The 71,795-nt window shown below is 42.7% G+C and overlaps 2 protein-coding genes and 1 pseudogene across 4 annotated transcripts; 2 read left to right on the plus strand and 1 right to left on the minus strand.

Annotated features, from left to right (window-relative positions):
• Positions 1-309: 309 nt before the first annotated feature.
• NSDHL (NAD(P) dependent steroid dehydrogenase-like) lies at positions 310-26,380 on the minus strand. 2 transcript variants are annotated; one of them, XM_027533902.1, is made up of 8 exons: positions 26,215-26,380; positions 19,116-19,215; positions 15,347-15,505; positions 9,962-10,108; positions 5,560-5,688; positions 3,703-3,845; positions 2,395-2,497; positions 310-1,628 (listed from the first exon to the last, which is right to left on the minus strand). In XM_027533902.1, the coding sequence occupies exons 2-8, from the start codon at positions 19,170-19,172 to the stop codon at positions 1,296-1,298; spliced, it is 1,071 nt and encodes a 356-aa protein (XP_027389703.1). In that variant the 5' UTR covers positions 19,173-19,215; positions 26,215-26,380; the 3' UTR covers positions 310-1,295. The 2 variants fall into 2 exon arrangements, with proteins under 2 accessions (XP_027389703.1, XP_027389704.1); XM_027533903.1 differs by having other exon boundaries at positions 19,116-19,195; positions 26,215-26,350.
• On the plus strand, positions 6,125-8,876 carry LOC113887491 (annotated as a pseudogene).
• Positions 26,381-26,510: 130 nt separating the features above from the next.
• On the plus strand, positions 26,511-30,725 carry CETN2 (centrin 2). Of its 2 annotated transcripts, none has more exons than XM_027534236.1 (5): positions 26,511-26,616; positions 27,537-27,695; positions 27,955-28,083; positions 29,542-29,679; positions 30,098-30,725. In XM_027534236.1, the coding sequence occupies exons 1-5, from the start codon at positions 26,614-26,616 to the stop codon at positions 30,185-30,187; spliced, it is 519 nt and encodes a 172-aa protein (XP_027390037.1). In that variant the 5' UTR covers positions 26,511-26,613; the 3' UTR covers positions 30,188-30,725. The 2 variants fall into 2 exon arrangements, with proteins under 2 accessions (XP_027390037.1, XP_027390038.1); XM_027534237.1 differs by lacking the exon at positions 26,511-26,616 and adding an exon at positions 26,671-26,740 and having other exon boundaries at positions 30,098-30,718.
• The last annotated feature ends 41,070 nt before the right edge of the window (positions 30,726-71,795 follow it).

Consider the following 71,795-nt stretch of genomic DNA (forward strand, 5'->3'; position numbering starts at 1 on the left):
TGCTAATGAAACTATGACAAATCAATACCCGTGAACCTGACCTTTTACCTTGAAACACCATCTAGGGGCCTGTACCCAGTGACTCTTCAACCTACACGGTCTTGGCTGGAAGCCATGTATCCTTCCTCAGAACTTACACCACCTGATCTTATTTCCTGCTTTGTATTACAGGGCCTTCTGAATGTATCTTAACTCCTCTATTCTAAGTGCCTTAGGCCAAAGATCTGTCTTATTTCTGTCTGTGTTCCCTCACCCTAGCAGTTCAGTTTCCCCCTAGATTGAGATGAAGTTTGTATCACACACACTGCATGGCATGTACAATACCTTCAGTTTATTCCAATCTTCCCAGGTGCCTCCCCACCCTTGGACAGAGGTAGAGGAAAAAAAAAAAATAGACGTCTTTAAGATTACATTTAAATAAGTCTAAGAAGAAACCAGGTTCTGTAAGAACAACAGAAAATAAAGAACACTGATTCACTATATGTGCTGATTTTTGGGAACTGCCCTAAAGGGTTCTGTGAGCATGAGCTGTGAGGAAATAGCCCTTTCTGTATCATCTCCAAGCAGATAAAGGAGAGGCTCTTCTCTCTGACCTTTCCCATGGCTTCCTGTCCACTGGACAAGTGTCCCACCTTGCCATTAAAAGGACAAGAGGACTCTGTGGATGATAAAAAAGGTGTACACGAAAGAATGCTTTATGAAAAATAATGCAGGCAGGCACAGCAGCTGTACCTGAGAGAGAACTCCAGAGCGTGCAAGGAGGTGAAAAACCATCAGTCTTTTCCCCATGGGGACTGGGGGTTTATAGTTGTTCAAGCTTTCTAAGCTTTTTCTCTCAACTCTGTGTCTATTTGAAATGTACATTTGATGCCTCACATAACTTCTGCTTTTCTCTAGAGTATTTGTCATCTGTGGCTCCTTGAACAGTCTGCATGGAAATAAATCTAGGACCCCCTCCTCAATCAGCAAATGGCTGTTTCTTCCCTACAGCTTCTTCGGTTGTGCACAGGGGACACTGGAATGATTAAGGAACCCAGGAGTGGAGAGAACACAAAACACTTAGAATAGGAAGCTGCTGCCCTGTTTTAAGAAATCAACATCCAGTCCCACGAAGAAGACGTGTCTGCTAATTTAACTGTCCTCTTGGTCATGGAAGGGTAGATGTGCTGTCATCAAACTGGCCGGGGGAAACCTAAGCTAAGAAGATGATCACTGGAAGGAGGTTAGTTTATTGGTCTCCAGGGGAGAGAGTTATCAGCTAGGGAATGCATCAAAGGGCCAGGGCTGGGGGCACCTCACATGACCTTGCGCAGGTGGTGAAAGCTCCTCACGGTCTTGTCCACAGCATCATCCATGGTGACCAGCGGCCGGTAGCCCATGAGTTTTTTGGCTTTCTCGCAGCTGTAGTAGTGGAAAGTGCCAGCCAGTGCGACCCGCATAGGCGTGAAAGTGGGCTGAAGCTGGATGACAGGACTGATCACCATCACCAGGAGGGACACAAGGAGGGCTAGAGAGTAGGCCAGCCAGTAGGGGATGTGGTACTTGGGGGCTTCATAATTGAGGCCTGTCAGGATTCGGGACAGGAAAGTCCAGAAGGGGATGGGCTCGTCGTTGGTGATGTGAAAAGCCTGCAGAGAGAACCAGAAACTAGGAACCGCTTCCCAGCAGCGTGGGGAGCGGGCCATGCTTGGAGCTCAGCTGCAGCCTGCTGGCTCAGCCAAGACCATTATTTTGAGAAGCCAGGGGCTGCTCCCTACCTGCCCACCCCAGTTCCTTCGCAGGGCAGCTCAAAAATAAGGTGGAGATTAAGCCCACACAGAGTGCAGCATTTCTCGTGGTCCTCAAGTCTGCAAATGTCAGCCAGTGAGTGACAGGCCTTTTGGGTTTGCAGCTACAGGCAACTTTCCGGTGTAGTGGGGAAGGTGATCAAAGTTTAGCTGTGGGCCAGGATTTCAAGTGAAGCTTAGACTGTATTTGGGAAGGTACGTTGGTTGTTTTAATAACTGTGTTAATCATGGTAAAGGATCTTATCTTCAGATGCTATGAATGGGTCGTATGACCTTTCTCAAATGTGCTCCCTCCCCACTCCACATTGAGAGTTCTGGGTCAGAAAAGGGCTGAAATCCAGGAAAGAAAAATGAGACCCCAATGGGGAGGGGATTCCAAAATTGGGAGTGAGAAACAAGGAAGGGGGACCTAGGAGTGTGGTCTCCCATCTCTGTGTAAGAGCTGACCGTCCCTTGTCAGAGGGCTTGACCATGGCCCAGTGGGATCCTAAGGTAGGTCTGCCAGGAAGCAGGGTCAGAGAAGCAGTGTGCCAGCAGATGGCATCATAGGGACACACAGGGGCAGGAGGCCCAGCCACTGTTGAGCAGGTGGAAGCAGGTGCCTTACCTTCCCACCCAAGGCGGTGTCCTGGGAGAGGTGCTCTGCAGCCAGGATGTGTCCGTGGACCACGTTCTCCACAAAGGTAAAGTCTACCAAGTTCTTTCCGTTCCTGCAGGTGCACAAGGAATGAGTCCCCTGTGCCTGGAGTACTCAGCTGCACACCTGGCAGAGTCCCTAGGCGTGGACCCAGGGCTGCGACCCACCTTGGCAATGCCAGCCCAGGTACACCTGGGCATCCATGAAGATGTGCTGGAGGCCAGGGCTCCTGGGCCTTCAGGGCCAGAGGGATATTTAGGGGCCGACCCATGAATCTGAAAGCCCCTAGCCCTGCCTGCCCCATCCTGGCATAGCCTATGCTAGTGGTGTCTTCTCTGGGCTCCAGTTTGGACAGCAGCTCTCAACTCCCTCCAGGGCACTGTGGGCTAATCCATTGCTCTGGCCTCAAGAGTTCTCTACTATCTCTTTCTAGTCCTGTGGCAGGGAGGCTGAGCGAGAGGCAGGGAGGCAAGGTGGCAAAGCACAAGAATAAGGGGGGAAAGAAAGGAAGAAAAGAGAATGAAGGAAGGATGGATGGATGGATGAATAGAAGGAAGGAGGGAAGGAAAGCTGTACTGGGGACACAGAACCACTCTCATCACCTGCAGAGGCCCAGAGGAGGAATGTTAACACCTCCCCTTGCCTTCCTAGATGCAAGGAAAGTGGAGGGCCTAGCCCTTGACCCTGGGACAATTGTTTCCCCTCTGAGTCAGTTTCCTGAATTTCCAAACATGGACACAAATATTTTTCCAGCCTGCCTGAGAGGGTTCATGGGGCAGAAATCCACGTCTCCCTGGAACCTGTGACAATGACCTTATCTGGAGATGAGGTCTTTGAATACATAATTAGTTAAGAGGAGGTTGTGCTAGAGTAGGGTGGGCCTTAAACCTAATGACTGGTGTCCTTATAAGAGGAGGGATCTTTTGGAAAAGACACACAGAGAAAAGCATGTCATGTAAAGATTAGGCTGAGATTGAAGTGACATGTCTACAAGCCAAGGGTTGCTGACAGCCATGTGAGGCTGGGAGCAAGGCCTGGAACAGACCCCCTCAGAGCCTCCACAGGGAGCCAACCCCACCAACACCTGGATTTTGGAGTCCTGGACTCCAGCACAGGGAGTGAATCCATTTTTATTATTCTCCGCCTCATTTCTTGTGGCAGCCACAGGAAACAGACAACAGGCAGAAGACAAGGCCACAGGAGAAAAGGGCCGATGGTGACTGACCCTTGTTTCAGGGGCCGGGGGGCATGGAGGGGGGCAGTCAGGGGCCAACTTACCCAATCATGAACTTCATCTTGCCTTTCTTGGCTGCCTCAATGAGAATGGGGACTAACTGGGGGTCCCTTGGGCCAAAAATGCCATGAGGGCGGATGGCTGTGGTCAGGAAATTCTTCTCGGGATCATGGGCACCCAGGACTGCCTTTAGGAGAGCAAAGGGAGTGTATGGGTTGCAGACACTGAAGAATTCTAGACTACTTTTCTGTCCCTTTCTCCACCCCAACACCCACATCTGAAGACACAGGACAGAGAGCTGTGTCAAAGCCGGTAAGATCCAATAGAAAGGACTGGCCTTAAAGTACAGAGAAACAGGGTTTGTCTCAAAAGGAACAAAACTTCCCAAAGATCTGCTAGGTTGTTGCTAAAAATGGAGATCGTGATAAACGAGATGGCCCATGTCAACTCATTCTACCACCTCACTGAGGGTTTCTACTCTACTGTGGCAAAATCCTTGCTCATGTTTTAGTCCGAGCGAGTTCAAGTTACCTGCCGACTGTTCAAAATGATCGGAGTTACCCAAAGGGGTCTCACTTGTGTTGACTTGTTGGATACTCTGCTGGAAATAAGGTAAGCCTGTAAACGCCTCTGGGAGGCTCTCTGTGCTCCAAGGAGCAAGGGGACAGACCCAGGATTGGAGCTTGCAAATGGCGAGGCCTCCACCCCTGCACTGAAAGGCCCTTGGGTTTCCCAGCAGATGAGCTCTTCTGGGACATTCCAAATTGGAGTAATAGCAAACAGACGGGGGGCAGCTGGTGCTCAGACCATGCAGGGAGACTCAGGCCAATTCAGTGTTAAGCTTTGCTTCCATATGTACTGGCTATGAAAGGAAACCTCAGTGGGTGCAGTCCACTACCAACACCTGGGAGGGTCATTCACAGCTGCCCAGCTAAGGTAAGCTGCCTGTGGCTGATGAACACCCATGGTCCGCGGTATAGGGTGTCCACCTGGTAATATTCTCCTGGACATTAGTCCTGGAGCTGGCAACTGTCAGAGTCCCCGTTATGTGGCCCAGACCACTGCTAAAATCAGGAGCTCCCTAGTGAAGCTGAGTTGCCAAGTGGAAAACCACTTTCCCTTAAAATAAAGCAAGATCCTTCCATTGTTTGCTTTTTTTTTAAAGAGTAGGGGGTGCAAGAGTACTAGGAAGGTGTATTCAAATGAAAACACACTTGAGTGTTTAGCTGAATTTTGCCTGCCACTTTGGATTATCATCAATTGTCTGATTTCTGAAGCAGAGGTTGAGTGCAGGCTCCAGAGCTGCATGGCCTCAGGAAGCTTAGAACCTCTGTGTATCAGCTGTCCTCAACTGTCTTCTGTAACCTGGTGAAGATCATAGTACCTGCCTTAAGGGGTCACCATGAAGCTTGCCTGGAAAATCCCATGGACGGAGAAGCCTGGTAGGCTGCAGTCCATGGGGTTGCTAAGAGTCGGACATGACTGAGCAACTTCACTTTTACTTTTCACTTTCATGCACTGGAGAAGGAAATGGCAACCCACTCCAGTGTTCTTGCCTGGAGAATCCCAGGGACGGGGGAGCCTGGTGGGCTGCCGTCTCTGGGGTCGCACAGAGTTGGACACGAATAAAGGGACTTGGCAGCAGCATGAAGCTTAAATGAAGCAATCCCCTGTAAAACACACAGAGTAGCATCTGGCCACATTAGGATATTCTGTTACTATTTTTTCTGTTATCATCTTTAGAACTGAATTTCATCCACAAATTTTAGTTCACAAGTTATGTAGTTAGGCTTCAGAATACTAACATTCTATGTTCATAAACATTCTTCTTAAGAATCTAAATCCTGCAGATGTTCATGGAACTCGTTTGTCACTGACTCAACCAGTTGTCAGGTACGTACTCTCTCTTGTAAGATCTTTGTCTCCGTGTAGTAGTCAATGGGTTTCGTGGCATAAGGGAGGTCTTCAGTTCCATTCTTGATGTCAACACCCTCAAAGATGACACTGGCACTGCTGGTTAAAATGAGTTTCTGGCAGAGGAGAAAATTAGATGTAAAAAAATGAGTCGGGAATGATCACTATATAAACACCATGAAGGTCACATAGGAAAGGAAATCAAACGGCACGTGTTCACTTTCTTTACTACGATGCCTTCCCTTTTCAGGCCTTCTTAAAACAATGCAAAGATCACTATCTTTTGCAGGTATGAGGATTTGAGACACATTATGGTATGACATTCTAAAAGAGTAGATTTTACATTTTCCCTCGTCTTATCACAACTGAGGGACAGAAGACACTTCTGCTCCCAACCTTGGCACATCAGTATACACGCACAGGCGTGCAGGGTGAAATGCTATTTGACAGGAAGGTGCTTTCTTATGAGGGTCCCCAGCTTTCAGCTATCTGGTTAAGGGCAGCCCATCCTAAACTGAACAACATTAGCTCAATCTATCACTTTTATTCAACATGGTCCTGCAAGTCCTAGCCAGCATGGTAGGATAAGGCACATAAGAAACTATTAAATATAATGATTTGAAAAGAAGAAACAAAACTATCACCATTTTCAAGTGTTGGAAGTGTCTATATACAAAACACTACAAACATACAGAAAAAGTTAGACTTCAGCAAATTGCAGAGTACAAAATTGATACACAAAAATTAACTGTGTTTCTATGCAGTAGCTGTGGAAAATGAAAGATATTTCAATTACCAGAAGTGAGGCATATGGAATAAATTTAACAAAAGATGTACAGAACCTTTATGAAGTAAAGTAAAATGTCTACTGAAAGGCATTAAAGAGAGAGAGAAATACATAGCAAGACTCCATATTGGAAAAGATGTCCATTCTCTACCAAATTAGTTTTAGGTTTGATGCAATTACACTAACATTTCCAACAGGCTTTATCAAGAACTTGACAAGCTGGTTCTAAAATGTGTATGAATGAGCAAAGGGCTAGGAATAGTCAAGCAGAACAGAGTTGGGGAGTAACTTGTCCTACACTAGATACTGAGGTTCATCCTAGGGCAGGGCACAAGGGCCTGGGCACAGACAGGGCCACAAAGCATGAGAGCCGGAAACAGGCCCACAGAGACAAGCTGCATAGGGCTCTAAATATCAGGGAAGGGGCGATGGTACAGTACATGCTGCTGAGCACCCAAACATCCTCTGCTTACGTCAGAACATATACAGACAGAAATTCCTAGTGGATTAGAGATGTAAATGTGGGGAAGTAACACTTTAAGCCTTTGAGAAGAAAAGCAGTCAACGATCGTTTCATCTCTGTTGAGAGAGATTCCCTAAATACCACACAAAACCCCCATTTCCTGCACTGCTACCCACTGAGCTATCCTGCCACTTCAGTGATTATACCAGACTGTGCTGTATTTCAAGAAAAAGAAATCTCAAAAACATAATGCTGCGGCAAGAACAAGTGCTTTATGAAAGAAGGCAAAAAAGGAATCAAGAAGAAAGTGGTTGACCCATTTTTCTAAAAAAGACTGGTGTGATGTGAAAGCATCAGCTATGTTCAATATAAGGAATATTGCAAAAACACTGGGCATGAGGACTCAAGGAACCAAAATCGCATCTGATGGCCTCAAAGGTCGTGTTTTTGAAGTGAGTCTTGCTGATCTGCAGAATGACAAAGTAGCATTTAAAAAATTCAAGCTAATTACTGAGGATGTTAAGGGCAAAACTGCCTAATTTCCATGCTATGGATCTTACTTGTGACAAAACATGCTCCATGGTCAAAAAATGGCAGACCATGACTGAAGCTCACGTTGATGTCAAGACTACTGATGGTTACTTGCTTCGTCTGTTCTGTGTGGGTTCTACTAAAAAACGCAACAATCAGATTCAGAAGACCTCTTAAGCCCAGCACCAGCAGGGTGCTTACCTTAGCTGGGCAGCTGTGAGTGGCTCTCCCAGGTGTTGGTAGTGGACCGCACCCACTGAGGTTTCCTTTCATAGCCAGTACATATGGAAGCAAAGCTTAACACTGAATTGGCCTGAGTCTCCCTGCATGGCCTGAGCACCAGCTGCCCCCCATCTGTTTGCTATTACTCCATCAACAAGAAGATGATAGAAATCATGACCTGAGAGGCACAAACAAATGACTTGAAAGAGGTGGTCAATAAATTGATTCCAGATAGCACTGGAAAAGACATAGAAAAGGCTTGCCCATCTATTTATCCACTCCATGATGTCTTTGTTAGAAAAGTAAAAATGTTGAATAAGCCCAAATTTGAATTGGGAAAACTCATGGAGCTACATGGTAAAGGTAGTAGTTCTGGAAAAGCTACTGGGGACAAGACAGGTGCTAAAGTTGAATAAGCTGATGGATACAAGCCACCAATTCAAGAATCTGTTTAAAATGCAGATTTTTAATGGTGACAAATAAAAGATCTAATTTGTGGTAAAAACAAAAACATAATGTTGAGGGGAAAAAAAGCAAGTTGCAGGAAGATATATTCAGTATATTATTTTTACAAAGTTTTAGAATTTCTGTTTTGGCTGTAGTACCACATAGCATGCAGAAGGACAGCAGTGACACTGAGGATGGGTAAGGGCAGGGCTGCAGCATCACTAGTAATACTGTCACCTCAACGTTGTGATGAGTGTATGGGTGCTATATTATTCTCAGATCTTTTCTGCACGCCTGGGATGGTTGAATGAAAAAACAGCCGAGTGTAATTCACAGAGCTCCAGTTAATACAGGCACAGTACAAAGTAGTAAGGAGTGTGAGATTTACAACTGTCACTTGATTTGCTCCTCCACAAGTAACCAGGGGCTACTAATGTGGCTTAATAGGTGAGGAACCAGATTTGGAGAACCAAGTGATGCCTCTCTGCTAGTAACTCAGACCAGAGAAGGTACAATTTCCACCATAATGTAGCTTGCTGCATTGTTATAAACCCTGGTTCTCTGGATCATCGTAATGGGGTACCAGCCACTAGCAAAACAGCGCCCCTATCAGCCAAGCCCTTGATGCTTGGGGCAGTGACAGTGACATATGCCACAGATGCCTTGCGAACAAGAGAAGAAAGCTGTTGACCAGCCTCTGGCATCACCAGTTGGGACAATAAGAACAGGCAACGTCTGGAAAAATAAATGACAGCTCCTTCAGACAGTAACGATGATCCTATATATAAGGTAGCAAAAGAGACACAGATGTAAAGAACAGACTTTTGGACTCTGTGGGAAAAGGCGAGGGGGATGATTTGAGAGAATAGCACTGAAACATGTATATTACCGTAAGTAAAATAAATGACCAATATAAGTTTGATGCATGAAGCAGGGCACTCAAAGCCGCTGCTCTGGGACAACTCAGAGGGATGAGGTGGGGAGGGAGGGGGGTTCAGGATGGGGGACACATGTGCACCCGTGGCTGATTCATGTCGATGTATGGCAAAAACCATCACAATATTGTAAAATACCTATCCTCCAATTAAAATAAATAAATTAATTTAAAACAATAAAAGCTTAAACACAGAATTACTATATGATCCAGGAATTTCACTCCTGGATATTTACCCCAAAGAAGTGAAAGCAGAAAGTGGAGCAGGTTACTTGCATACCCATGCTCACAGCAGCATGATTCACAATAGTCAAAACAGCCCAGGAATCCACCAAAGGATGAATGAAGAAACAAAATGCAGCATAGCCCTCCAATAGGCTGTTATTCAGGCTTAAAAAAGAAGGAAATTTTGATCCCATTATAGCATGGATAAACCTGGAAGGTGTTATGCCAAGTAAAGTAAGTAGGACACAAAAGGGCATGTGTTGTATGATTGCACTTGTGTGGAGTCCTTAGAGGAATCATATTCATAGAGACAGACAGAAGGATGATGGGTGCCAGGGGCAGGGAGAGGGGGAGTTAGTATTTAATTGGTACAGATTTCAGCCTCCTTAGGAAGATGAAAAAGTTCTGGAGATGGATGATGGTGGTGGTTGACAGCAGTGTGAATGTGCTTAATGCCACTGAACTGTACACTTAAAAATGGTTAAAATGGTAAATTTTATGTTTGATATATATTATTTATGTTAAAAACATGCTTTTTAAAGCATAACAAAAAACACAAGCAATTTCTAAATTTTGTCACTCTTTAACCAAAGACTAATAAGACTTAGGGTCTTCATATGGTTTGCCCAGCAGCTCCCAGGGCCGAAATTTTAGGCTCTTTGCAACACTTTAGGAAGCAGGCCTGGCTAGCCCAGGAAGTGAACAAAAGCCTTGGCCCCCATGCACTTGGGAAAAGCCATCATACGTTCTTGACAGCACTCATTCCAGCTTTCCCCTTACCTGAACCCCAGCCTCTTTGCAGGTTTCAATGACATTCTTGGTGCCAATGTAATTCACTCTATAAAAGAGTTCCTTGTTGTTATTGAATGGTGGGGGCGATGCGCAGTGGAAAACTGTGCTTACACCTTTCAGAGCTGGGTACAGGTCCTGGAAAGCAAACAAAGACAAAAAAAAAAAAAATCACTCCTGCTTTATACAAGTAAACAGCCTCCTTACATTCCCAGTGTCCAATCTGGAGCATGAAGGTGTCTTGCCCTTTTATAAATCTCCAATCAACACAGAAATACATTCTCACTGTAAAAGATTCAAAGACACAGAAGTATATGAGGTAGAAACCATAATGTCCCTTTAACCACCTCCCTCCCCACTACCGTTGCCCCAATAAAAATTGGTTTGGGGCATGAGAAGCCTGTGGGATCCAGAAAAAAATCAACATCTGTGCCTTTGTGCCTCATGGGTGGTGGATGGTGGGTGCCAGGTGGGTGGGAAAATCCAGGGCACCTGGAGTTAAGATTCTTGGGGAAAATGAGCCCAAAGATATAGATTATGCATCATATGAAAGTCCCATACTTCAACAGACAGTGTAAATATCCTATACACAGGAGTAATCCTCTCTGTGAAACTAGACATACAACAAAGAGTAACCAGAGATGGATTGCTACAGGGAAGCAGAGCTCCTGAGAGAAATGGTTGATTGCAGATCTGGGGTTGGAAACAGACAAGAATGAAAAGGACTCCAGAGCCAACCTGAAGACATGCCCACTGACAAAAGAAAGATGGGACAATCTGATCAGCAATAGTCATGGACGGATGTGAGAGTTGGAGTACAAAGAAAGCTGAGCACCAAAGAATTGATGCTTTTGAACTGTGGTGTTGGAGAAGACTCTTGAGAGTCCCTTGGACAGCAAGGAGATCCAACCAGTCAATCCTAAAGGAAATCAGTCCTGAACATTGATTGGAAGGACTGATGCTGAAGCTGAAACTCCAATACTTTGGCCACCTGATGCAAAGAACTGACTCATTTGAAAAGACCTTGATGCTGGGTAAGACTGAAAGCAGGAGGAAAAGGGGACGACAGAGGATGAGATGGTTGGATGCCATTACCCATCAGTGGACATGCTGCTGCTGCTGCTGAGTCGCTTCAGTTTTGTCTGACTCTGTGAGACCTCATAGACAGCAGCCCACCAGGCTCCGCCGTCCCTGGGATTCTCCAGGCAAGAACACTGGAGTGGGTTGCCATTTCCTTCTCCAGTGCATGAAAGTGAAAAGTGAAAGTGAAGTCACTCAGTCTTGTCCAATTCTTTGCGACCCCATGGACTTCAGCCTACTAGGCTCCTCCGTCCATGGGATTTTCCAGGCAACAAGGGACATGAGTTTGAGTAAACTCCAGGAGTTGGTGATGGACAGGGAGGCCTGGCATGCTGCAGTCCATGGGGTCGCAAAGAGTCAGACATGACTGAGCGACTGAACTGAACTGTACTAAAGAATAAGAATTCCTTTTGCAAAGTGGCAAATAGAGTCAAGCATTGAAAAAAGGTGCTGGAGTGGCAGCTGTGTGGTGGTAGAGTGGCTGTGAGGAGATAATCCACATCCAAGGGCAAAGGAGAAGCCCTAGCAAAATGATAGGAGGGGCAAAACTGCATTTAGAATCAAACACCATACCTGCCAGGGACACTCAGAGGGGCTCAAACAAACCTTGTATGCACCAGGACCCAGAGGCTCCACAGAAACTGAGACAGAACTGTGTTTGAACGTGTCCTGTGGAGGTATGGGTCAGCAGTGGACTTCCACAGAATAGGGGCTCTGGGTGCAGCAGACCTGCGTATGGCATAAGCCCTCTTGGAGGAGGTCGCCATTAACCCACCATAGAGCTGCCAGAACTTACACAGGACTGGGGAAACTGACTCTGGGAAGGCACAAACAGAACCTTGTGCACCAGGAGAAAGGAGCAGTGACCCCACAAGGGACTGACCCAGACTTTCCTGTGTGTCTAGGAGTCTCTGGCAGAAGCCAGTTTTAGCAGTGGCCTGCTGCACGTTTGGGGACACTGAGTGTAGCAGTGCTTGCATGGGACCTTTTGAAGGAGGTCGCCATTATCTTCATTACCTCCACCATAGTTTTAGTTCAGTTCAGTTCAGTTACTCAGTTGTGTCCGACTCCTTGCGACCCCATGAACCACAGCACGCCAGGCCTCCCTGTCCATCACCAACTCCAGGACTTTACTCAAACTCATGTCCATTGAGTCGGTGATGCCATCCAACCATCTCATCCTCTGTCATCCCCTTCTCCTCCTGCCCTCAATCTTGCCCAGCATCAGGGTCTTTTCAAATGAGTCAGCTCTTCGCATCAGGTGGCCAAAGTATTGGAATTTCAGCTTCAACATCAGTCCTTCCAATGAACACCCAGGACTGATCTCCTTTAGGATGGACTGGTTGGATGTTCTTGCAATCCAAGGACTCTCAAGAGTCTTCTCCAACACCACAGTTCAAAAGCATCAGTTCTTCGGCACTCAGTTTTCTTTATGGTCCAACTCTCACATCCATACATGACCACTGGAAAAACCATAGCCTTGACTAGACGGACCTTTGTTGGCAAACTAATATCTCTGCTTTTCAATATGCTATCTAGGTTGGTCATAACTTTACTTCCAAGGAGTGAGTGTCTTTTAATTTCATGGCTGCAATCACCATCTGCAGTGATTTTGGAGTCCCAGAAAATAAAGTCTGACACTGCTTCCACTGTTTCCCCATCTACTTCCATTAAGTGAAATAGAAGGCTAAGGCATAAAGAGAGAATAATAGCATGTTACCATTTTGTGACGTTTTGTGAAGCTTTCCTGTAGCTTAGATAGTAAAGAATCTGTCTGCAATGCAGGAGACCTGGTTTTCATCCCTAGGTCAGAAAGATCCCCTGGAGAAGGGAATGACAATCCACTACATTATTCTTGCCTGGAGAATTCCACGGACAGAGGAATCTGGTGGGGTACAGTCCGTAGGGTTAAAAGAGTTGGACACAACTGAGTGACTAACACTACCACTACCATTTTGTGAAATCTTAACTATTAATAATAAAATCTAGGAATGATCAATAGATACTAACATCGCCAAAAGAAAACCATGAATTATGTCCCTAGATACACTGATTATTAGCATTTTGCCACAACTTTCTCTATGTAGACATGATTTTTTCTTTGAAACCATTTGAGAGTAAGCTGCACATAGCATGCCACTCTGCCTCTCAAGTCTACCCCAGGCCTGTTCTAAGAACTGGTAATCTTCTTACTTTTGGCAAGAACATCACACCAGTGACATCATGCCTTCTCAGGGCATCACCCTAGGAGGATCAAGATGGCAGTTTGTCACATTGTTGCTAATGTTGATCCAGTCATTTGGTTAAGGTGATGGCTGCCAGATTTGGGCCATGAAAAAAGTATCTTTCTCTCTGAGCAATCAAAATGTAATCTATGGGGTGATCATTAGAGATCCTGTGAATATCTTACTCCCCAGCAACTTTCCACCAATTGATTTCAGCATTCATTCGTGATCCTTGCTTGGAACAACTTATTAACATGTTACTTGCAAATTGGTAAAATGTTTTTAAGTTTTATTTTTTAATTGGAATGAATTGCTTTACAATGTTGTGTTGGTTTCTGTCATACAACAATGTGAATCAGCCATAATTTTATATATCTATATCTATATATATATCTCCTCCCTCTTAAGCCTTTCCCTAACCCCAACCCCACCCCACAGCGGGCTACAATTCTTGGGGTTGCAAGAGTTGGACACAGATTAGTGACTAAACAAAAAATGGTGAACTTTTAATTTTAGCTTTCATTTTTACTTCTTTACTTGGCATTCCTCTGTAATCTTTTTTCAGTAATTCTATGGATGCAGGGATTCTTGTTCAATTCATTACAATCCACTACTATTATCTTTTGAGGCTCAAAATGTCCCAAATTTGGCCAGCAGAGGCTCTTGAAATTGGTTCCTGTGTCCTTTTAACATGTTCTAAATTAGTTTTTGAGTACTTTGTTAGTTTCATCCTAAGAAAAATGTCCCAGGCTCACCTTGTACTACCTACCTCTCCCCCAGATTCCTGAATAGGATATTTTCCCAAGGACCCCTGGTTTGTTTTATGGGCAATGGTTATAGAAAGTAAAATCTGAGTACTACAAGTGCTTATTGCTATTGGGGTATCAATCTATGATGCCCCAAGGAAAAAAACCAAACCAGAATCAGATCCAACTTTTACCCCTTTATTCCACTAGAAATATGATACAAAGCATAGACATGACTTTTAAGTTTGTAGTACCCACATTAAAAAAGTAAAAAGAGGCAATTCCCTGCTGGTCCAGTGGTTGGGACTGTGTGCTTCCAGTGTAGGGAACCTGGGTTCAATCCCTGGTCTAAGAACGAGGATTCTGTGACCCTTGCAAAGCAACCAAAAAAAAAAAAAAAAGCTCAGATTGAGCAATGGGGGAGGAGGTGGGGGAGGAGGATTATAACCCTAGAACGCCACTCGCAGCAAAACTAACATTTGTGAGTGAGGGGAAAATAGCAACGATAGCATGGGAGTTGGGGGGAGTGGTTTGAAGGGGAGCCGCCTTCATGGAGCGCATGTTCTCTGGGTGGGGGGACAAATACCTAAGTTGACACAGAATATATCAGCTATGCCAAGTGTTATGCAGAAAGACAAAGTCCAGGGAGTACCAGGTGGCTCAATGGCAAAGAATCCACCTGCCAGTGTTGGAGATACAGGTTCGAGCCCTGGTTGGGCGAATATTCCACATACCTGTGGAGCAACTAAGCCCGTGGGCCTCAGCTACTGAAGCCTGCACCCTAGAGCCCCTGTTCCACAAGCCAGTGCAATGAGAAGTATGTGCACCACAATGAGGAGTAACTCCCACTCACCAAAACTAGAGAAAAGCCCGAGCAGCAACGAAGATCCAGCACAGCCATAAATAAATAAATAAATAACCACACTAACAAACAAAAATTATTAAAAAAAAAAAAAAAAGAAACACAAAGCCCAGCAATTTCACTTTTGGATGTATACTCTGGAGTAGCAGTCAGCACACTACAGCCTGTGGACCATTTGTCAATAAAGTTTTATTGGTACGCAGCTGCCACCACTCATTTATGTATTGGCCATGGTTGCTTTTGAACTATCTGTGTAGGGTGCAGTAGTAGCAACAGAAATAACAGTTACTGATTCTCACTAGTAACAATAGGTGTGTGTGTTAAACTCTTTCGTGTAACTTCACAATTTTTCAAAAAAAAATTTCTCTTTTGGAAACAACTGGGCTGGCCTCTGAGCAAGGGAAGTCTGGTGGTCTCCCTTCAAGGGGCCTGGCATAATCAGAAAGGCTAAATGGTCTGTTACCTGTTGGCTGCAAAGGTCACCCAGGAAAAACTGCACACGAGGATTGTCAAACCCTTGCCGAATGTCAAATACATTGACAGCATAGCCTCTTGCTAGCAACTGCTCCACCATGTGCTGACCCAGGAACCCACAGCCTCCAATCACCGTGCACCTCTTGGCCTGCAGAAAGAGAGGGATGGCAAGGGGTAAGGGTGTGCTGAGAATTGGAAGCTCTAAGAGCCTGGATTCACGCACCATGAGCCATTGAAATAGCAGGTCCATCTCTTAGTTTGAAAATTTTCTTGAATCAAGTTGGAAGTTTCAAATAATTCTGGTGTTTTATCGCCCATGGCAATCTTCTCTCCTGGGATTAGTAAGGAGGGAAGAGATAGCAAATTATACTGAGGCAGACTTTGGTCACACTGGATGACCTGAGGCAAGTTCCCTGGCTGTCCAGTGGGTAGGACTTGATACTTTCGCTGTGGTGGCCTGAGTTCAATCCCTGATCAGGGAACCAGGATTTTACAAACCATGGTGCGACCAGCCCCCCACCCCCACCAAAATGATACTTTCTTGCTCCCGATAGCTGATCCCTGGGCACTTTTAAAGCAAAAAACAAACCACACACACACACACAAATCCAAACATGCCATCTGCTCAACTGACAGTGTGCACTTAGAACATCAGAAAAAAGAAAGTAGAGTTTCCATACTTGCAGGGGAAAGTAAGGCCCCTTTGCTCTCCAACCACTACAGGGCTGGGCTCTGTGGCTTTGGGCTCATCACCTAAACCCTTCTCCCCTTAGCACATCCATCTAAGACTATGCTGTTGCCTGATGGGATCTCCTGGTAGGGATGCAGGGACGATCAGTGAGCTGTTCACCAGCCAGGCCCAGGGCTTTGCTTTCCCTTCTCTGAGGTCTGAGGAAGTTGACATATCAGGTGAAAGCTATGATGCTTGCATTTCAGCTCTGCAACACAGGTACATCATGCAAAATGTCTTCAGACTGTGGTGTTGGAGAAGACTCTTAAGAATCCCTTGGACTGCAAGGAGATCCAACCAGTCAATCCTAAAGGATATCAGTCCTGAATATTCATTGGAAGGACTGATGTTGAAGCTGAAACTCCAATACTTTGGCCACCTGATGCAAAGAACTGACTCATCTGAAAAGACCCTGATGCTGGGAAAAACTGAAGGTGGGAGGAGAACGAGACAACAGAGGATGAGATGGCTGGATGGCATCAGTGACTCAGTGCACACGAGTTTGAGCAAACTCTGGGTGATAGTGAAGGACAGGGAAGCCTAGCGTGCTGCAGTCCATGGGGTTACAAAGAGTTGGGCATGACTGAGCGACTGAACAACAACAACCCATGTACTCTCTTGGCTAAATTCCAACTCTGTTAACTGGCGATAATGGAAGGACAGAGCACCACATGCGGGACTTAAATATTCTGACTCCAGGGAGCTGATGCAAAACTGTAGCTGGTGCACGCTGATGAAGCTGGGTACAAGGGGCCCCAGGGGAGGACTTGTTATAGCTTTCCTCCTTGGGGTCTTTCTAAAACAATATCTGGGCTTCCTTAAGATGACAAACCCCCATTTTCTCTGAACTTATGTATAGTACAGTTGGGGATAGAAAGTAGAGATTTTAAAGAAATTCTGCTGATTAAAAAACCAACCAACCAACCTGCTATGTATTCCTTAAATACCTATATAATTGGGATATACAGGAGACTGTAGGGGAGCCAGAGTCTCTTCTATAGATCTGCCCCTCTCAACCTGGCATCCCACCTGCAATGGAGATGGCTCTGAAGCTTCAGCATCATTTGTTCAGGCATTCATAATCTCCTGACAGAGTCAGCCTCACTATGCTACCCTCTCCAGCAAAGTATCTTTTAAGCCCACTGTTGTCTACGCTTAGACGACTGGCATATATCATAGCATGCTACATTATTTACACCTTTACTAAAATTTCTAACACACGCCCAGTGCACAGGCAAATGAAATCCACAAATTCCACTCAATCTCCCTGTTGGCAATTCCTTCTCTTCCTGCTCTCCCCAAGACAGCTGCACAGGGAAAGCCTGCTTTTTAGAATAACTCCAAAGGAGTTCAGAGTCTCTTGTTTATAGTATTTGGAGTCAAAAGTTACAAATTGCTTCAAAAGGTTGACAGTCTAATTTAAGAAAAATCAAATAACCTTGCTATCGTATCTAGTGTAATTTCTTTTTAAAAAACATTTATTGGAGTACAGTTGCTTTACAATGCTGTGTTTATCCAGTACAATTTCATTTCATGATTTTAAAGTAATTCTCTCTTTGACAGAGTGATGTGGATTCTTATATTGAAATGTTGCACCCATATTGCCTGGGAAGCATGGGTCAGTGGCTATGCCAGAGAGTTTTATAACGATGAGAACAGAGCTGGCATTTACCCCAGAGAAGTCAGATTGTGATGGGGCCATGGTCCTCGGTTACAGGAGATTATGTGAAATCATCACTTACTTTTCATGGCCATGAAAGATGATGCAGTTCAAGTGGGTCTAACAGACAAGAAGGAATATGTACTAATAAATAAGAATGAAATTACAGATTGGAAACAGGTAGTGAGACTCAAGATTGGGTTATTGCGGGGAGTTAAACACTCAACACCTTGGAGACAGTTTTGAGAATAGGGAAGAAAGCCATCTAGAAAAACTATTTCATTGCAAAATGATCTGGAGATAACAGAATATTGTAGGTCCCTGGGTTTCTTCCAATCTTTTCTGTTTTCCCTTGTTATTAGCAGTGGGCCCTTTACTCAGAGAAGTCTTACACAGAATGTATGTGTAAGTTAGGATGAAACTGTTCTTTTTCTTATAGTAGTTTAAATGTGTAACTTTTACTTTATACTATAAAGTCAATTGATGAGGAAAAAAACCACCATCCTAATCAAGACTGTTTTTAGTTGCTGAGTATCAGTAAAACCCTGATGCACACAAATGAACTACAGATTGCAAGGACCTCTGGTGGTTTGTCTGAGCAGTAGAATCTCAGATTAATCCTCAATTACAGAGGCACAGAGAAGGCCTTCTGTGTACTCTGAGCTGTACACTAAAACCAATGTGATCTGGTGACCTGCGGCAACCTCTTGGGAAGCTTTGATTAAGTAACATCTGATATGAACACATTTTACCTCAGTGTGACTTCATGTCTGAAGTGTTAGTTCATTGCAAGTGTAATGAATCCTCCCTTCATAGATCTCTGTAAAGCATCTCTGGAGGCCTGACAATTCCTTCAAGTCCCTTCTGACATTGGCAAGGTTCGAGTTTAGGAGGCCTTGCTAGTGCCCTTGCTGGCCCTGGGAAGGCTTCTGCGATTATATCCAGAAGCACAGTCTAACCTGCTGGAGGCCACCTAGGTGACAGGCAGTAGTTACTGCCACCTGTGTGAGTGAGGCTGCCTGGAACATACACCTCAGGGACCCCATGACTGCAACTGTGTGTGCGAGCCCAGGGCAGACCAGTGGAGGAACCCCCACTCCTCACCACAAGCTGGGCCCAGCCCAACCTGCAGAATTGTGAACAAAGAAATGGGTGTTGTTTTAAACTGCTAAGTTCTGATAGGGTTTGTTACAGAGCAGTACTTGATGCCTTAAATAAGGACATATCTTCTATAAAGAAACACTTACTCAATACTAATTACTTTAATATGGGTAACCCAGAGCTATGTTTCAATGGCGTGCTGTTATGTATGTGCTAGACTTTCCCCTTATCTGGTTTTGGTTAACCTTTTTTTGTGTCAATACTCACTTTTGGAATGTCTTCTGTCAAACATGTCCTTGTTGGCTCACCAGCTGCTTGTTCCATTTTTGCTCCAAATGTGGCCCTGTCTGCAATCAACGTTTGTCTCCTTAAAAACATATTTAGAGGCAGACATTTATGTTGTATAAACTGAAACATCTTTAAGCTGTTAGTGTGTTGTGTAGATAACATCCCCCACCCCCCCCTCCCGCCCCCGACCCCTGAGTTTTCACAGAGTGCTCAACTGTAGCTGCAGCTGCTGGAAGAAGCACTCAGGGAACATTCCTGGGATGCAGACTGTCCTCTGAGATGGGCCTGGGTGGCCCCATAAGTCACTACCATATACTTGGACTAGAGGCAGAATGGGAAGCCACTTAAATAACCCCATTCATCAGTTACAATGAAAAGACTATCTCTGGCATCACAGCTTTTCCCATGGCACTCATGCGCTTCAAATACTCTCTATTTCTCTAGTGTCGATCAGTAGAGAAATGAACAAAATGGAGGCTCAGATTTCAGTCCTGGCACTGCCAGAAAGTGTATCAATCTGCTCAAGCCATTTCTCTTTGCTGCAGCTCAGTGAAACAGACTCACTGCTCATCCCCATGATGCCAGGGCATGGGATGCTGGGAGAAAGAAGAATAAGAGGAGATAGAGCTCTCTTCCTTGGTGGAATTAAAGCCATCCTGACCACATATAGAACTCAGAGTGTCTGGGGCCATCAGAAACCCCCTGGGAAGTGGTCAGAGTATGGTGACGACCATCCAGTTACAAAATGAGCTAAGGACTTGAATAGACACCTCTCCAAAGAAGACACATAGATGGCCAACAGGTACATGAAAAAAATGCTCCATGGCATTAATCATCAGGGAAACATAAATCAAAACTACAACGAGATACTACTTCACCGCTGTCAGGATGGCTATTATCAAAAAGTCAAAAGATAAGTGTTGGCGCAGATGTGAAGAAATTTGAACTTCTGTACACTGAATGCAAAAACAATGCAGCTGCTGTAGAAAACAGTATGGAGGTTCCTTAAAAAATTAAAATAGAACCACCGAAGTACATAGGATCTAGCAACTCCAATTCTGGGTATATATTCAAAAGAACTAAAGCTAGAATCTTGAAGCGATATGAGTACTCCTAAACTCTTTGCAGCACTATTCACAATAGCCAGGATGGAAACAATCTAAGTCTTCATTGATGGATGAATGGATAAAGAAAATGTGGTATATAAATACAACAGAATACTATGAAGCTTTAACAAAGGTGGAAATTCCACAATATGAGATGCAGATGAACTTTGAGAACATTATACCAAGTGAAATAAGCCAGTAACAGAAAGACAAATACTGCGATTCCACTCATATGAAGTATCTAAAGTAATCAAATTCACAGAATCAAAGAGTAGAATGGTGGTTGCCAGGGGCTGGCTGGGGGAGGGGAAGAAGGGCAGCTACTGATTAGTGGGTAGAAAGTTTCAGTTAAGCAAGATGAGTAAGCTCTAGTCTGCTGTACATTGTACCTACAATCAACAATCTATTGTACATTCAAACATTTGTTAATATGGTGGATCTCATCTTACCTGTTTTTGTAAGTGAAAGTCACTCAGTTGTGTCTGATTCTTTGTGACCCCATGGACTATACAGTCCATGGAATTCTCCAGGTCAGAATACTGGAGTGGGTAGCCTTTCCCTTCTCCAGGGGGTCTTCCCAACCCAGGGATCGAAGCCAGGTCTCCTGCATTGCAGGCAGATTCTTTACCAGCTAAGCCACAACGGAAGCCCAAGAATACTGGAGTGGGTAGCCTATCCCTTCTCCAGGGGATCTTCCCAACCCAGGAATCAAACCAGGGTCTCCTGCATTGCAGGCAGATTCTTTACCAACTGAACCATCAAGGAAGCCCTGTTCTTACAACAATAAAATAACAATTAAAAAAAGAGACATTCTGATATAGGTTACAACACAGATGAATTTATGCTAAGTGAAATAAGAACTTTGGACACATTATACTAAGTGAAAGAAGCCAGACACAAAAGGACAAATACAATAGGAGTCTACTTGTATGATGTCCCTAGAGTAGTCAAATTCTTAGACACAGAAAGTACAGTGGTGGGTGCCAGGGCCTGGAAGGAAGCAGGGAATTGGGGAGTGATGCTAAGTCGGTATAGAGTTTCAGTTCTACAAGATGAATAGAGGTTTGGAGAAGAATGGCTGGGATGGTTGCATGACAATGTGAACCTACTTAATGCCACTGAACTGTATACTCAAAAATGTTTAAAATGGCAAATTTTCAGTTCTGTCTATTTTATTATAAATATATTCACAAGAATACTGCGAATGGGAAAATAAGACCCTAAAGAGCAACATTCTAGGAGCTGGGATTGTTACAGATCACACAGAAGCCTCAAGTCTTTTTCCTTTAAAATTGCAGGTCTCTGAATTAAAACCATCCTTTAAAATTGCAGATCTCAGAATTAAAACCAGTATGTATGTCTTTATTCCTCTAGACACACTCGGACAAGGTCTTAGGCTAAAAGGCATCTAGGAAAAGAGACTCACCTTTTAAGAGTGAAACCCAAGCACCTGGCTCTACTTCTAGGATTAAATACAGAGAGAAGGAAGTGAGCCCATGGCTGCCTTCCTGCTGGGGCCAGTCCCCAGTGCCACCGAGTCCTGGAGACAAAAGGACAGGAGAGTCTGTCCATTTCCAACCAGGAAGAGAGACAAGTGCTCTCTCCTTCACAAACATGAGAGACCAGGCTCTTTGTAAAGGGGAAACCCAGAGCAGCTCAGAGGAGAGTGCTGGGGTAGTCAGGGCCTGGCCTGCTCCTGTGCTTGGTCAGTGCAGGAGGCTCCAACGTGGGTGCCATAAACTCGATACCCTCCTCTGTGGCAAGAAGACGCCTGTCTGCACAAGAAAAAGGCCAACAGGATTGAAGGCTTCCCCTTACTTCTCCAAAGGACTCAATCAGCTCCATCTTGTCCTTTCTGTCACTCATTGATCTCTCCACTAGTCTGTTGACTTTTAGGACAGAAAGGCCCTGGCTTTGAATCTGCTGACAAAATCAGCAGCCTGTCTGAGAGCTTCAGCTTATGCTGTTCCTCCACCTGGAGGTGCTGCTCCCTGTCCTCTCCATGGTGAGCAGCTCTGCAGCCTTCAAGGCCTTGCTCAGTTGTCACCTCTAGGAAACTTCCTCCTCCTCTCCAGGCCAGACTAGCAGCTTCCTCAGCACCTCAGCATTGGTTTCTGTTTTCATTCTAACACTGTACACAGCTGTAGGCTCCCCACTCCCCCCAGCCCCCGCCCCATGTCCATCTTGGCTTGCTGGAGTTGAGCCCCTGGAGGGCCAGCAAGGAGTCCAGAATGGAGTATGGGTGGAATTGTGCTGCAGCAGCTGGTCTGAGAGGCCTCAACCATAGAGCAAGAATCCTTCTGCTGACCTCAGTGGATGTACGTACACGCCCCAAGGATAAAAAGGGAGCTGCAAATTGTAAAAAAAAAGTTGTAGAAAAGCACTCTGGTGCCAGCTCACTCCTCCACCTTTACAAGGCCACTGCCAAATAGAACCTGCAGAAGGCACAGCACCAACCTTCAGGGAGCCCAGCATCTGGGGTGGGACACAGGCTTAGCAGAACATTGCAGAAGTGACTGTGAGTTCTGATGAGAGAAAGCCCAGGCAGGGAGGCGATCCCTGAGTCAAGTTCTAGAGCCCTGGAGGCGTGAGTCAAAGAAGAGGTGGGTGTCCTGAGAGATATTCCAAGGCCAGGGGTGGGACGCATGAAGCGTTGGCACGGCCAGCCTGTTCTGCGACAAGTTGTGACAAAGTGAGATCAAAGTCAGATCGGGAGCAAAGTTCAGAAGGTGCAGGTGCTGTGTCAGGCTAAGGAGTCACCCTATGGGAGATGCAGGAGGCTTTGGAAGTTAAAATCAAGGGTGAGTGTAAGATCACTCTGGCTACAGCATGGAGAAGACTTAACACAGGGTCTGAGGCTCTGCATGTGTCATATAAGGGGAATGACAAGAGTGAATCAGAGAAAAGAATTAACAATGCCTGAAAACTGGATAAATTTCAGAACCTTTTACAGATGAGCACAACAGTTCCTCATTATCCATGGGGCCCTGGTTCCAGGAGCTCCCGCAGACACCGAAATCCAAGGAAACTCAATGTCTCTTAGATAAAATGACACAGTATTTGCATATAACCTATGCACATTCTCTCATATAGTTCAAACAATCTCTAGATTACTCCTAATACCTAATACAATGTCAATGCTATGTAAATAGCTGTAAATACTATGTTAATGCCATATAAATTGTTGCCTATGAAGCAAATTTGATTTTTGCTTTTGAACCTTTCTGAAATTTTTCTTTTCAATATTTTAAATCCATGGATGGTTGTGAAGGAGGAAACAGAATAGGCTCCATCTTGAAAGCAGGACTCCATCTTGGCCCAGACTGTGGACTTTGAGCTATATGCCCAGTATCTATGGAAATGGCATACCAACTGGAAAACCAGACCCCCCGGATGGAAGAGTCCCAGGGCTCGTACCTAGACTTTCCATCGCCTGAAAGAATACCCTAATTATCTGTGTAACCGAATAGAAAAAAATTCTATTATGCTTATTGGGGTATGACCACAGGCTTATTGATAATTGTCCACTGTTAACTACCTAGGCTTAAGGCATACGAATCACGGGTTTAAGGCACAGGCATATGAATCATGGGTTAACTTTGATTGTATCTTTCTTTTCCTTTGTTCAGACTAGTTTCAGAGAATTTGGGGAGGTGGGTTTGAGCACGTACAATTAGGGTATATAAGGTTTTCACAAAAACTGGTCGGGGTCCTTGGCTAAGAGGAGACTCTCTGCCTTGGGCCAGCCAGTGTAATAAACTGCACTCCACTATCTGCATTGTCCTTCTGAGTGAGTTTGTTTCCTGGAACACGTGGCTATAACAATTGAATCCATGGATATGGAACCTGCAGATACGAAGGACTAACTGTGTATTATACCACCAAGATCCCAAAAGCAGCCAGTTGGGAACACAGTACTGGTCTCATTCAACAGATAAGAAACTGAGGCTTGGAGAGGTCAAGTGACTTGCCCAAAGTCACAATGCTGGTACAAGGCCAAGGCAGAACTTGTGGTTGCTCCTACACTGCCAGGTTGTCACCCTGCAGACCCACTGGGAAACAGGCTGTGGAATGACACAAAGTTGGAAGGTCCAGGAGGGGCAAAACTGGGCAGGAGGCTCAGATGCCAGGCTGAGTCTGGACTTCAGTCTGCAGTCACGGGAAACCTCTGAGGGTTTAAGAGCATGGGGGTGACCTGACCAGAACTGTTCAGTCAGGTTAACCTGGTGAAGCAGAGTGGACTAGACAGGTGAGAAGCAGGAAACAGGGAGACCACTCACCACTTGTTCAACCAAGATTTACTGAGTACCTAATGTGGGTCCCCTCACTGTTCCACGTCCTGGAGTGTCAGCAGTGAACAAAACAGAGATGCCTGCACTCACAGATTCTCTTCTAGTGGATGGGCAGTAAAGAGCAAAATAAACAAGTAAAATACACAATGACAAGCAGTATGAGATTGTGGACTTAAAAATACTCACAACCTAAAAGTTGAGAGTTATGTTTTATTTGGTGGGAATATTTAGGACTTCAAGCCTCGGGACAGCACCTCAAGTAACACTGAGAGAACCGGTCCTAGGAGGTGAGAAGGGTAGCCAGGTTATATAAAAGTTCTGCAACAAAGGGCAGGTAGTCTGAATATCAAAAGATTATTGTTAATTAAAGAAAACTAGACATCTCAAGTTAAGGAATTTAGCGCTTTTCTGTGTATGGGAATATGCAAGACATGAAAGAGGCTGGGCTCACTGAAATCATTCTTTCGATTTGCATCTCAACATATCTGGGGCTGGTTTCCTGTTTCCTCAAGGCTCACCATAGGGTGGCTGCAGTCTGATGGCTGCTTGATGGCAGGTATTCTTTCTTTCCTAAATTCCCTCATGGTTCACCAACCCATGACATCCTTTGTTTATTGATATGGCAGGAAATATTTCATTTTTCAGGAGAGCAAGGTGCGGAGTTTGGGTGTCCTTGGGGATGCAATGCTAAAGAAGGTGCTCAGTGGGGGTTCACTGAGAAAGGTGATAGTAGAGCAAAGACCTACAGGAGGAAAAGAAGTGGAGGAAGCATGCAGAAGGGGCAGCTAGAGCAAAAGTTCGAAGGCAGGAGTGAGTCTGCACATTTGAATCCATTCAGGGGCTGAAGGGAGCCAGGGAAGAGGAAGCCCATAAGGAAGGGCCTTGCAGATCACGGTCAGAACTCTGCCCTGCACTCATAGGGTGGTTGCTGCTGAAGGCCTTAAGTGGGAGAGGAGCAGCAGAGATGGAAAAATGGATAGAACTTGAAGGCTGCTAAATGGAAAAGGGGCAGAAAAAGAGTCAAATATGACCGAAAGGTTGTGAACCTGGTTTATGCTCCAAGAGGGTACAGGGCAGAAGGTCAGAGAACACTTTCGTTTAATAAATGTCAATAAACCTCAGGCTTTTTTTCAGCCTGAGAAACGTCTGCTCTGGTTCGCTGTCTTCCTAAATATACTGTGCCAACGCCCAGAGGGGAAGCAGGTTAAGTGCTGAGAGATCTGCCCCCTCACGCGCACTCATGCTTCCTTCACTCCCTTCAAAGTCCGTTCTCAGGCCCCCAGGTCACCTTCCTAGGCTGCTTTTAGTCAGGTAAGAACTAAAGTGATCCTGTCTTGGAACCTACTTTGGGGGTGGGGAGTGCTCTTGAACGCACACTCTCAAAGAAAGAGCCTCGGCTGGATTAGGCTTCTAAGTCCCAGACGTTCGAAGCTCTGCGACAAGGCTCGGCACGTCCCTTCCCTTTTTTGGATCTCAGATGCCCCGTGGGTACAGCGTCTGCTCCAACACGAAAGCTTAGGTCTTCTCTGGCCCCTCGGACCCTAACTCATCGGACCCTAACCCATCGGACCCTAACTCAAGTCTCAGGTCAGACCAGGAAGTCCCCGTCCTGGATAGTCCCACCCAACCCCTTGCCTTCTAGTCCTGTCGCCGACACAAGGGTGAGGTCGCAAACCTTACCGGTCCGTAGGCGCCCCGCTGGTTGGCCCCAGCGTGTCCACAGCCTGCACCCTTAGAGCTCGAGCTGCCGGTAGCCACCTTTTTCTCCCCGCCCGCGTGAGGCGAGGATCTGCCGAGGCTCCTCCACCAAGTGGATTGGCTAGGTTTGGCGCGGGCTCCACTAATCTGCGCTCGCGGTGTAATCCTGCCCAATGAGGCCGGGCCGCGAGGATACTGCCCCCCGCCCTGTGCCGGGTGTTCGTCGGGTTAGCCCCACCCACCCCAGCCCTGAGCCAATGGGGAGCGGCGGCTAGCGGTCCGCCAATGGGGAGCGAGGCCACGCGCGCGGGGCGGTGGGAACGGCGCTGAGTCGGTGTGTACGTCGGTTGCCGTAACAACGGGAAGTGGAATCCGTCCGGGATGGTGAGTGCTTGCTTCGGCCTCGAGCCCCGCATTCAGAGGCTGAGCCCTTCTCAGGCCTGGCAGGGCCCCGCCGCCTCTCCTGCGCGGTTCTTGGCTTCTCTGAGAGCTTTCGCCGAAGGGTAGGGTAGGGATGCCTGCCGTCCTGCTGGGCCTGTGATTCGCCACCGCCTCCCCTTCAGCCACAGCCGCTCCCTTCCCGCCCCCACGGGTTCCCCTGGCCTTCTCCATCCCCTTTGGAGACCGTCCCTGGGCAAAAAAGACTCGGATTCTCCCGAGGCCGCGACCAGTCTCAGACTGTGGCCTCCTGGCCGCCTCTACAAAAGTTTCCGCACGGAGATGGGGCTGTGGGCGGGAGTAGTTTATTATGTTTGGTTGTTAATGTGTATTTAAAATGTTAAATATAGGGACTTAGGGAAACGCTTTGAGCTTCTTGGAGAAGGCTCAGGTGTACTGAGAGAATTGAATTTTATTTTTCTATATTGACAATATACATCTTACCTTAGTAATATTTGGCCAAATCTAGAAGTAATCAGAAAATTGGAGAAATTAGAGCAAAGCGGAGCAGCGTTCTAGGACCTTTTTAAAATTAAGGATCCCCAAATTGAGAGAACTGATTATCCGTACAGTTGTCCCCAGTCAGCTCTTTGGCTAGCTCTCTTTGGGGATGATTTTCAATAAGAGGTCCAAAAGAACAAGGGATCTCCTTGCTTATACAAACAATAGTAAAGAAGGAGGGACAGACCGTGCATAGAAAGATTTATTGCTTTTTCCAGCAAACCGTGATATCTCTCCTGTTAAGTAAAGTTTTGAAATCCGTTGGTATAAACTATTTTAAACACATGTGATTGTAACTGTTTTCTTTGTAAAATGTGGACTCTATTACATAATATTTTGCTTCTGTGTTTGTAAAACTTATAAAGGCCTCTAACTTTAAGAAGGCAAACATGGCTTCAACTACCCAGCGAAAAAGGATGAGTCCTAAACCTGAGCTTACCGAAGAGCAGAAACAGGAAATTCGAGAAGCCTTTGATCTGTTTGATGCTGATGGAACTGGGACAATTGATGTTAAGGAACTTAAGGCAAGCTCTGTATATTCCTGCTCTGCTGCCTCGAATTTCCTCTGCCTCTTTGTCTTCTGTGCTGTGTTTTCCTGTCTTTATTTACCTCAAGAATTATTAAATAAAATTAAGTGCACATATCAATTTGCTTAATGTTATAGTGATTCCTATTCATTTTAACAGGATTGTAGCAGAGGCTGGCTTACTGCTGTCTGCACTGTCATTGGTTCTGCTCCTGGGTTTAGATGTGCATGTTAAGATGATCCTATTTTCATTGTAGGTGGCAATGAGGGCGCTGGGCTTTGAACCGAAAAAAGAAGAGATCAAGAAAATGATAAGTGAAATTGATAAAGAAGGGACAGGAAAAATGAACTTTAGTGACTTTTTAACTGTCATGACTCAGAAAATGGTAAGTTAGCTAAGATGATCAGCATATTTTCCACCAATAATGGTGGACAAATTTGAATCTAGATATGAAAATGTCTTCACTGAAGAAAAGTTAATGCAGACTGGAGAGTTCAACTGATAAAAGAGAGTATCTGTGACTGAGGACTAGGATGTTTAGGTTCTACTTGGCTTTTTTCAAGGCCACAAAGTCAAAGTCATTTTACCCTCTGCAAAGAAGTAAAACTGTGATCTGTGACCCAGTACCTGTAGTCATGGAGGCTGTCATCAAGACCATGTGACATCCAGGCAGGGCAGGGCAGAGAGGATGGACTGTCACTTTTTTTGCTCTTTCTCCAACCAGTATGTCAGTGTGATAAGCACAAGCAGTAAAACCTTTAATAGTACAAGTAATATTACAGTCTCTCACATTTTGACAAGGCAAAGTCCCTGTACTTTAAAGTTTGAAATTCTTTCCTCTCCCATTTGTTTGTATTCTGGATAGCCTCAGCCTGAGGCTATGTTTTTTACTGCAGAGAGGATTTGGTATTTCACCACTTCCAAGGTTAAATTCACCCATTCTCTAGTCTCCAAATGGTCTAGAGAGATGCTAAGATGTCACCTCACCTGTCACCCTCAGTCCCTTGAGTGTCCCACATAAGAAGGGTGTTCCCTTTGGTCCATTTCTCTTTGGCCTCCTGGCTCCTCCTTAGTTTGGCTCATCTACATTCTACTGGCCTGTGGAAAAGTAGCTCCATCAGTGTGTCAGGTGAGCCTCCCAATGCACAGGCCTGTTCCTCCTCTAATAATCCTGTTGCTTTGAAATCATCTAATCACATCTATATTTTTCTTCAGGGACTGATTTAAGAGTTTAGGAAGTTTAACATTCTGTAATAACCTAGTAAAGCTGTCCTGCATTCAGAGTTGGTTCCCAAATTGCTCTTATTAGTAGCTCTCACTATCTTTAGCTACCTTTCAGGAATATTTGAAGTTGGAGCTCTTGAAATTTTACTCTTTTCCTCTGTTAGAGTACTGGGGATCCCAATAACACTTTGTGATCTCATAACAAGTGAAATAGCCTTTTCTTTCCTTCCTTCCCCTCCATCCCCACCAAGAAGATCCCTCTTCTAGCAGCTTAAACAGTGTATTTCCCCTAAGTCTAACTCCACCTTCTGTTCCCATAATTTAAAAACAAATCTACTTTCTCTTTGGTTTGTACAGAAAATGTTCTAAATGCAAACCTTTATATTTCCTTTTTAACCTCTGGGTTTGTAATAATTTCATTGTTTATCTTCTTTTTCTGCCCTGGTTGCTGTGTGATCTTCTGTGACCCAGCGCCTGTAGTCATGGAGGCTGTCACCAAGATCCATGTGACATCCGGGCAGGGCAGAGGGGATGGGCAGTGGTGGGGCTGCAGGACACAAGTCAATATGAATCACGAGTGTCTCCCTGTTGTCATGTGTTTTATGTTCTGCTTGTTAAGTCTGAGAAGGATACCAAAGAAGAAATCCTGAAAGCCTTCAAGCTCTTTGATGATGATGAGACTGGGAAGATATCGTTCAAAAACCTCAAACGTGTGGCCAAGGAGTTGGGTGAGAACCTCTCTGATGAGGAGCTGCAGGTTTGTGATGCTCAGCCTGGAGTCCCGTGTGACTTTTTTGAGTTCCATTTTCTCAGGTTACATTTGAAGAAAAACGAGTGTTCTCTTGTCACTCTGCTGACTACTTAATTTCTCTTTTCCTAGTGAGACAAGCCTATGGATGCTGCTCCCAGAAAAATATACCCGTGGATAGTTTTAGGTTTTAAGAATCTCCCTAGTCAGGGCGGCTTTTGAGCTGCTTTCTAGGCGATGCACATGTGGCATAGCATGACTTGGTTTTCAAATGACTTTTCAGGAACCAACCTTATTATAAAAGTCAGCCCATTTGCAGCAGGTGGACCACATTGTCTATTCGTGCATCATTATGAAAGCTGATTACTTAGTCATACTTTTGTTACATTTATGAATTGCTCTAAGTGGAATCTTTCCTGTCCTGCAGGAAATGATTGATGAAGCTGATCGAGATGGAGACGGAGAAGTCAATGAGCAGGAGTTCCTGCGCATCATGAAGAAGACGAGCCTTTATTAAGATCAGTCTCAGCTTTTCTACCATGAGCACAGGGAACTCGGTTTAGTGCCTGCCATTGTGTGAAGCCTGGTTTTTGAAAATGTAAATTATTTTTCCCCACTGACATCTCAGTATAACTTTAGTAACAACTCTAAATCTATTTTCAACTTTTGAAAGTGTTCTTTGAAATTGAGGTTCTTTGTAAAGTGACCGGGTGACTGCTTTAATTCCCCAGGGCAGAAAAAAAGCATATTAGAATGGAGAAAAGGGTCTTTGAGCTTTTGCCCACCTGCCATTCTGCCTTGTATTGCTTAACTCTTGTCCTGCATTCCCACATTTATGCCACCGCCAAACAACTTCTTCTCAAGCACACATTGTACCCATGTCACCACAAGCAGGGAGCATCTCTTCAATGGTTCCAATTTTAATTGACATCTGAGTGCAGCTTTCTCTTTTATAAAACCCAGTGAACTCTTACTTGCATTTGGGTGTGTGTGTGTGTGTGTGTATGGGCTATTTGTTTTATTTTCAAATAAAGCCTTTCTTATTTGAGCTCTTATTCTCTAAGGATGAGTTCTTTAGCCTTGACTATGAGTTCAGCTTCTAAATCATTTTGTTGAAGGTAGCCTGGTAGATCCCAAACTCCTTGCCAGCCTGAGAACAGAAAACAAAATAACCCTTTCCTACTGACATGAATTGGTTTTTGCCTTGGGAACCTGTCAGTTTGTGAAATTAGTTGATCATTTTGCATCAGCCTAAATGATGCCCTAAAAATAGTTTTGGCAAAGTGTACAGCTGGAAAAGGGTCTTACTGGTAATTTGTGCTTAGGAAAAATTGGTGAGAGCCAGGTGGTTATGACAGTAGGTAGAGCTTAGCCAACCTCTTGTTAGTTGATTTGCTGGATGGTGTCTCAGAATCTCAGTGTGGGTTGGGTCCAGTGACCTTGTCCAGCTCCCTCTTGGCCCTATGGAGATGAATTACAAGAGAAATCCTGGCAGATGCCATTAAAGTCTCTGCCCCAGACTGAAGGTGGGGAGCAAGAAGGGATGAGGATGAATGAAAAATGACCAACATTCACCCGCATGTGGGTTTCAGACTTCTGATAGGGCATCCTAATCCTGGAGAGGGTTGCCTGATTTAGCCAATAAAAAGAGGACACCTAGGTCAGTTTGAATTTCCGATCAATTTTTTTTTTTTAGTATAAGTATATCCCATTTGGCCATTTTGTTGTTTCTTCATCATTGATCTGAAATTCAGATCAATTTACCTGGGTGTCCTATATTTGAACTAGTAGCCCTATGTGTGCTGCATGTAAAGAGGAGTGACCCCAGGCCTTGTCTCTGGACAGCATCCTGGAGGGACTGCTCCTTGAGAAACAGTGAGATGTGGGGGGAGCCTTGGAGCAGGGTTCTCACGTGGGCTTCACCTCTTCCTGGCTGTGTAATTTGCTGCAGGCAACTTCTCTGGGCACCCCAGGCCTCTTGTCTGTAGGGAGAAGAGTTCTGCTTAACTCAAAATCATTGGGGGGGTTCAATGAAAACTTAACAACAAAGGCCTGGATTTACAGTGTCTGGGAAGGAGGCATTTCAAAAGTATTCATTCTCACTCATTCCTTTGTTGTGTTTGTCACAAGGTTTTTGTTAAATGTGGGTCCGTGAAGCTTTTTTAATTACTGTCCCCACAGTTGAGTTGACAGCATTTCCTGTGAGGATTTGACCTTCGTCATATTGATGTTTTTTAATAAGAGGCATATGATCTGATAAAAGACATACAGTATTGGAAAGGAGTGAAAAAAGTAGGCCCCACTTGCCATTTCACTGTTAACTGTCACCCTGGAAACATTCTTATCTCCTTCTGCCTAATGTTCTCCTAAATGAAATAAAAGTCAGAATTTCTTGGAGGAAGGTAGAGTGGCAAGTAACATGTTATCCCAAAGGATAGTGAAAGTGAAAGTGAAGTTGCTCAGTCATTTCTGACTCTTTGCGACTCCATGGATTGTAGCCCACAGAATTTTCCAGGCAAGAGTACTAGAATGGGTTGCCATTTCCTTCTCCAGGGGATCTTCCTGACTCAGGGATCAAACCCGGGTCTCCTGCACTGCAGGCAGAGGCTTTACCTCTGAGCCACCAGGGAAGCCCTAAGGATAAGGACACACAATGTTCTTACCAAATCTGTGCAGTTGCTCAGTGGAGAGTCAGAAAGATGGGGATGGATAAGGATCTGGGGCCAGTTCACGGCAGAAGAGAGCTGCAAGGGGGTAGGGAGCTGTGAACAGAGAGGAGGCTGGGGTCAGTTAGCTGAAGGGGATGGTAGGTGAGGGTAGTGAAAAGAGAAGGGAGTAGAGGTTAGTTCATACGAGGCTGGCCCAAGAGGTGTAGGGGGAGTGGTTCGGTAAATTCTGGGCAGTGTGGGGGTGGATAGGAAGGGAGGGGCAAGGTAGCTCAGTTCCTGAGGATGGTCTGCAGAGCTGGAGGGGGATGGTGGGGATGGGCAGAGAAAGAGAGGGAACAGGGGTCTGTCCTGTGAGTGGACCAGAGAGATGTAGGGGCAGTAGGACAGAGTGGACTGGGAGGGGTAGCAGAGGTCAAATCAACTGGGGATGGGTCAGAAAGATATTGGGGACTACAAGGAGACTGGGAAGTAAGGGACTGTGGTCCATCCATGTGAGTAGGATAAAGTGATGGGAGGGGAAAGGAGAGGGACGGGGAGCAAGGGTTGGTTTCTGTGCACATGGATCAGGGCTGTAGGAGCTTGGGGGTGCTGAGGGGAAGGTATGAGATCATGTTCAGTTGGAACAGAGAACTAGAGTGTGATCAGAGGTGATGGGAAGGGATAGGGTACAGAGTTCGGTCCATGTTGGACCAGAGAGCTGTGGGAGAGTGGGTGTGGAATTTTCATGATACAAGATTTTGACAGAGACCAGTTCACAGGAGGATGGACTAGAGAGCTGTATGAGAGTTGTGGGGAGGCGGAAAGAGGGAAGAGGAGGGAGCAGGGATTCCTACATTGGTGCTTTCAAACTGTGCTGCTGAAGAAGACTCTTGAGAGTCCCTTGGACTTCAAGGAGATCCAACCAGTCAATCCTAAAGGAAATCAGCCCTGAATATTCATTGGAAGGACAGATACTGAAGTTCCAATACTTTGGCCACCTAATGCAAAGAGCTGACTCATTGGAAGAGACCCTGATGCTGGGAAAGATGGAAGGCAGGATAAGGGGGCGACAGGAAAGCCTGGTGTGCTGCAGTCCATGGGGTCGCAAAGAGTCGGACACAACTGAGCGACTGAAGTGAACTGAACTGAGGAGGACTTGTGGGCTGCTTCCTAGATAAAACTTAGACAACAGCCTTGCAGATATGTCTCTTGCCACTAGGTGGAGTCCCAGGACAGAGAGGCTCCAAGGAACGTTATTATGTGGAGCTCAGTGATTTAAGCTGGATCTTCTCAGGTGCCTTGAGAGGGCTGTGGTTCCACCCAGCCTTGGAGTGTGACGGAGAGGATGCCACAGTGTCTAGAATCCTGGCAGGGCTGTGGACCTCTCAGAAAAGCTACCAGGTGTGAACACTGATGGAATGATAGCTTGTCTAGTTGGATACTTGAGTAAATCTAATTAAAAGATAATAAAATGACATGTTTGCATTTTTGAGTGTTTGCAGGGCAAAATTGTTTATCTCCTACATGGCCTTATTGAGATTTCCCAGCTACACTGAACATTTCTCAAGGGAAGGGTACAAACGTGCTTTTGACTTCTTCATAGCCATGCTTTGTGCCCAGTAAGATGCTCTATTCACAATCAGTCCTCCTCATTTGCCAGCACTGTTGATCCTGTAGCAAGGGTTTATTAACTGATTGAGGATTCTAACATTCTGTGGTTTTTTCTGTTCATTGTGCCTTCTTATGGCCTGAATTGTCTTTCCTTAAAAGATATGTTGCAGTCCTAGCCCTCAGGACCTCAGGGCTGAATATGACTGAATATGAATATGACTGAATATAGAATGTGACTGTATTTGGAGATATAATGAGTTCACTAAGGTGGGCCCCCATCCAATCTGACTGGAAAAGGTAAATTTGGAAATCCGTATGCAGGCATGCATAGAGGGAAGCCAATGAGGAGACAGAGACAATTATCTGTAAGCTAATGAGAGAAGCCTGGACTAGATCCTTTCCTCACAGCCTTAGACAGAACCAGTTCTGCCAATGCTTTGAATTTGCACTTCTAGGTTCCAGAACTGGGAGACAAAAAATGTCTGTTGTTTAAGGCCCTGAATCTGTGGGACTTTGTTGTTTCCGCCCCAGCAAACTCATACGTGTCTCTCTCACTGAAAAACTTCCTTTATTCCTCCAAGTGTATGGATGTGAGAGTTGGACTGTAAAGAAAGCTGAGCACCGAAGAATTGATGCTTTTGAACTGTGGTGTTGGAGAAGACTCTTGAGAGTCCCTTGGACTGCAAGGAGATCCAACCACTCCATTCTAAAGGAGATGAGTCCTGGGTGTTCTTTGGAAGGAATGATGCTAAAGCTGAAACTCCAGTACTTTGGCCACCTCATGTGAAGAGTTGACTCATTGGAAAAGACTCTGATGCTGGGAGGGATTGGGGGCAGGAGGAGAAGGGGACGACAGAGGATGAGATAACTGGATGGCATCACTGACTCGATGGACGTGAGTCTGAGTGAACTCCAGGAGTTGGTGATGGACAGGGAGGCCTGGCGTGCTGTGATTCATGGGGTCGCGAAGAGTTGGACACGGCTGAGCGACTGAACTGAACTGAACTGAACTGAGTGTGTATATGTCAGTCTCAAATTCCTGATTTACCCTTTGCTCCATGTTTCCCCTTTGGTAACCATAAGTTTATTTTCAAAATCTGTGAGTCTGTTTCTGTTTTGTAAATAAGTTCATTTATATTATTTTTTAAAAATTAGAATCCCTGTGTGAGTGATATTGTATGATGTTTATCTTTCTCTTTCTGACTTCAGTCTGTATGACAGTCTGTAGCTCCATCCATGTCTCTACAAATGACACAATTTTGTTCCTTTTTATTGGCTGAGTAATATTCCATATACGTATACCACATCTTCTTTATTCATTCCTCTGTTGATGGGCATTTAGGTTGCTTCCACGTCCTGGCTGTTGTAAATAGTGCTGCCATGAACACTGGGGTGCAAGTACCTTTTCAAATTATACTTTTCTCCAGATATATGCCCAGTAATGGGATTACTGAATCACATGGTAGTTCCATTTTTAGTTCTTTAGCGGACCTCTATACTATTCTCCATAGTGGCTGCATCAATTTACACTCCCAAAAACAGTGTAGGAGGGTTCAAAGAGGGTTTATTAATAGAATCTACCTCAAGGGCACTTGTAAGGATTAAATAATCCAATATATCTAAAGAGGTTAGAACAATACATTGCACATAGTAGGCATTCAAAAATATTTGGTGAACAAGGAAATTCAGAATTTGGCTAAAATCCTCAACTATAGGGTTTGGTAGTTACACCATTTATCCCAGTGGTACAATTTAGGGAGATACCTTTAGAACAAGAATTCCTAACCTGGGACACTTTTGCTTCAGAGGTCCATGAATTACCCCAAGGAGGTTCTTAAACCTCTTAAATAGCATGCATGATTTGTAGGTACAGGCAGATGGGAAACTTTTATCAGAACTAAAGAGATTCTGACACACTGCCTCAGAATTGGGCATTGCCATTTGGGAAATACAGGGAAATACATAAACCTGTAACATTATGTTGAATTTCTTCATTCACCAAATGTTTTTTGAATCCATACCATGTGCTATACACTGTTCTAAGCTCTTTATATATATTGGAATATTTAATCCTTACTTGTGTAGTAGTAATAATAGTCATAGTGTGTGAGACCTGGTTTGTGGTCCTCTGTCCACACAGGTATTCCTTGAAATCTGCCTGTTTCTTGGCTCTGCCCTGGTATTTACATGGGTGAGCCCCAGCATCATTTCCATGCAGAGCCTGAGACTGAGGCTTTCTTGCCACCCTGGGGTCTGGGAATCTCTACCACGAGGTCTCTGTCCCTGTCTAGACCTCCTCTCCCAACCCTTTTAGCCTTTATTAGCTTGAAAGTCAAACTTCTTGAGGGAAAATACTAACAAAAGATGATCTATTTTCTTTAAGAAGTTTTTCTTTCTCCATACTGATTAAAAGGCCTTTTACTTATTTGTCTTCAGCAATTTTTGAAAGCTTCAATCCATTTTCAGGTCTAGCCTTCCTGAAATGGTTCTTTGGGATTCATACCATTGCTTTTATTAAAAAAAAAATCAAGCAGTATCTCTTATCTTTCATTCTATCTTTTCAATTTATTTATCATTTTTCCCTTCCCTGGTAGCTGCTGGAGAAGGGATAGGCTACTCACTCCAGTGTTCTTGGACTTTCCTGGTGGCTCAGTCAGTAAAGAATCTGCATGCAGTGTGGGAGACCTGGGTTCGATCTCTGGGTTGGAAAGGTCCTCAGGAGGGCATGGCAACCCACTCCAGTATTCCTGCCTGGAGAATCCCCATAAACAGAGGAGCCTGGTGGGCTCCATGGGGGTTGCAAAGAGTCGGACACAACTGAGCGATTAAGCACAGCACAGCACAGCATGTCATTTATTCAGCAATAATGAGCATCTATTTTGACTCAGGCCCTTAAGTAAACAAAATACATACTCATGGGATTTACATTCTGATGAAGGAGATGGAAAAATGATCTCAATAAAATAAAGCGAGAAAAGAAGATAGAAAAGGATGAAGGGTTGCTATTTTAGACAGGATGGTCAGGGAAGGACTCTCTGTGGGGATGTTGTTGTTCAGTTGCTCAATTGTGTCTGACTCTTTGCAACCCCATGGACTACAGCACACCAGGCTACCCTGTCCTTCACCATCTCCCTGAGCTTGTTCAAACTCAGGTCCATCGAGTGGGTGATGCCATCCAAGCATCTCATCCTCTGTCATCCCCTTCTCCTCCTGCCTTCAGTCTTTCCCAGCATCAAGGTCTTTTCCAATGAGTCAGCTCCTTGCATCAGGTGGCCAAAAGTATTGGAGCTTCAGCTTCAGCATCAGTCCCTCCAATTCAGGGTGATTTCCTGTAGGATTGACTGTGGGGATGACATTCAAGCAAAGACCTGAAGCCATGAGAAGATCTGGGGAAAGAGTACTGCAGTAGAGAGAACGCCAAGTATAAAGGCCTGTGGAACAGTGAGGAGGTCTATGTGGCTGTAGCAAAGTGAACAAAGCGAAAAATGTCAGGTTGCAGAAGGCAGGGGTTGGGTAAGGTAAGGCCTCATAAACCCCATAAGTAAGGGTTATATTTTGCAGACAGTGGATTATCATCACTGAGAACTGAGCAGGAAGATAACCTGCATTGTACTGAAAAGTATCACACTGGTAGCTGTGTTGAGAATTGCGTATAGGAGCAAGGGTGGAAGTATATATCTTTCTGTAATATGAGCTCATTTCCCTGCATAGCCACATGGCTGACTTTTAAAAGTCTCATTTGCATTATCTGGGATTGGGAAATTTCTGGGATAGTATTTGCTGTGGAATTTGAAGTAATGAAGGCAGATTTCCCCTTTTTACAATCCTCCTTTTTCAGAGTCCTCTTCCCTTCTAGAGTCTTTAGCAGTAGTGCTGCAAATTGTGTTGTGTGCTATTTTGCTTTCTTCCTTTTTCTTCCTGGAGTCTGCTTTCTCAGGTCCTCTAATCTAAGTTCATGTTTGATGTCCACCCACGCTTGGCTGTCATTGTTGTAAACCTCAAAATGTCATTATTATTTTTTTCTCCCAAATTCTGGTCGTTTCCTCATCCATAGTCAGAATTAATCAATCATTCTACAGACAGTGGTCTATAACACCCAGACCCACGATATCCCAAACTCTTAGTCCTTTATAAATCATAAAGAATTGGAGCAATCTTGATCCTTGAATCATCAGCATTGGGCAGGAACTATTATTACCCCATATTACAGATAAAATACCTGAGGCTCAGAAAGGTTAAGCACAGCAGCCAAGACTCAAGCTCAGAGTTTCTGGCTCTAGAGTTCATGATATTTCTACTCTATCACTCTGCTGTCTAAGACAACGTGCTCCTTGTTTCAATTAGCTTAAATACTTTTAAGTGAAAACTAGATGATTGAGCTTATTCTTTTTCTCTCTGGGTTGATTAACATGTTTTTCTATTCTTAATTTCTTACTTAGAATTTTGATTGCTTATAACACCTATCAAGGAAATTGCTTAAATACACCACAGCTTTCTGCTATGGGTTTGGTCTCCAAAGCAGTTCATATGACCAGTCCAATTATTAATTTTTTGTGTCAACTTGACTGAATCATGGAGTGTCAAACGTTATTTTGGGTGTTTCTATGATGATGTTTTTGGATGAGATTAACATTTACATCTATGAACTAATAAAAGCAGATTGCTCTCCTTAACATGGTTGGGCCTCATTCAATCAGTGGAAGGCATGAGTAGAGCAAAAAAGGCTGACAATTCCACTGAGTCACAGAGAAAGAATCTCTTCTTTGAACTGGGACTCTGGCTCTTCCTGGGTCTTGAGTCTGCCAGTTTTCAGACTGGAACCACACCACTGGCTGTCCTCATTTCTAGATCTTCACCCTCAGACTAAAACGTATGCCATCAGCTCTCCTGAGTCTCCAGCTTGCTGACTCACCCTGCAGATCTTGAGACAAGTCAGCTTCTATAATCCTTCCAGCTAATCTGTCCCTGTCTGTCTTTTTATCTCTCTCTCTCTCTACATATATATATATATATATATATATATATATATATATATATATATGTATGTATTGTATATATATGTAAAACAAAACCAATAAGTGATGATTTATATATATAAAACCTTCTATTCTGGAGAACCTCAACTAATACAGCCAGCAGACGGCAATGTCTTCTCAAATACTACCTGCTACTCATTTGAAACTGTTGGACATTTGTTTTAAGAGGGAGAAAATCTTTCTTTTTTCTTTTTTTTCCCTAGATGAAGCAATTTCAAAGAAGGAAAGGAGCATAAAGAATTGTTAGTATATGTGATAGGGAAATATACCCAAGACTTCCTAGGTGATATTTTCTGCATGAAAGTGAAAGTGAAGTCACTCAGTCACGTCCAACTCTTTGTGACCCCAAGGACTGTAGCCTACCAGGCTCCTCCGTCCATGGGATTTTCCAGGCAAGAATACTGGAATGCGTTGCCATTTCCTTCTCCATGAGAAAGATACTAAAATTCTGCTGCTAGTGATAAAACTAGTCAACACAGCTTGTTCTTACAGGACATCAATGACCACATTATAACCAGTGGGGTAAGCTATAGGGTAAGATTTCAGGGGTGGAATTTCTCTAACAGAAAGAACAGTGGAAGGGGTGGAAAGAAGGATGGAAATTGATATTAACTACATAATGTATATATACATTATGTATAATTTTACATTCATGCCTATATAAGAATATAAATACAGAAAACAGGTTTTGAAAGGATGCACACCAAACTTTTAACAGTGATTTTCTCTGGGGAGCAGAAGGAGGGGGCTTTAGTGAAATGGACTTCTTCCTTTTAACATGCTTTGGGCTTGAATTTCTTAAAACAAGATTGTATAAATCTTATATGACTTTTCTGTTTAAAATATTAGTAAACAATGCTTCACACGCACTAGGATAGCCAGAAAAAATGGAAAATAAGTATTGGGAAGGATGTGAAAACATTGGAACCCTGGTTCATTGCTGGTAGGAGTATAAAATGGTGCAGATATTTTGGAAAATAATTTGGTGATTTATCAGAAGATTAGACATTAAACTACCATATGACTCAACAATTCCACTCTTAGATGTATCACAAAAAGAACTGAAAGTACAGACCTAAAAAGAGTTTGCACATTCATGTTCATAGAAACATTATTTACAGTAACCAAAAGGTGGAAACTCAAGTGTCCATCAACAGATGAATGGATAAACAAAACATGTTTTATATAATACAATGGAATATTATTCATCTGTAAAAAGGAATGAAAATTTGATACATGCTATAATATGGATGGACTCTGAAAACATTTTGCTTAGGGAGAAAAGTCAGACACAGAAAGACAAATATTGTATTTTTCCACTTGTATCATGTACCTAGATTAGACAAATACATAGAGATAGAAAGTAGAATGGGCTTCCTTGGTGGCTCAGTGGTAAAGAATCCACCTGCAATACAGGAGATGCAGCTTTGATCCCTGTGTCAGAAAGATTCACTGGAGGAGGGCGTGGCAACCCACTCTAGTATTCTTGCCTGGAGAATCTCACGGACAGAGGAGGCTGCCACACTACAGTCCATAGGGTTGCAAAGAGTCAGTCAGACATGACTGATGTGACTGAGCACAAGCATGAAAAAATAGAATACAAGTTACCAGGGGCTGAGGGGAGAGGAGGGAGAGATATTATTTAATGGAGACAGAGTTTTCACTTGTGATGATGAAGTTTTTGAGTATAGATAGTTGCAATGGTAACTCGGAGAAGGCGATGGCACCCCACTCCAGTACTCTTGCCTGGAAAATCCCATAGACGGAGGAGCCTGGTAGGCTGCAGTCCATGGGGTCACTAGGAGTCGGACACGACTGAGCGACTTCACTTTCACTTTTCACTTTCATACATTGGAAAAGGAAATGGCAACCCACTCCAGTGTTCTTGCCTGGAGAATCCCAGGGATGGGGGAGCCTGGGCTGCCGACTATGGGGTCATACAGAGTCGGACACGACTGAAGCAACTTAGCAGCAGCAGCAATGGTAACTATTTATGTCATGAAATTGTACACTTATAAACAGTTTAAATGACAAATATTATGTTATGTATATTTCACTGCAGTAAAGCAACCTGAACAATTCTTAAGAGCAAGACCTGGACCTGTGTTTGTTCATCATTGCAAATGTAGAGCCTAGTACAGTGCCTGGTGCACAGTAGGTACTCAGTAGATACTTGTTTCATGAAAAATAAATGACTGATAAACTTAAAAAATTGTCTTCTCATTTGGACAACCATTGTCAATTGTCACTTATTTGATGCACAATAAGAAGTATCAATACAAGCCTGAAATTCATATATTTGGTTGTTGTTAGCATAAGGATGGTATATCAGTTAGTGAGAGTTAACTGCTGTATCAAACAACCTTTGTGTCTCAGTAAGCTAACTCAAGAAAGTATTATTTTTCACTCATGTCATAGTTCAAATCACTGGAGATGGCTTGGGGTGCTGCCTAGGCTTGACTCCGTACTGGATATCAGGGACCAAGCTTCCTTCTGTCCAGTAGCTCCAAAGTCCCCTAGGAGCTTCAAAATCTCCACTGACTTCTTTGTACATGGCTGAAAGATGAGTAAAGAGACAAATCTTGGAGGACCACATGTGAGATTTGAGTGGCCAGACCTGCAAGTTTCATAGTCTCTTTCCCCTACATTCATTTGGTGAGAAATCAGTCACATGTCTACACTGAATCAGAAGGGATTCTGGGAAATGTGTCCTAGCCACAAGTAAAGTAGGAAAAAGAAATGGTGTTTGATGAACATGTAGAATCGTCTGTGTCACAGATAATATAGCTGTGGGGAGCCCTCCTAGGGTGACTGTGTAGTGTGCATACTAACAGAAGGCTACCCAGGACCAAAGTCCTGGGAGCTTCGGTGTTTAAGAAATGGAAAGAGGAGGAGAGGCAAAGTAAAGAGACTGAAAATAAGGAAAGTGACTGCAGAAAATTTAAGGGAATGAAAATGTCATAAAAGCAAGGGGAGAGTGTGTCAGGAGACAGACCTTAGCAAGAAGATTTCTGTGGAAACCAAAATGTGGGGTCCTAGGGTGATGGTAAGTAGAGGAATGTATGTAGAACATTTTTGAGAAAGTTGACTATAAAAGGATAAGAAGAGAAGGATAGTACCAGTGGTCATGTGGAAGTGTCACGGGGATGAACTTTTATTATTTTGTTTTTAATGGGAGAGAGTTGAGAATGTTTGGAAGTTTAAAGGGAAATAACCATAGTAAATAAAACCAGTGCGGTATAAAACCAGGAAAAACATTGATTATTGGAACAGAAGTAATGGTCTTGAAACAGACTTGAGTGTATATAACAGTTAGGTTTATGTCAGGGATGCTGGAAAAGGATGGACTGTTTCTGATGTACATATGTATGTGGCTATTTAGGTGTTAATTTTTCTTTTTTTTTTTTCAGAAAGGATTTAAGGACACTTGGAAATATATGTTCTGGTGACAAAATAAAACAAATGATTAAAGAAGGAGAAAATGATATGCTGGGACAATGAGGTGAAACATGCGTTTAGGTTTGTTGAGTTTAAACATCTTTGACCATTTTAAACATCAGTGCTGAGCTGATTTTAGATACCTTGATCAATTTGTGCTGTGATCGATTAGATGAGTAATTCCATTTATATAACTTGCTCTGCAATATCACTTGTCAGGCAGAGACTCACATTTATTCTGAATGTTGCTGTGAGAATCCTGCAGTCCCTGCTCTTTGCCCTGTGTATTGTGTAACAGCCTTTGACCACAGCAATAAAATCTGACATGAACATTAGGCACTAACTGTTCTGACTTCAGAAACAGCTTCTAAGTCACACAAGAACCTTGCTTTCATTTCTCTATAATTATATCTTGTTTCTGACCCCAAGTGAGCCATCCTATGCTGTATTTACCCTGAAGTCTTTCTCCTAAACTGTTTGATACCCTTAAGCCTCCACACACTCTTATGTCTACAATATCCACTTATTTCTTCTCTTCCCCAGCAGACTCATTCTTATCCTACATGATCCAGCTTATCTGTCACATACTCAAAGGGAATCTTTCATGATGGCTTGACTTGGATCTATGCTCCTCTCTGTGTTTCCCTATCCCCTGATCTCTGTCATCGCTCTGCTTCTACTAGGTTAGCAAGGTCATCGACTTCACTAACCTTCAACTCTGCATCCTTGGGGCTCAATACCTCGCACAATCAGAGTTGTCACACTATGCATGGAAATTTTGTTGTAGAGAGGTGGGGATTTCCACTTAGCAACCACAATTATCATTTTGATCTACATGATGATCACAGATTTCTCAAGTGTTACACTTCTGATTTGTGCAATTTTTTGTTCTCCTTATTTTTAAAAACTTGAATGGATTCAGCCATGCATATACATGTATCTGTTCTCCCCCATACTCCCCTCCCATCCAGGCTGCCATATCTGTGCAATTTTTTCCCTGTGGTTTTGTATGTACATTTTACCTTGATAAAGCACTGTTAACAAAAACATCCATCCTCTTAACCAACTGCAGTTGCTTTTTCTTTCCAGGGGAGAGCCATGGTTTTCTCTGGGTAGGTAGTTCTTTGCTTAGGGAGATACTTGGCTGTCTTGGGGATGAAAGGGGAGAGTCACAGAGAGCTGAATTTCACTCCACCCCCACCCCCACATGAAGGCAGCAGTATTTTCATTTTCCTGGTACAGTCACTTTAACACTAAAGAAAAGTATCTTCTAGTGTTGAAGGGCTTAGGGACCCCACGCAACTGCTACTTTTCTACTGACACTTTTCAAAGGCCTTTTATGTCCACTCTTTTGTTTTGTATTCTGGACAGAAAATGTCAATATGGCCTTGTTGTCCTTCTGTGAAAGGTGTCCTTCTATCCAGGGTGATCATCTCAGCCTGGAGCACAGGTGCCAATGACCAGGAAGCTTTGAGAAACTGGAATCTTGGGCAGAAATGTGCTGGTCATGGGCCCTGGGACAGGAGAGTCATGTCAGACGTCCCTTAGCCTACAGGACAGCAGAGAGAAACAGATCCAGATGTTCTGAATTGGATAAGCTTCAGTGCAACCCACTCAGGCTGCCTGAGATATCAACACAGCCTTGAGTGTCAGACTAAGCTGAATCTGAGTCCTGGTTTGGGCTGCTTGGTAGCTTGCATGAGCCCAAGCAAGGTACTTAATCTCTCCGAGTTGCAGGTACTGCTCTGTGAGATACTTGTGGTCTGTACCTCACACAAGTGGGAGCACTGAAGGACACATTAGTCTGTTGTGTGTGTGTTAGTCACTCAGTCATGTCTGACTCGTTGTGACCCCATGGACTGGAGCCCGCCAGGCTCCTCTGTCCATGGAATTCTCCAGGCAAGAATACTGGAGTGGGTTGCCATTTCCTTCTCAGGGGGATCTTCCTGAACCAGGGCTCAAACCTGGGTCTCCTGCATTGCTGGCAGGTTCTTTACCATCTGAGCTACCAGGGAAGCCCCCTATTATCTGTTGGGGCCGCCATAATGAAATACCAACCACTGAGGGGCTTAAACAGGCTACCATAATGAAATACCAATGACTGAGGGGCTTAAACCTATTGTCTCCCACTTCTGGAGGCTGGAAGTCTGAGATCAAGGGTCAATACAGCTGTTCCTTCTGAGGCCTCTCTCCTTGGCATGTAGATGGCAACCTTTGCCCTGTGTCCTCATGTGGTCTTCCCTCTGCCTGTCTGTGTCCTAATCTCTTCTTCTCATAAGGACACCAGTCATATTGAGTTAGGGCCCATCCTAAAGACCTCATTTAACTTTAATAACCCCTTTAAAGATCTTATCTGAAAATCCAGTCACATTCTGAGGTACTAGTGTTGGGACTTCAACATAGGAATTTTGGGGGACTGAAATTTAGCCTTGAGCACATATATCCCAGGGTCTGGCAAACAGGTTGTTGTTGTTATTCAGTTGCTCATTCATGTCCAACTCTTTACATCCTCATGGACTGCAGCATGCCAGGCTTCCCTGTCCTTCAGTATTTCCCTGAGTTTTCTCAAATGTATGCTGCTGCTGCTAAGTCGCTTCAATCGTGTCTGACTCTTAGCGACCCCATGGACTGCAGCCTACCAGGTTCCTCTGCCCATGGGATTTTCCAGGCAAGAGTACTGGAGTGGGTTGCCATTGCCTTCTCTGGCTCAAATGTATAGTGTAGGATAAAAGAAATGAGCAAGTATGTTATAATCTAATTCAATATGTGTATGTGTGTATGCATTAAAAAGTGTTAAATAAACTTACTCTGTAATCTTGAATATGAATGGAAATTATCACTATGAACTATGAGATATTTTATTTTTAACCTTTGTGTGTATATAATTCCTAGCACCAAACATTGATGCGATCTAGAAATCAGCCCAGCAGCAACGAGCCTTCTTGAAATTCCATTTCCCACTTAAAATAAAACAACAGCAAAAACAAAAACCTCCATTTCTTTGAGAAAATAGCTTGTTCCAAGTGTGAGGCAAGGAACATAACAGATAAGCATGAAACAGCTTGTTATACTGCAAAATGATGATTAGTAGGGTGGTGTTCAAAAGTCTTAGGATCCCAACTACCTGAAAGGGACTCATACTGGTCACAGAGAAGACCACTTCATGATCAGTAAGAATGAAACTGTAATTGATTAAGATAGATAAAATTTGTCTAAATATACAAGCTCAAAATGATATTTTAAAATGACAATTTTGGGAGGATGCTAGAAGATTAATACTTTCTTTTGGAAATTGGGAAATAAAGGGAAAGATTCAAGCATTTGTCAGTCCTTTCTTATACAAACTGTAGATGAGGGAAAGAGTGTCTTTATAATAGTATTCCGACAAAGAAATGAAGGAGTACGATAGCCTTGGATTATTACTATTTGCGTCCTCTAATAAATTAAAGATGTAAGCATTAAGAATCAGTGGGTACTGACAATACAAAAACAGACAAGATACAATGTGCCTCTTGATGAAGAATGCTGTCCCACCTACAATGTAGTCATCCCCACAAAATATCAAACTTGAGTCTGATTATACCTCTAAATCCAACTGCCAATGTGCAACACATGTTGAGGATACTTTGGCCTGTTAAACTATGACATGAGCATGCAATTGATGGAATGCTGCTAAGGGAAACTCTTCAGGGCAAAGGATTTGGTTCCTTTGACAAACAAATTATGGAAGGGAATAAAAGAGAGAGGGAACATCTATAGATTAAAAGACTGAAAATATGTTTATGTATGTGTGTGTATGTGAGGGGCTTCCCAGGTGGTGCTAGTGGTAAAGAACCTGCCTGCTGATGAAGGAGATGCAAGAAATGTGGGTTTGATCCCTGGGTCAGGAAGATTCCCTGGAGGAGGGAATGGCAACCCACTCCAGTATTCTTGTGCAGAGAATCCCATGGACAGAGGAGCCTGGCGGGCTGCTGTCCATGGGATCACACAGAGTTGGACATGACTAAAGTGACTTAGCATGCACACACACATTGCAAAATAAAAATTCAGGGCTGCTTGTTTAAAAATTAAATTTCAAAATGGTGAGAACAGAGCATTATAACAAGCATGCAGAGCACTTCTAAGCGTAGGGCCCTTTGGGACCACCTACATTGTATACTCTCATCCATGAGACTAGCTTAGTTCTAACCTTGGGCCTGCTCCTTAGCCCAAGCAGGTGTGTACTATGTGATCACCTTGGGGAAACTGCTTTACAAACTGCCAAGTTCTGGGCTTGAAGACTGAAGAACCTCCTGAAGCCCAGCATGATCTAGTTCTTGGTATCTTTGGGGCTCATTTTGGACTTTTCTCATTAGTTTGTGTACTCTACTGCACTCCTTCCTCATCATCCTCTCAAGACCTCTTGCCCAGTATGCAGCCCCCTTTCACTTGGCTATTGGCCAGGTCCTTCAATCTGAAAGGATCAGAGTGAAGGGGTACATATCATCCATTCCTGAGGCTCAGATTCACAGCTGTGCTCACGCCTCTGCCTTTGGGCTAGAGCAGTCTTGTTCTTGTGGCAGCCTGGGAAATCCCAGTGTTCCCTAGCAACAAGGCTGAACCAGAGCTGTTGCTAGGGAAACCCTGGGATTTCCATAGTTACCGAGAGCTCAGTGAGCATCTCCATTTCCATAGCTGAATATATTTGGTGTCAGCAGAAGAGGAGAAAGGAGAGCAGATGTTTTGCTGTCAAGGGGGGCTGGGCTGGTTCTTCTGAATCTCATTACCTGCACAAAGAGGAGCGAAAACATCATCAGCAGGGACAGAATCACTCCTCAAGACTGACAAATGGCTGATCTCTCTTTTTACACAGACCTCCAAAAAATGATGCTCAACTTGGTGTTAAGTAGTCTGCTGGGATCCCACCATAATATGTTACATCTACACATCTGTGTGCCCTATCCTACTGAGACTGTGTCCCCAGGGCCCTACATAGGGCAGGGCATATTAACCTCTTTGCTCATCTAGGGAAGCCTGTAGTGCTTGTCTCAGAATAATGTCTCTGAATGTATTAAACAAACTAAGAAGGGTTACAAAGGAAAGCAATTTTATTGAAATACAGTTATCAAAATATTAAAAAACACAATTGTGATATTGTAAAATATAAATACATCTTCATTGATGCATTAAATAATATGATTGAATGATAGGTCTAGTAAATATTGTAATTAGGAAGTGGTGACAAATGTAAAGAATGTTTGGAGAGAGCTGCTGCCATGGAGACATGATATGAAAATACCAGGTATTTTTCTTGGTGACAAAGTTGCTAATCTTCCTGTAGTTGGTTGCATGCACTAGTGAAAATAAAGAATATTCTTTTACCCATCTAATATCACAGAACTTCCTAAATTTTACTAGGCTGTGGGATCTAATTTTTGACACTGCATGCGGTATGAATGAATGAATGCATGAACAGGTGATAAAAAAATAGCTGAGTAAATTTTCCAGGTTCCTTGAGCAAGTGAGTAGCACAGTGACCCACTTACCTTCAGATACCCTGCTTCCTTTAAGAGCTAAGGAATATCAACAAATGGCTTGGAATAAAACAGTAGGGTAACTACATGCAAAAGAATGTTGGACCCTCATCTTAACCATATAAAAAATTAACTCAAGATTGATCAAAAACCCTAACATAAGTGCTAAAACTAAAACTCTTAGAAAACATAGAGGAGAAACTTCATGAAATCAGATACGGTAGTGGTTTTTTGGACATGACACTAAAAGCACAGACAACAAAAAGACAAATAGATAAATTGGACTACATAAAAAATTAAAACTTCTGTGCAACAAAGGAAGCAACCAACAGAGTGAAAAGGCAACCCATGGAATGGGAGAAAATATTTGCAAATCATATGTGGTACAGGGTTACTCTCTAGAATATATAAAGAACTTTACAACTGAATATTAACAAAACAAACAACCCAATTTGAAAATAGGCAATGGACTTGAATAGAAATTTCTCCAAACAAGATATACAAAGGGCAAATAAATGCATGAAAAGATGTTGAACATCACTAGTCATTAGAGAAATGCAAATCAAAACCACAATGAGATACCACCTCATATCCATTAGGATGGCAACTATTAAAAAAACAACAGAAAATAACAAGTGTTGGCAAGAATGTGGAAAACTATCATACTGATCCAGCAATTTCTCTTTGGGTACATATCCCAAAGAATTGGAAGCAGGGTCTTAAAAAGATATTTGCACACTCATATTCTTAGCAGAACCATTCATAATTAACCAAGAGGTGAAAGTAACTCAAGTGTCTATCAATGGATAACTGGATAAACAAAATGTAATATATAAATACAATGAAATAGTACTCAGTCTTAAAAGGAAGGAAACTCTAACATCTGCTACAACATGGATGAAATTTGAGGACATTATACTCATTGAAAGAAGCCAAGCCCAAAAGGACAGATGCAATATAATTTTACTTATATGAGGTCCCTACAGTACTCAAGTTAATTGAGACAGAAAAGTAGAATGGTGTTTGCAGGGGCTGGGGGAGGGGGTGGGAAATTAGTGTTTAATGGGAACAGAATTTCAATTTTGCAGATGAAGAGTTCTAGAAGTGGATGGTGGTAATGGCTGAACAATAATGTGAATGTGCTTAATGCCACTAAACTGGGCACTTAACAACAGTCATGACAGCAAATTTTATGTTATATATATTTTACCACAATTGGAAACATTGGAGGGAAAGGAGGAGGCACCCTCTTGATTTAAGAATGCCTTGTCAGGGAAAAAGGTGCCCATGAATCCTGGCAGGGGACCAACAGGAAATCAACAGCATCTCTTCATTGTCTTGCAACCTGATAATGAGTGAGCCAGTATTTGGGACAGACGAACTGTACAACACAACTGCCTCATGTGACATCAGAGAAGGATGCCTGCTACAGGGAAGTCTTTGGAGGGCCCTGAGGGATCTGTCAATAGCTTGCTGCTCTCGGGTTTTCTACACTTCTCACTCTCAGCTCCTCAAGTCCTGCAGACTGGGCTGAGACCCACGCAGCCTTATTGGCTTCTTAGGCAAACACTTGGGGAAGTGAAGCTACAGGAGGCATTACCCCCAAATTCCACAACTGAGTCATCAGAAGGGTGGAGTGCCTGCACCAGGTTGCTCTCACAAGCCACAGAAACTCAAGGGCACAAACGCTGTGTCCCTAGAGGGCCCCCAGCATGGCAGGTAAGAGTCTTGCTTGAGGGGTGAGAGGACCCTTGGCCTCAGACTGTAAACAAATGGGGAGAGTGGCAAGATGCAAGGCTGGCTATGGGGCCAACATCCTCAGTGTGCAGGACTCTGTGAGCCAGGGAAAGGGATTTGGAACTTACTCTGAGGAAAGCAGGGAGTCACTGGAAGGTTTAAGCAGGAGAGAAATGTTATCTAATTTATTTTTTAGTTAAAATCTGTCTAATGACTGTATAGAGAGCAAAAATGATACAGGCTGTGGGTGTGAGGCTCTTGCACAGCCCTCCCCACTAGGGGCAGCTCAGAGAACTGAGGCCCTGGCCCCATGGGCTTACCTGGAACCATCTGAGACACAGTGGGCAGAGATCCTAGCCTGCCGTCCTCTTCCAGGTGGGCTTGTGCTCCTGACTTGGAAGTGGGAGTCAGGGTTCAGGCATCAGTTGCAAACTAGTAACTGTAGGGAGGGCAGGGGGCTTCCAGTGGGCTTGAACAAGTAGGGGCTGCTGAGACAGCCAGTTGGGAAAGCAGAGGAGTCCCTCCTTGGACAGACTTCTGTAGGGCAGGGGTGCTGGCCGGCAAGTGCCTTAGTGGCAGAGGCAATCAGGTGACTAAAAGTGAGGAGGTGCCAGGGAGATATAAATGTTGCCACTTCTCTCCCCTAAGGTGGCCTTACCCTCAGGAAGAGGCTCCCTCTTATCGAGACGGTTGCCTCACGTGTCTTCCCGGGCTCTCCTGCAGAAACTTTGCTTCCTACCTCCAGCACTGTGGGCTCAGTTTACAGTGCAAATCATGCATTTCTAGGGATACCATCTGCCAAGTTTTGTGATTTTGATTTCTGGCCATCACTGTCATATTCTGCAGAATTATCCAATGAAGAAAGGACTGCAAACTTTCCACTTTATTTGGCAAAATAAAGACAGTGGAGGCTGAAGTTACATTCATTCATCCATCTGTTTAACTAAAATGTATTGAAAATCTGCTACTTGACACAGGAAAAATCATAAGAACAGGTAAGGAGCCAGGCTTCAAACAAAGTATAAAGTCCATGACTAAACCTGTGTCCCTTCTGCCCTCTAAATTCTTGAAAGGTGCCCTGACAGCCATGAGGCATACCAGCGGGCCTATATAACCCAGTTCATCTGCCTTCTCGTGAGCAGGCTTGCCCAGGTGGCAGGACCCTGGGAGATCATGGGCTCAAGTAGGCTGAGTGCAGAGCAGGGAACAGAGATGTTCTTCTACCCCTTCTGCTGGTGGGAGTCAGAATAAGGTATGAGGCAAGTTTCGGGGATCAGGGCCCACAGCCTGGCCTTCATAGGTCTACCACAGGCACCTGCAAAGCATGCGGCAGTGTCCAGGGACATCGATTAAGACTTAGCACACTACAGAACGACAGACCAGGGCTGGAGTGGCACGGCTTTTGCCGAGGGAGAAACCGCTGCTCTCTGCCCTTCTTCTGTTTCCATTTATTGTAATTATTGGTATATCTGGATTTCTTTCTACCATCCTATTTATTTTGGGCTTGCTCTTTCTATGCCTCTTTGTACTTCTTTCCTGTCATCTATTCTAAGTTCTTTTTAAAAAAATTTTAATTCCTCCCCCCTCCTACTAGTTTGGAAGCTAGACATTCTTTTTTTTTTTTTTTTTTAGTGGTTTATTCTAAATATTTGGAAATTGAAATAAACAACAATGCAATTTAAAATAGCTTTAGAAAATATGAAATGTTTAGAGATAAATCCAAAAAATATGTAGATCTATACCCTGAATACTACAAAACATTGCAGACATTGCAGACATAGGTTAATTAAACTAATATACAATTTAAACTAATAAACTAAATATACTTTTTTTTCTTGGCTGCACCAGGAATCCCACCCACACCCATTGCAGTGGAAGTATGGAGTCTTAACAACCGGACCACCAGGGAAGTCCAGGTAGATGTCTTGTACAAAGATTAGAATATTTATATAGTTAATATATAAATTCTTTCCAAATTCATTGCTGCTGCTGCTGCTGCTAAGTCACTTCAGTCGTGTCTGACTCTGTGCGACCCCATAGACGGCAGCCCACCAGGCTCCCCCATCCCTGGGACTCTCCAGGCAAGAACGCTGGAGTGGGTTGCCATTTCCTTCTCCAATGCATAAAAGTGAAAAGTGAAAGTGAAAGTGAAGTCGCTCAGTCATGTCCGACGTTTATCAACCCCATGGACTGGAGCCCACTAGGCTCCTCCGTCCATGGGATTTTCCAGGCAAGAGTACTGGAGTGGGGTGCCATTCATTGCTAGCTTAATGCAATTCCCAACTAAAAATCAAAAAAATTATAAGTAGAAATTGGCAGTTTGATTCTAACTTTCATATGGAAATGGATAGAACCTCCATAGCTAAAAAACTAAAAGAGGGAAGAAATATGGATGAAATTACACTACCTGATTTTGAGGCTTTTTATGAAGTGTGGCTTATTATGAGTTTTAGAACAGGCAGAGGAACTAGAGATCAAATTGCCAACATCCATTGAATTATTGAAAAAGCAAATAGAGTTCCAGAAAAACATCAAAACATCTACTTCTGCTTTATTGACTATGCCAAGGCCTTTGACTGTGTGGATCACAATAAACTGTGGAAAATTTTTAAAGAGTTGAGAATACCAGACCACTTGACCTGCCTCTTGAGAAATATGTATGCAGGTCAGGAAGCAACAGTTAGAACTGGACATGGAACAACACAGTGGTTACAAATTGGGAAAGGAGTACATCAAGGCTGTATATTGTCACCCTGCTTATTTAACTTATATGCAGAGTATATCATGAGAAACGCTGGGCTGCATGAAGCACAAGCTGGAATCAAGATTGTCGGGAGAAGTATCAATAACCTCAGATATGCTGATGACACCACCCTTATGGCAGAAAGTGAAGAAGAACTAAAGAGCCTCTTGATGAAAGTGAAAGTGGAGAGTGAAAAAGTTGGCTTAAAGCTCAACATTCAGAAAACTAAGATCACGGCATCTGGTCCCATCACTTCATGATAAATAGATGGGGAAACAGAGGAAACAGTGTCAGACTTTATTTTGGGGGGCTCCAAAATCACTGCAGATGGTAATTGCAGCCATGAAATTAAAAGACGCTTACTCCTTGGAAGGAAAGTTATGACCAATCTAGATAGCATATTAAAAAGCAGAGACATTACTTCGTCAACAAAGGTCTGTCTAGTCAAGGCTATGGTTTTTCCAGTGGTCATGTATGGATGTGAAAGTTGGACTGTGAAGAAAGCTGAGCACCAAAGAATTGATGCTTTTGAACTGTTTTGTTGAAGAAGACTCTTGAGAGTCCCTTGGACTGCAAGGAGATCCAACCAGTCCATCCTAAAGGAGATCAGTCCTGGGTGTTCATTGGAAGGACTGATGTTGAAGCTGAAATTCCAATACTTTGGCCACCTGATGCAAAGAGCTGACTCATTTGAAAAGACCCTGATGCTGGGAAAGATTGAGGGCAGGAGGAGAAGGGGGCAACAGAAGATAAGACGGTTGGATGGCATTACCAACTCAATGGACATGGGTTTGGGTGGACTCCGGGAGTTGGTGATGGACAGGGAGGCTTGGTGTGCTGTGGTTCATGGGGTTGCAAAGAGTTGGACACGACTGAGCGACTGAAATGAACTGATTCTGGCCGGTGTGAGAGGATACCTCATTGTGGTTTTGATTTGCATTTCTCCGATAATGAGTGATGCTGAGCATCTTTTCACGTGTTTATTAGCCATCTGTATGTCTTCTTTAGAGAAATATCTCTTCAGTTCTTTTGCCCATTTTTTGATTGGGTTGTTTGTTTTTCTGATATTGAGCTGCATGAGCTGAATTAATTCTTTGACGCTAAGCCTTCTTTATGGGCCAACTCTCACATCCGTACATGACTACTGGAAAAATCATAGCTTTGACTAGATGGACTTTTGTTGGCAAAGTCAAGTCTCTGCTTTTTAATATGCTGTCTAGGTTTGTCATGGACTTCCTTGGTGGCTCAGATGGTGAAAAATCTGCCTGCAATGTGGTAGACCTGGGTTCAATCCCTGGGTTGGGAAGATCTCCTGGAGATTGAAATGGCAACCCACTCCAGTAGTCTCACCTGGAGAATCCCATGGAGAGAGGAGCCTGATGGGCTACAGTCCATGGGGTCACCAAGAGGTAGACACAACTGAGCAACTAACACTTTCACTTTCACAGGTTTGTCATAGCTTTTCTTCCAAGGGACAGGTGTCTTTTAATTTTATGACTGCAGTCACTGTCCTCAGTGATTTTGAAGCCCAAGGAAATAAAGTTTGTCACTGTTCACACTGTTTTCCCATCTATTTGCCATGAAGTGGTGGGACTGGATGCCATGATCTTCATTTTTTGAATATTGAGTTTTAAGCCAACTTTTTCACTCTCCTCTTTTACCTTCATCAAGAGGCTCTTTTGGTGGGCTTCCGTCTATGGGGTCACACAGAGTCAGACATGACTGAGGCAACTTAGCAGCAGCAGCAGAGGCTCTTTAGTTCCTCTTTGCTTTTTGACATAAGGATGGTGTCATCTGTATATCTGAGGTCACTGATATTTCACTCAGAAATCTTGATTCCAGCTTGTGCATCATCCAGCCTGGCATTTTGCATGATGTACTCTGCATATGAGTTAAATAAGTAGGGTGACAATATACATCCTTGATATACTCCTTTCCAAATTTGTGGAGATTCCTTAAAAACCTAAAAATAGAGCTACCACAAGATTGAGCAATCCCACTCCTGGGCAAATATGCAGAGAAAACCATAATTCAAAAAGTTATGTGCACCCAATGTTCATAGCAGCACTATTTGCAATAGCCAGGATATCTAAGTAACCTAATTATTCATCAACAGATGAATAGATAAAGAAGATGTGGTGCATATATACAATGGAATATTACTCAGCCATAAAAAGAATGAAATAAATCCATTTGCATTGACATGAATGGACTTAGAAATTGTTATACTGAATGAAGTTAGAGAAAGACAAATATCATATCACTTAGATGGAGAGATTCCCAGTGATTCCATCAGTAAAGAATCCACCTGCCAATGCAGGAGACACAAGAGATGTGAATTTGATACCTGGGTCAGGAAGTCCCCTTGGAATAGGAAATGGCAACCCAATCTAATATGCTTGCCTAGAAAATTCCATGGAGAGGGGAACCTGGCAGCCTGTGACAGTCCATCGGGTCACAAAGAGTGGGACACAACTGAGTGCGTGCGCACACACACACACACACACATCACCTAGATGTACAATCTAAAGAAAGGGTTTAGGAAAGTGAAGTCGCTCAGTCGTGTCCAACTCTTTGCGACCCCATGGACTGTAGCCTACCAAGCTTCTCTGTCCATAGGATTTTCCAGGCAATAGTACTGGAATGGATTGCCATTTCCTTCTCCAGGGGATCTTCCCGACCCAGGGATCAAAACCGGGTCTCCCGCATTGTAGACAGACGCTTTATTGTCTGAGCCACCAGGGTCTCCTCTATCAATCTAAAGAAATGGTACAAATGAACTTATTTACAGAACAGGAATAAAGTCACAGATATAGAAAACAAACTTATGGTTACAAAGAAGAAGGTAGGGGGAGGGATAAATCGAAAGATTGGGATTGACATATAATAACACTACTATATATAAAATAGATAATTAATAAGAACCTACTGTATAGTACAGGGAACTCTACTCAATACTCTGTAGTGATCTATATGGGAGAAGAATCTAAAAAAGAGTGGATACATGTATATATAGGACTGATTCACTTTGCTATACAGCAGAAAATAACACAACATTGTAAATCAACTATACTCCAATAAAAATTAATTTTAAAAAAGGAAAAGAAAGAAAAAGGAAAAAGTACTGTAAATCAACTACACTTCAATAAAAAAATTGAGAGCACCCCGCTACAAAAAATAAAAATCTTCTGCATAATGAAGGAAATCATTAAAGTGAAAAGCCAACCTATCTAGTGGGAGAAGATTTTTGCAAAAGACATATCAGATAAAGGTTAATATCTAAAATATATAAAGAACTCATGTAACTCAACAGCAACAAAAGACAAGCTACCTGATTTAAAAATGGGCAGAGGATCTGAATAGATATTTTTCCAAAGATGACAAACATGCAGATGGTGACAGGCACATGAAAATATGTTCAACATCACTAATTATCAAGGAAATGCAAATCAAAACTACAATGAGACATCACCTCACACTTGTTAGAATGGTTATTATCAAAAAGATAAGGAATAACAAATGTTGGAGAGGAATTAAAGAAAAGGAAACCTTTTCACACTTTTGGTGGGAATGTAAATTGGTGCAACCACTTTGGAAAACAGTACAGAAATTCTTTTAAAAATTAAGAATAGAATTACCATATAACTCAGCTATTTCACTTCTGGATATTTATCCAAAGAATGTGCTAAGTCACTTCAGTCATGTCCGACTCTTTGCAACCATTTGGACTGTAGCCTACCAGGCCCCTCTATCCATGGGATTCTCCAGGCAAGAATACTAGAGTGGACTGCCATGCTCTCCTCCAGGGTCTCTTCCCAACCCACGGATGGAACCTGTGTCTCTTATGTCTCCTGCATTGGCAGGTGGGTTCTTACCACTAGCGCCACCTGGGAAGCCCATCTGAAGAACATGAAAACACTAATTTGAAAATATATATGGAATCGTATGTTCATCACAGCATTATTTACAAGAGTCAAGACATGAAAACAACCTAAGTTTTCATCAATGGGTGGCTGGATAAAAAAGATGTGAGACAACATGGCTGGGCCTTGAGGATATTATGCTAAGTGAAATAAGTCAGAAAGAGAAACAGAAATACTGTATGATTTTACTCATATGTAAAATCTAAACAAAACAAAACAAAACGAATGAACAAACAAAACAAAAACAAATGCATAGATACACAGAACAAATTATTAGAGGGGAAGGGAATTGGAGGTGGGTGAAATGGATGAAGGAGGTCAATTGTACAGGGAGATGGTTATTAGAATTGTGTTGATTACTCTATACCATATATAGATGTTGAACTATAATGCTGTACATCTGACATTTATATAATAAAAAATTATTTTCTCTGTAGGAAAAAATCCTAACTTTTGAAAAGAATAAATATAAAAGATTTGATGAGAGAGGAAATATTTAATCACTGGAATTACTCAGAAATGAGGATTATGGTGTTGATAAAATAAGAATTGCTTTTATTTTTTTTTTTTTTGGTTTTAATTTTACTTTATTTTTAAACTTTACATAATTGTATTAGTTTTGCCAAACATCAAAAGAATTGCTTTTAAAAATAAACTATTTTTAGAACAGTTTTAGGTTCACAGCAAGACTGAATGGAAAGTTCAGTGAGTTCCCACATACCCTTTGCCCCACATGCACAAGCTCCCACACAATCCATATCCCACCCTACATAGTACGTTTGTTACAATTAACTAAAAACTATTCCAAACAGAAATCACCAGACCCAGATGGAGTTAGAAATTTAAAACACAGTGCAATTTAATGACCCAGATAACCATGATGGTGTTATCACTCACCTAGAACCAGGAATCCTGGAATGTGAAGTTAATTGGGCCTTAGGAAGCATCATTATGAATAAAGCTAGGAGAGGTGATGGAATTCCAGCTGAGCTATTTCAAATCCTAAAAGATGAAGCTGTGAAGGTGATGCACTCAATATGCCAGCAAATTTGGAAAACTCAGCAGTGACCACAGGACTGGAAAAGGTCAGTTTTCATTCCAATCCCAAAGAAAGGCAATGCCAAAGAATGTTCAAACTACCAGACAATTGTGCTCATTTCACATGCTAGCAAGGTAATGCTCAAAATCCTTCAAGCTAGGCCTCAACAGTACATGAACTGAGAACTTCCAGGTGTACAAGCTGGATTTAGAAAAGGCAGAGGAAACAGATCAAATTGCCAACACCCGCTGGATTATAGATAAAGCAAGAGAATTACAGAAAAACATCTATATCTGCTTCATTGACTACGCTGAAGCCTTTGACTGTGTGGGTCACAACAAACTGTGGAAAATTCTTAAAGAGATGGGAATACAAGACCACCTTAGCTGCCTCCTGAGAAACCTGTTTGCAGGTCAAGAAGCAACAGTTAGAACTGGACATGGAACCACAGACTGGTTCCAAATTGGGAAAGGAGAATGTCAAAGCTATATATTGTCACCCTTGTATGCAGAGTACATTATGCAAAATGCCAGGCTAGAAGACTCACAAGCTAGAATCAAGATTGTCATGAGAAATATCAACAACGTCAGACATGCAGATGACACCACTCTAATGGCAGAAAGTGAAGAGGACCTAAAGACCTTCTTGATGAAGGTGAAGGAGGAGAGTGAAAAAATTGGCTTAAAACTCAACATTCAGAAAACTATGATAATGGCATCTGATCCCATCACTTCGTGGCAAATAGATGGGGAAATAATGGAAACATGACAGACTTTATTTTCTTGGGCTCCAAAATCATTGTGGACAGTGACTGCAGCCATGAAATTAAAAGATGCTTGTTTCTTGGAAGAAAAGCTATGACAAACGTAGACAGAGTATTAAAAAGCAGAGACATTACTTTGCTGACAAAGGGCTGGATAGTCAAAGCTATGGTTTTTCCAGTAGTTCATAACTGATGAAGGATTGTTATCTAAAATATACAAAGAACTCTTAAAACTCAGCAGCAAGAAAATTCATAACCTGATTAAGAAATGGTTTAAAGATCTGAACAGACACCTCGGCACTAAAGAGTTACAGAGGGAAATAAGCATATGAAAAGATGCTCTACCTCATATGTCACCAGAGAAATATAAATTAAATAAATAATTAGATATCACTGCATATCATTAGAATTGATAAATTCTGAAACACCGATAACATCAACTGCTGGTGAGAATATGGAGCAACAGAAACTCTCATTCATTGCCAGTGGGAATGCAAGATGGTACAACCACTTTTGAAGACAGTTTGGAGGTTTCTTACAAAACTATACTCTTAATCACACAATCCAGCAATCATACTCATTGGTGTTTACTCAAAGTAATTGAAAACTTCTGTCCACAAAAAACCTGCACATAGATGTTAACTCCTAATCGTCAAAACTTGAATGCAACCAAGGTATACTTCAGTAGGTAAATGAATACATAAATTATGGCTTACCCAGACAATGGGTTCATGGGAAGTCACTTCAGTCGTGTCCAACTCTTTGCAACCCTTTGGACTGTAGCTGCCCGGCTCCTCTGTCCATGAGATTCTCCAAGCAAGAATACTGGAGTGGGTTTCAAGCCCTCCTCCCAGGGATCTTCCTGAACCAAGGATTGAACCCTTGTCTATTGTGACTCTTGCATTGGCAGGTGGGTACTTTGCCACTAATGCCACCTGGGAAGCCCATCTAAAGAACATGAAAACACTAATTTGAATATATATATGGACTCATATGTTCATCACAGCATTATTTACAAGAGCCAAGACAGGAAAACAATGTAAATTTTCATCAATGGATGGCTGGATAAAAAAGATGTAGAGACAACATGGCTGGGCCTTGAGGATATTCTGCTAAGTGAAATAAGTCAGAAAGAGAAAGCGAAATACTGTATGACTGTACTCATATTAAAAAAAATCTCTGTACCTCCCTCTAAGTTTTTCTGTGAATCTGAAACTGCTCTGAAAAGCAAATTATGTTTTAAAAAATTGTCAGACTCAAGTCCCGACATTTACATAATCACATTGAACCACATGGTCTAAATACATCAAATAGATGGCAGAAAGTGGAAGAGTGAATTTTTAAAAAACGACTCAGTTGTATCATATGCTTGAGAAACATTTCAAATATAATGATTTAAGTATATTGAAAGCAAACAAAAATATCATTGAAGCTTTATTTGTAATAGTAAAAAAGTTGTAAGCAATCAAATTGTCCTTTACTAAAGAATGATTAAAGAAACTGCTTCTTGCATACCATGGATTACTTGTTCAGTTGCTCAGTCTTGTCTGACTCTTTGTGACCCCATGGACTGAAGCAAGCCAGGCTTCCCTGTCTATCATCAACTCCCGAAGCTTGCTCAAACTCATGCCCATTGAGTCAGTGATGCCATCCAACCATCTCGTCCTCTGTCATCCACATCTCCTCCTGCCTTCAATCTTTACCAGCATCATTCCCATAAGGTGGCCAAAATATTGGAGCTTCAGCTTCAGTATCAGTCCTTCCAATGAATATTCAGGACTGATTTCCTTTAGGATTTAAGATGGTAGGCACTGAGTGAGGGCATCAGAGAGCAGACAGACTGAAACCACAATCACAGACAACAGGCCAATCTGATCACATGGACCACAGCCTTGTCTAATTCAGTGAAACTAAGCCATGCTGTGTGGGGCCACCCAAGATGGACAGGTCATGGTGGAGAGGTCTGACAGAATGTGGTCTACTGGAGAAGGGAATGGCAAACCCACTTCAGTATTCTTGCCTTGAGAACCCCATGAACAGTATGAAAAGGCAAAAAGATAGGACACTGAAAGAGGAATTCCCCAGGTTGGTAGGTAGCCAATATGCTATTGGAGATCAGTGGAGAAATAACTCCAGAAAGAATGAAGGGATGGAGCCAAAGCAAAAACAACACCCAGTTGTGGATGGGACTGGTGATGGAAGCAAGGTTCGATGCTGTAAAGAGCAATATTGCATAGGAACCTGGAATGTTAGGTCCATGAATCAAGACAAGTTGGAAGTGGTCAAACAGGAGATGACAAGAGTGAACATCGACATTCTAAGAATCAGCGGACTAAGATGGGTGAATTTAACTCAGATGACCATTATATCTACTACTGTGGGCAGGAATCCCTTAGAAGAAATGGAGTAGCCATCAGAGTCAGCAAAAGAGTCCGAAATGCAGTACTCGGATGTAATCTCAAAAATGACAAAATGATCTCTGTTCGTTTCCAAAGCAAAGCGTTCAATATCATGGTAATCCAAGTCTATGCCCCGACCAGTAATGCTGAAGAAGCTGAAGTTGAACAGTTCTATGAAGACCTACAAGACCTTCTAGAACTAACACCCAAAAAAGATGTCCTTTTCATTATAGGGGACTGGAATGCAAAAGTAGGAAGTCAAGAAATACCTGGAATAACAGGCAAATTTGGCCTTGGAGTACGGAATGAAGCAGAGCAAAGGCTAATAGAGTTCTGCCAAGAGAATGCACTGGTCATAGCAAACACCCTCTTCCAACAACACAAGAGAAGACTCTACACATGGACAGCACCAGATGGTCGACACTGATTATATTCTTTGCAGCCAAAGATGGAGAAGCTCTATACAGTCAGCAAAAACAAGACCAGGAGCTGACTGTGGCTCAGATCATGAACTCCTTATTGCCGAATTCAGACTGAAATTGAAGAAAGTGGAGAAAACCACTAGACCATTCAGGTGTGACCTAAATCATATCCCTTATGACTATACAGTGGAAGTGAGAAATAGATTTAAGGGACTAGATCTGATAGACAGAGTGCCTGATGAACTATGGATGGAGATTCGTGACACTGTACAGGAGACAGGAATCAAACCATCCCCAAGAAAAAGAAATGCAAAAAAGCAAAACGGCTGTCTGAGGAGGCCTTACAAATAGCTATGAAAAGAGGGGAAGTGAAAAGCAAATGAGAAAAGGAAAGATATACCCATTTTAATGCAAAGTTCCAAAGAATAGGAAGGAGAGATAAGAAAGCCTTCCTCAGAGATCAATGCAACAAAATAGAGGAAAACAATAGAATGGGAAAGACTAGTGATCTCTTCAAGAAAATTAGAGATACCACGGGAACATTTCATGCAAAAATGGGCTCAATACAGGACAGAAATGGTATTGACCTAACAGAAACAGAATATATTAAGAAGAGGTGGCAAGAATACACAGAAGAACTGTACAAAAAAGATCTTCACAACCCAGATAATCATGATAGTATGATCACTCACCTAGAGCCAGATATCCTGGAATGTGAAGTCAAGTGGGCCTTAGAAAGCATCACTACGAACAAAGCTAGTGGAGGTGATGGAATTCCAGTTGAGCTATTCCAAATCCTGAAAGATGATGCTGTGACACTCAATATTCCAGCACATTTGGAAAACTCAGCAGTGGCCACAGGACTGGAAAAGGTCAGTTTTCATTCCAATCCCAAAGAAAGGCAATGCCAAAGAATGTTCAAACTACCGCACAATTGCACTCATCTCACACGCTAGTAAAATGATGCTTAAAATTCTCCAAGCCAGGCTTCAGCAATACATAAACCATGAACTTCCAGATGCTTTTCTTCCAAGGAGCAAGAATCTTTTAATTTCATGGCTGCAGTCACCATCTGCAGTGATTTTGGAGCCCAAGAAAATAAAGTCTGTCATTCTGTCCACTGTTTCCGTATCTATGTGCCATGAAGTGATGGGCCTGGATATGCCATGATATTCGTTTTTTGAATATTGAGTTTTAAGCCAACTTTTTCACTCTTCTCTTTCAATTTCATTAAGAGGCTCCTAAGCTCCTCTTTGCTTTCTTCTGTAGGGTGGTGTCATCTGCATTTCTGAGGTTATTGGTGTTTCTCCTGGCAATCTTGATTCCAGCTTGTGCATCATCCCGCCTGACATTTTGCATGAGGTATTCTGCATAGAAGTTAAGTAAGCAGGGTGGCAATATACAGCCTTGACATACTCCTTTCCTGATTTGGAACCAGTCTGTGGTTTCATGTCCAGTTCTAACTGTTGCTTCTTGACCTGCAAACAGGTTTCTCAGGAGGCAGCTAAGGTGGTCTTTTACTCCCATCTCCTTAAGAATTTTCCACAGTTTGCTGTGATCTACACAGTCAAAGAGTTTAGTGTAGTCAATGAAGAAGAAGTAAATGTTTTTCTGGAATTCTCTTGATTTTTTGATAATCCAATGGATGTTGGCAATTTGATTTCTGTTTTCTCTGCCTTTTCTAAATCCAACTTGAACATCTGGAAGTTCTTGGTTTACGTACTGTTGAAGCCATTCAGGTAGGATCTAAATTAAATCCCTTATGATTACACAGTGAAAGTGACAAATAGATTCAAGGGATTAGATCTGATAGAGTCCCTGAAGAACTATGGGCAGACGTTTGTAACATTGTACAGGAGGCAGTGATCAAAACCATCCCCAAGAAAAAGAAATGCAAAAAGGTTGCCTGAAGAGGCCTTACAAATAGCTGAGAAAAGAAGAGAAGTGAAAGGTAAAGGAGAAAAGGAAAGATATACCTATCTGAATGCAGAGTTTCAAAGAATAGCAAGAGATAAGAATGCCTTCCTAAGTGATCAGTGCAAAGAAATATGGAAAACAATAGAATAGGAAAGACTAGAGTTCTCTTCAAGGAAATTAGAGCTATCAAGGGAATATTGCATGTAAAGATGGGCACAATAAAGGACAGAAATTGTATGGACCTAACAGAAGCAAAAGAGATTAAGAAGAGGTGCCAAGAATATACAGAAGAACTACACAAAAAAGATCTTCATGGCCCAGATAACCTTGATGGTGTGATTAATTACCTATAGCCAGACATCCTGGAGTGCAAAGTCAAGTGGGCTTTAGGAAGCATCACTACGAACAAAGCTAGTGGAGGTGATGGAATTCCAGCTGATCTATTTCAAATCCTAAAAAATGATGCTGTGAAGGTGCTGCCCTCAATATACCAGCAAATTTGGAAAACTCAGCAGTGGCCACAGGACTGGAAAGGGTCAGTTTTCATTCCAATCCCAAAGAAAGGCAATGCCAAAGAATATTCAAAGTACTGTACAATTGCACTCATTTCACATGGATTAGTACTCAGCAATAAAAATGAACAAAGTCTTCATACATGCATTAATTGGTATGGTTTAAAGGGCATCATTCATAGTGAAAACATCCAGTATCCAAGAGTATTATGCAGTATGATTGCACATATGTAGTTTTCTTGAAATAACAATGTTATACTGTTGGAGAAGAGACAATTGGTTTCCATGGGCTGGAATTGTGAGTGTAGAGGTGATTATAGAGGTGATGACAGAATGTTTGTATATCTTGTCTACACTCATAAAAGACTGACAGAACTATACTAAAACATTGTATCAACATCAGTTGATATGGTATTATAGTAACTCCTGGGTGCAACTGGATGAAACCTACCCAGAACATTTCTGTACTGTTTTTGCAACTTTGTACACTTTAAGTGGGTGAATTTCATGGTATGTGAATTTTATCTTAATAAAGATGTTTTTTGGAAAAGGAAGTTACAGCTTATGAGCAAAGTGATGTGATTTATTAAGTTGAATGTTTGGAAGTATTAGAAATTTTCGCAAACGACTGACATCTGTATTTACTGAATCCATTACTAATTTAATTAAACAAAACATAAATCCCTATTGACAGCCTAATTCTGTGAGATCTGCCTTTCTTCTGTGAAAACCAAGCAGGCAGTGTCTTCGGTGGTAGCTCTAAGTCCCCACACATCCCCACTGCACAGATGAAGAAACTGAGACCTTGAGAAGGGATGGCACTTGCAAATTAGTAAGTCAGTGGCAGAACAGTGACTAGAATTTGAATCTCCTAACCCCTTGTCCAAGGCTCTTACCACTGGACAACTTTTCCTTAACCTTCTTACTATCTTTTGCTTCCTCCTCCTTTCTGCTCACTCCTCCCTCAAAACAGCTATTTCAATTATTTGCTTCATAAATAAAAAAATTATCTTCCTTCTCTATCTCCTTCCGTTCCTCCTCTCTTCCATGTCTTTTCCTCTTCTTCTATTCCTTCATAACTTCCTCCCTTCTATTTAAAAAAAAAAAAAACAAACAAACAGGTCTACTATTTTCTTGGGGAGTGATTTCATTGGTTCTTTGTAGTTTATTGTAATCAAGGCCAGACTTTCCCCTCAACTCCCATCATTCTTCAAAATGTCAGATTCATCGTCTGGAGATTGCTTTACGAGCCCTAGGCAGTTAGGATGACAGATCTGGAAGCAGTTAGAGGAAGGCTGTCACACAAGAATGAGTTGAAGAGTGTTGAGGCAATTGCCATTCCACACAAACCTGGGGCTATGCACCTTCTTGATTTCTTAATCTTCTCCTTGCCCACTCTTCTCAGTGCTGCTGAGTGTCTATATTCAACGTGGGAAGCATGCATTTAAATCATTGCTTGGATGGAGGGTCACTATTTTTTCCACTAGTAAGGATATTTTATCCACTAATAAGGATACTAATCTGTCTTGTGGGCTTCCCAGGTAGCTCAGTGGTAAGGAAACCACCTGCCAATGCAGGAGATGCAGGAGATACGGGTTCAATCGCTGGATCAGGAAGATCCCCTGGAGAAGGAAATGACAACCCAGTCCAGTATTCTTGCCTGGGAAATCACATGGACAGATGAGCCTGGTGGGCTACAGTCCATCAGGTCACAAAGACTTAGTGACTAAAAACAAGTCTGTCTTGTATTTTCAGTCTTTATTTTTCATTATTTAGAAGGTGACTCATATCCAGCTATTGGAATGAAGGAGAGAAGAAGCCTTAGCAAGTGATGTGGGTAGAGGGTGTGGAGAAACTTATTCATTAATGCCTGAAGTCTTGCCACAGGGTAGATTGTCCTAAGGAAACACATAGGGCCTTAGGTAGGTGTTGGTGCTCTGTGGGATAATGTGGTCCAACATAGTCTTCTCCACAACTTGGGGAGCTGTCCTCTTCAGGAAACCAGATCTGGGCTGACTATTCAGTTTTGACTTACATGTTGTCTCTCTGCTTTTGTCAGAGATCCTCACTTTCCCCTTAGTAACTCTCCGGAACACTACTAAATCATATTTCTGTGTTTGAAATAACAGAACAGAGTATTAGCTCCAGGATGTCTCTCTGACACAAAAGGATTGCTTCTCCTTTCTTTCCTTCTTCAATGTTTCTATATGGCTGATCTATTTCTGCAATATTTATATTCAGCTTAGTGATCAGATCTACTCTTTCTTTCTCTTCTCTCTTCTCATTTTTTTCTTTTCACTATTTCACCTGGAATGTGACTAGAGTTGAGGCTGTGACTATGGTGGATCTAGAATGATGAGAGATGTGTGGAGCCTGATGTAGGAAGCACCATGGATCAATCTGTTGAGAGCATACCCAATTCTAAGATGGTGCTTGGACCTGGAAAAGACACAACCATAATGTGTGCACTCTTGGTGAGTTTCCCATAGGGATTATGAGCTATGTGATCATTTGTAGCACTTGGTGTTTCTTCCATTGAGGCAGAAGGTCCAGGCAAGAGAGGATACAGTCTCCACATTTTGAATCAGTGATTTGATTCATTCATTCATTCATCCATCAAATATTATTGAATACATGCTGAGAAAGAACACCAAGTGAACCAAAGAAAAACGTGAACTTAATTCAGTCTGGGTGGGACAACGGTGTGAGAGGGTTTTCAGTTCAGTTCAGTCCTTCAGTTGTGTCCGACTCTTTGTGACCCCATGGACTGCAGCACCCCAGGCCTACCTGTTCATCACCAACTCCTGGTATTTACTCAAACTCATGTCCATTGAGTCGGTGATGCCATCCAACCATTTCATCCTCTGTCATCCCCTTCTCCTCCTGCCTTCAATCTTTCCCAGCATCAGGGTCTTTTCAAATGAGTCAGTTCTTCATATCAGGTGGCCAAAGTATTGGAGTTTCAGCTTCAGCATCAGTCCTTGCAATGAATATTCAAGACTGCTTTCCTTTAGAATGGACTGGTTGGATCTCCTTGCAGTCCAAGGGACTCTCAAAACTCTTCTCCAACACCACAGTTCAAAAGTATCAATTCTTTGGTGCTCAGCTTTCTTTATAGTCCAACTCTCACATTCATATGTGACTACTGGAAAAACCATCGCTTTGACTAGATGGACCTTTGTTGGCAAGGTAATGTCTCTGCTTTTTAATAAGCTGTCTAGGTTGGGCATAACTTTTCTTCCAAGGAGCAAGCATCTTTTAATTTCATGGCTGTAGTCACCATCTGCAGTGATTTTGGAGCTCAAAAAATAAAATCTGCCACTGTTTCCACTGTTTCCCCATCTATTTGCCATGAAGTGATGGGACCAGATGCCATGATCTTTTTTTTTCTGGGTTTTAAGGTTGATTTGGGTTAGGTTTTAAGCCAACCTTTTCACTCTTCTCTTTCACTTTCATCAAGAGGCTCTTTAGTTCTTCTTCACTTTCTACCATAATGGTGGTGTCATCTGCATATCTGAGGTTATTGATATTTCTCCTGCCAATCTTGATTCCAGCTTGTGCTTCATCCAGTCCAGCGTTTCTCATGATGTGCTCTGCATGTAAGTTAAATAAGCAGGGTGACAATATACAGCCTTGATGTACTCCTTTCCTGACTTGGAACCAGTCTGTAGTTCCATGTCTGGTTCTAACTGTTGCTTCTTGACCTACATACAGACTTCTCAAGAGGCAGGTCAGGTGATCTGGTATTCCCATCTCTTGAAGAATTTTCCACAGTTTGTTGTGATCTGCACAGTCAAAGGCTTTGACATAGCCAATAAAGCAGAAGTAGATGTTTTTCTGGAACTCTCGGGCTTTTTCGATGATCCAATGGGTGTTGGCAATTTAATCTCTGGGAGAGAGTTTCAGGGAGTTACAAACCATGACATGGTGAGAAGAGTCTATAATGACCTTGAATTCTGAGTTTTCTTACTAGGTAGAAGCTATTACTCTCGGTTGAGACTGAGGAAGAGGTGGTTGTTAGTTGATGAGGAAAGGTGTAAAGGATGTGGGCTATGTCGACCTTGAGCTTCTGCCAGGTGACCATGTGGGTCTGTCCAGTGGGCAGTAGGAAACATGCCTATCAGCAGAGGGGCCTGGGCTGGATATCATGTTAGGCTGCATTAACAGGGATCATTGGAGACCATAGGTTTAAGTTAAAAAGATGGTTGCTTATGTGAAAAGATGCTCTACATTGCTAATTATTCAGTTCAGTTCAGTCACTCAGTCGTGTCCGACTGCAACCCCATGGATTGCAGCACCCCAGGCCTTCTTGTCCATCACCAACTCCCAGAGCTTGCTCAAACTCATGTCCATCGAGTCAGTGATGCCATCCAACCCGTTCATCCTCTATGGTCCCTTTCTCCTTCTGCCTTCAATTTTTCCCAGCATCAGGATCTTTTCAAATGAGTCAGTTTTTCACATCAGGTGGCCAAAGTATTAGAGCTTCAGCTACAGCATCAGTCCTTCCAATGAACATTCAGGACTGCTTTCCTTTAGGATGGACTGGTTGGATCTCCTTGCTGTCCAAGGGACTCTCAAGAGTCTTCTCCAACACCACAGTTCAAAAGAATCAATGCTTCAACACTCAGCTTTCTTTATAGTCCAACTCCCACCTCCATACGTGACTACTGGAAAAGCCATAGCTTTGACTAGACAGGCCTTTGTTGGCAAAATAATGCCTCTGCTTTCTAATATGCTGTCTAGGTTGGTCATATTTTTTCTTCCAAGGAGCAAGCATCTTTTAATTTCATGGCTGCAGTCACCATCTGCACTGATTTTGGAGCCCCCCAAAGCCACTGTTTGCACTGTTTCCCCATCTATTTGCCATGAAGTGTTGGGACCAGATGCCACGATCTTCGTTTTTTGAATGTTAAGTCTTAAGCCAATTTTTTCACTCTTGTCTTTTACCTTCATCAAGAGGCTCTTTAGTTCTCCTTTGCTTTCTGCCATAAGGGTGGTGTCATCTGCATATCTGAGGTTATTGATATTTCTCCCAGAAATCTTGATTCCAACTTGTGCTTCATCCAGCCCAGCATTTTGCATGATGTACTTTGCATAGAAGTTAAATAAGCAGGGTGACAATATACTGCCTTGATGTACTCCTTTCCTGACTTGTAAGCAGTCTGTTGTTCCATGTCTGTTTTTAACTATTGCTTCTTGATCTGCATACAGATTTTTCAGGAGGCAAGAAAGGTGGTCTGGGATTCACATCTCTTGAAGAATTTTCCATAGTTTGTTGTGATCCACACAGTGAAAAGCTTTGGGGTACTTAATAAAGCAGAAATAGGTGTTTTTCTGGAACTCTCAGAAAAATACAAATCAAAAACAGTCTTGTGAACACAGAGAACAGACCTGTGGTTCCAAAGGGTGAAGGGGATAGGGGAGGAGTTGATTGGGAGTTTGGGATTAGCAGATGCAAACTATTACATGTAGGATGGATAACAAAAAGGTTCTACTGTAGAGCGCAGGGAAATATATTCAATATTCTGTGATAAACCATAACAGAAAAGAATTTTTTTTTAAAAAAAGACTGTTGCTTAGATAGTGGCTTACATGCTATAAGATGCCATCTCCTCTTCTGCAAACACAGCTGGAAACTAAAGGTGCACTAAGATTAAATTTAGGAAAGACTTAAATGGGAGAAAGTTTTCTTGTATTTAAATTATTTTTTCTGTGTATTTGTGGCTCATGTATTGTTGTTGTTCAGCCTCTCAGTCATGTCTGACTCTTTGTGACCCCATGGAATACACTATACAGTTATAATAATGACATTTCCATCTTATACTTGTTATGTCAGGACACTTTTAGGACTTTGCTCTTGATAGTCATTGCCAAGACTGAGCTTACAACCTCTCACCACATCCCCCAATATGCAGGAACTTATCTCCTCAAGCCTAATGTGTGAGTTTTAGGCAGTTGGCAGATCTTTGGTAAAAAAAGTTGTTCAGGATAAATAGATCAGAGACCTGAAGACAACCTTGGGCTCAGGTACTTGAAGGCTGGAATTCTATGATATGATGCATCATTTATCTAGTGGATAGTGGCTGTCAAAATTTTAGATGTGGAACCTCTTATTCCAAGTTAAGCCTTCCACAGAAATCCACTTCACAAATATAAACAAGGCTGAACACTCTGGTGGAAGTGAGGACTGTAATCCCAGAGTTCTGCCTACCCGCTCACAGAAGTTGACTCTGACACTCAGCCACAGCACTCCGAAGACTTCCTGACCACAGCTGGGAAGGCTCTGTCCTGGAAGACCCTTCTTCAGACATGGACCTTATGCTCTTGCACAGACACCTATCTGTGTGGACCCCATTCTGTCCAATACACTAACTTCTAAACTTACTGTCTGGGTTTCCAGCACCGCCAACAAATATCACCTTAACCTCTACATTCTTAACATAAGTTATGATCCCGTTTCTTGTTTCCCAAATTCTTCATTGCCCAGTGAAGTTTATTTCTGGACTCGCTAATCAGCTCCACTGATTAGTGTGTCTACCCTTTAATCAATAACACAGAATATTTTTTTTAATTTATTTTATTTTATTTTTTAACTTTACAATATTGTATTGGTTTTGCCATATATCAACATGAATCCACCACAGGTATACACATGTTCCCCATCCTGAACCCTCCTCCCTCCTCCCTCCCTGTACCATCCCTCTGGGTCGTCGAAGTTCAGAAACAGTTAATAACCAACATAGTTAACCTAACTTTTTAAAAGAAAGTACACAAAAGAAAGGCATAACTTTCAGAATTGAAGCATATTATAAAACTATGGCAATTAAAGAGTAATTGTTAAAGACAAATTGCTTCACGTGAACATAGTCAATAAGTAAACATATAAATATGTTGAAATTTAGTCTATGCTGTATTGAAATTTCAAGTTGATGTAAAATAATGGACTTTTCAGTAACTGGGTGTGAGGACTTTGAATTACTCTCTGGAGGGAAAAAAAGCACCTCATAGGGCACATAAAAAGATTATATTCCAGATAATTGAAAAGTATAAATGTATCAAGCAAAATTAGAAAAAGTGTTTGAAAAATAATTAGAAAGAATTTCTATCATAGTATAGGAAATTTATAAAGCAAAGTACTGAAGCAGATTCATAAAGAATCATATAGTACATTTAAATTTTCTGCATGATAAAATCCCACATGGAAAAAATATTTTAAAAAATGCAAAATGACCCCTGTCTCTATGCCTAATTCATGGTGATGTATGGCAAAAACCAATGCAATATTGTAAAGAAAATATCTTCCAATTAAAAACAAATAAATTAGAAGCAAAACAGTGACAAAATTAGATAAATGTAAATCCTATAAGTCAATAATTTCAAGATATATAGCCCAGTTTTCTAAAAGAACAATGCATTTCACTAGGCAATGCATAGAAAGGAAGGTATTAGTAGCCAATCAGATGTGTATGAAAATACACAATCTCCTTAAAATCAGAGTAATGCAGAATAAACAATGAGATACTATCTCCACTCATCAACTTCATAAAAATAAAGTTTGTGCAAAATAAAAATTTTGATGTGCAACCCAGAGCAACTTCCCCTGAAACTACACAAAGACATTCATTGCAGATTTGTCTCCATTAAAAAAAAATAGAAATGACCTAAATATTTGAAAATAGAATAGAAATAAGATATGTTATGTTTTTATAAGGAAAACTAGGAAGAAATTTTAATGTTAAATACATGTGGCACATCTACTGTGATATAAATGACTAAGATATATTTTGAATAAAAACATAATAAAGTACACAGGGATAATCAAAGTATAATACCTGTATGTTTAAAAAAAAACCAAAAATAATGTCCACTGAACATTGTGCAGTTGTTATCAGAACCTCTACTTATAAATTCACATGGAAAAGTGTGGAGGAAAGATTTACTTGTCAGCAACAAAGAGAGAGATGGCCAGACGGGATATCGGTGGTAAACAGCATTTTGATTTCTTTACTAAAGAAGGTGTAATGTCAGTATTGCTTCCATAATTAAAATTCATTTAAATCTCTTATTTTGTATTATGGTTTAATAAGTTGACAGTGCGTAATGAATGAGATTAAAATAAAATATAAACCCAATTCTTTATTCAGATCAGATCAGTCGCTGAGTTGTGTCTGACTCTTTGCGACCCCATGAATTGCAGCACGCCAGGCCTCCCTGTCCATCACCAACTTCCGGAGTTCACTCAGACTCACGTCCATCGAGTCAGCGATGCCATCCAGCCATCTCATCCTCTGTAGTCCCCTTCTCCTCCTGCCCCCAATCCCTCCCAGCATCAGAGTCTTTTCCAATGAGTCAACTCTTCGCATGAGGTGGCCAAAGTACTGGAGTTTCAGCTTTAGCATCATTCCTTCCAAAGAAATCCCAGGG

The sequence above is a fragment of the Bos indicus x Bos taurus genome, chromosome X, assembly GCF_003369695.1.
Source record: "Bos indicus x Bos taurus breed Angus x Brahman F1 hybrid chromosome X, Bos_hybrid_MaternalHap_v2.0, whole genome shotgun sequence".
In the NCBI taxonomy this organism is placed as follows: Eukaryota; Metazoa; Chordata; class Mammalia; order Artiodactyla; family Bovidae; genus Bos; species Bos indicus x Bos taurus.

Coding starts and splice junctions, on each gene's coding strand:
- NSDHL (XM_027533902.1), bottom strand. CDS start 19,172: ATGGAACAAGCAGCTGGTGAGCCAACAAGGACATGTTTGACAGAAGAC. Junction 15,506..19,115: donor TGACAGAAGACATTCCAAAA/GTGAGTATTGAC, acceptor CTCTTTCTGCAG/GCCAAGAGGTGCACGGTGAT. Junction 5,689..9,961: donor GCAAAGAGGCTGGGGTTCAG/GTAAGGGGAAAG, acceptor CTCCTCTGCCAG/AAACTCATTTTAACCAGCAG.
- CETN2 (XM_027534236.1), top strand. Junction 28,084..29,541: donor CTGTCATGACTCAGAAAATG/GTAAGTTAGCTA, acceptor CTGCTTGTTAAG/TCTGAGAAGGATACCAAAGA. Junction 29,680..30,097: donor TCTCTGATGAGGAGCTGCAG/GTTTGTGATGCT, acceptor CCTGTCCTGCAG/GAAATGATTGATGAAGCTGA.